At 37.6% G+C, this 72,089-nt stretch overlaps 3 protein-coding genes, 1 non-coding gene and 1 pseudogene across 6 annotated transcripts; 2 read left to right on the top strand and 3 right to left on the bottom strand.

Annotated features, from left to right (window-relative positions):
* Nucleotides 1–696: 696 nt before the first annotated feature.
* On the bottom strand, nt 697–1,251 carry LOC148294925 (uncharacterized). The gene is made up of 2 exons (XM_088252305.1): nt 968–1,251; nt 697–874 (listed from the first exon to the last, which is right to left on the bottom strand). Exons 1-2 carry the CDS (start codon nt 1,249–1,251, stop codon nt 697–699), a joined length of 462 nt encoding a protein of 153 aa, XP_088108431.1.
* Nucleotides 1,252–12,214: 10,963 nt separating this feature from the next.
* On the bottom strand, nt 12,215–20,419 carry ALB1 (ALBINA 1). Its single transcript, XM_021977254.2, has 15 exons — nt 20,005–20,419; nt 18,815–18,993; nt 18,177–18,261; nt 17,790–18,106; nt 17,574–17,697; nt 16,748–16,840; nt 15,255–15,350; nt 14,736–14,873; nt 14,326–14,535; nt 14,069–14,224; nt 13,613–13,720; nt 13,290–13,424; nt 13,051–13,212; nt 12,572–12,692; nt 12,215–12,488 (listed from the first exon to the last, which is right to left on the bottom strand). Exons 1-15 carry the CDS (start codon nt 20,290–20,292, stop codon nt 12,403–12,405), a joined length of 2,298 nt encoding a protein of 765 aa, XP_021832946.1. The 5' UTR covers nt 20,293–20,419; the 3' UTR covers nt 12,215–12,402.
* Nucleotides 20,420–21,206: 787 nt separating this feature from the next.
* Nucleotides 21,207–51,741, top strand: LOC148294923 (uncharacterized; annotated as a pseudogene).
* On the top strand, nt 44,046–44,152 carry LOC148294924 (small nucleolar RNA R71). Its single transcript, XR_015835584.1, has one exon. It is a non-coding gene; the product is annotated as a small nucleolar RNA R71 (small nucleolar RNA).
* Nucleotides 51,742–58,890: 7,149 nt separating the features above from the next.
* Nucleotides 58,891–69,499, bottom strand: LOC110761566 (PHD-finger and DNA binding domain-containing protein). Of its 3 annotated transcripts, none has more exons than XM_088251706.1 (11): nt 67,515–69,495; nt 66,796–67,410; nt 64,221–65,241; nt 63,401–63,686; nt 63,163–63,287; nt 62,479–62,942; nt 61,991–62,019; nt 60,755–61,372; nt 60,352–60,563; nt 59,518–59,728; nt 58,891–59,376 (listed from the first exon to the last, which is right to left on the bottom strand). In XM_088251706.1, exons 1-10 carry the CDS (start codon nt 69,167–69,169, stop codon nt 59,714–59,716), a joined length of 5,040 nt encoding a protein of 1,679 aa, XP_088107832.1. In that variant the 5' UTR covers nt 69,170–69,495; the 3' UTR covers nt 58,891–59,376; nt 59,518–59,713. The 3 variants fall into 3 exon arrangements, with proteins under 3 accessions (XP_088107832.1, XP_021819742.2, XP_088107833.1); XM_021964050.2 differs by having other exon boundaries at nt 62,482–62,942; nt 67,515–69,493; XM_088251707.1 differs by lacking the exons at nt 58,891–59,376; nt 59,518–59,728 and having other exon boundaries at nt 60,427–60,563; nt 60,740–61,372; nt 67,515–69,499.
* Nucleotides 69,500–72,089: the final 2,590 nt, after the last annotated feature.

Raw genomic sequence — 72,089 nt, 5'->3', positions numbered from 1 at the left:
AAGAAAGATAAAGCGTTCAAGCTCCACAGTGGAATACGATACGACGTCGTAGTCTCATGTCGGAAAGTAACTATGTCAACAAAATCCAAACCCGTTATCCCAGAAATAAAAATAAACTACTTACACAAACTCGAATAAATCTTACAAATATATCTTTGTTTTTTTTTTTCGGTAACAAAGAGGGCTAAGCCCAGACAACAACTAAACATAAACAACGACTAAACATAAATCAATCCAAACCTTAAAAGGTCATCCTGTCTTCTTGGAGGAAACCAATAATTAGTGGCAATGGATCGTGTCATGTCGGGTTCGTGTCGTGTCAAGATTATATATGTGTCAGGAATGCTCAACCCATTTAATAAACGTGTCATGCACGGGTTGATCCGTTAAGTTCTCGAACAGGTTTCGAGTCATGTCAGGTTGACCCGCTAAGTGATAGTAACTAAAAGACATTAAAAAAAAAAATAGAAAAATGAAGAATAAACAAATAAACAGGTTAGTGGGTTGGAGGGTTACACGTGTATTTTAGCGAGTTGGCAGGTTATTTAGGTATTTTAGTGGGTTGGTGGGTTGACCCGTCACGACCTATTTTGTTAAACAGGTTATATAGGTATTTTAGAGGGTTGGCGGGTTGACCCGAAACTCACCCGTTTATTAAACGAGTCATGACTAGTTAACCCGAAAATGACCTGAATTTTAATCGTACGGGTTGAACCCACTAAATTCTTGTGTGGGTTTCAAGTCGTGTAACGGGTCGTGCTCGAAATTGCCACCCTTACCAATAATACCACCAAGAGGCAAAACAAAGCAATGAACACCCATTTCCATCTCATGCCCCATCTTGGCCAGAGAGTCAGCAGCAAAGTTAACCTCCCTGAAAACATGAAAAATATTGCAGTCCCAGGAACTCTTCCAACAAACTCTGCACATGTTTAGCAAAGTAAGGAGGGGGTGATTCAGCTCCAACTTAGCATTCAGAAGGCGCAAGACAAGAGTAGAATCAGTTTCAACAATAAGCTTTGTCACTTGCAACCTTTGAGTTAGCTTTAGACCATGATACAACGCCCACAGTTTAGCCACCAAAATCTCCCCATGACCCAAATTAGCAGAAAAACCTGCTACCCACTCATCAACAAAATTACAAATAAGGCCCCCACCAACAATAGTGCCACTAGAACCAATTCTAGACCCATCAATATTCAGTTTCATGGCAGAAACAGGGGGAGGCTTCCACACCAGCAAAGTTTGCATCCGAAGTGCATGTTTGGCATTACTTATTTGGGGTGATAAGTGATTTTAAAAAAAATTTGGGAAACTCAACCCGTTTGGTAAACTATTGTTGAGGCTCAAAAAAGTCATGAGATGCCCAAATACATTTAAAGCCCAATATAACATGTAATGTTGGTCATGAGTTAATCCAAGCTGTATTTTGGGAATTAATTCATTAAATAAATAATAGTGTCCATGCTATGCGAAGCCAATAATACATTTTTCATATGTCAATCACCTATCAAGCTCACATGAACCCAAGTCATGTGGTTTACGGGGCTTGCATGAGGGATTGTGGTGTGGAAGGTTACGGAGGTCCATAAGGCCACGGAAGCTCATGGATAATAGACTTTGGGCTAGCTACTTGGGAGCACCAAAGTCCAAGCCCATTACTTGAAGTTCTCCAATGTGGGTGAGCAAATGAGATATTTTTCAAGCACTTCCTTTTACCCATGGGAAATAGTCATTTTCCAAATGCCTAGCTTTACTCGTTGGAAATAAGAATGACCCAATGCTCCCTTTTACCAATTGGAAATAAACTAGCTCCAACACTTCCTTTTACCTATTGGAACCAAAGAGAGCCTTCACCTTCTATAAATTGGGAGGCATTGCCCAAGCAAAATCAAATCTCTTGGTTGCTGCAAGCCTCCCAGCAACCATGAGAACCCATCTTTCTTCAGCTGCTCCAAGCATTCCAACAGTCATCACAGTCATTCTTGAGCCATCAAGCCCCCTCATTCGGTTGCTGCAAGAACACAGTAGCCATCGACTAATTTTTCTTTAGCCATCAAGTCCCCTCGTTCAGCTGCTGCAAGCAAACACAACAGTCATCGACCAATTTTTCTTCAACCATCAAGCCCCCTCATTCGGCTGCTGCAAGCAACACAGCAGCCATCGACTAATTTTTCTTCAGCCATCAACCCCCTTCTTCAATCATCACACCTCCTTCCTAGCTGTTGTAAGCACCCCAGCCATAACCTTCTCTCCTTCAAATCCATCATATTCTCTATAAAGTCTCACCAAGCACAACTCCAAGCTTTTCCTTACTTCCAAGCTATAAACATCATAGCCTTCAACTCTTCGTCAAGTTGTCGGAAACATCAGCACCAAACATGCAGCCGCTGGAAAAAGAACAGAGTACTCCCCTGTGACTTGCTTCTCCCTCGGGATGCTTTGGGCCTAGTTCTCGCTAACTCAGAAAAAGGGGCAATGAAGGCTTGATTCACCACTCTGTGGTGGTCCAAGAATCAACAAGCCTCGACGAGCCTTCCGACGGAAAAAGACCCCAACAACTATGAGAAAATCACTTATTATTAAAAATTGATGTGAGAGAAAGCTATAAGGGAAAGCAGCTAATGAGGTGTTTTCATTTTCTGATTATGTGGGAATCAAATTCAAAGAGGCGCTAGGTTTAATGATTATGCGGGAATCATTTTTCTGATTATGCGGGAGTTAGTACCAACAACACTTTTAACAAAAGGTTTACCAAATGCCAAACTGCTTTCTCTCACAGGTGATTTCTCTCACAGCAAATCTAACAACGATTATTTTCACAGCACAACAATGCCAAACTCGCCCTGAGTCTATGGACCCCACCCTTTTTATTAGCAATGTCCTATTCCATAAGAAACCTCAAAATCCATTGATTGGGTAGATGAGGATAGTGGAAGAAAGATTCAAAATCTTACAAATATATCTCGAACACTATATTGGGCCTAGGCTCGGTTTCAGTTGGTTAAGTTTTGGGCCCAAAACTTAGTACCAAACTGATTTAATCTGTTTGCCCTAATCTCAAACTAAAATTGAGTCAATCAAGTCAATTGATCTCAAACCAAAACGAACCAAATGGGTTTCGAACCAAAAATTTCGGTTAACAAAATGTGTTAGGTTGGTTTAATTTGGGTTGTCTACAATATTTATTCAATTCTCTTTTTTTAACCAACCCAATCAATTAACCGATTCGATATTGGCCCTTTTTTTTCACACTGAAACTTTTAAGCCCAAATTTAAAGTAAAATAGTGCGTAAAATAAATAGGAATGGAAATCTTAAAAATACTCCAATTAGACCCAAAGTTTTTAAATCTCATAACAATTCCAATCCATATTTCATTACATTCATGTTCATAACAATTCCAAAACATATTTCATTCATTCATGTTCCTAAATTTCCCATCAAGAAGAGGAAAACCCTAGAAATTTCTCACTATAGCTCTAGCTCTCTAGTTCTTACAGATTTTTGTATTTAACTTCGTTTGCTTTCCCATGTTCGGTAAGTCCAAGCATGGGAAATGATTGCCTGGCACATGGGAAATGGTTGCTTGGCACATGGTTCCCCCTCCTCCCTTAGGTTTTGTTTTCCTCAGTTTGGGAAAATAAGCCAACATTAAATGCACATTTTTCATGACCATTTTGTCTTCATTAACAATTTAGAATTACAATATATCATTAAATGCATTCTTTTTCTATTTGATTTCATATGGTTATAATTGAAAAATTAAACAAACTTTGTTTTACATTCCTACACAAACCAAACATGTGAAAGGAAATAGAGTGGTATTTCCTTGTTACTTTCCCAAGATTACCAAATATGGGAAATGAATCTTTCATTTCCCATTCCTTGGGAAATACATGGAAAACTATTTCCTATCAAATCTTTTCCGTGAACCAAACAGGGCCTTAGGGCATGAAGAGGAAAAGAAGTGTGTAGAAGAAACTATGTAAAAGAGGGGGGAGTATAATAGTAATTAGGTTTCATTTGCAAAATACCCCGTTTTACATCCAATAAAAGTGTGACACGTGTCCATCCGTTGGGGAAGCGGCAATGACTGTCACAACCGATAATACATGCACATGGATGACCATGCAAAGAATGTTGCATGCACATGGATGACCATGCAAAGAATGTTGACTTTAATCTTTTTAATTTAACTAGGATATATATATATATATATATATATATGTGCCACATTTCAATATAGATACAAAATTTTATTTTTATTTGTTGCTGATAGAACAAGGATGCTACAAATTGAATTCGAGCATGATACATGTACAATTATAACCAAATTAATTAGTTGACTAGGTTGACTAATTAAAGAATCGTAACCGGATTAATTAGTTACCCTACATCCATTAATTTCAACTTCTTCCATTTTGGGTTTTGGGTCATGTTTTTAATAATAATTATATCACCAAAGTCTGAATTTTCCTAGATCACAAGGTTTTTTGAAATAGCACTAGCAGGGGTACATGTATTCACTGGACGATGAGTACTAGAAGAAAAGCAACTGCAAAACATTCTTGAAATAGAATTTCTTTTCCTTTTCCTTTTTAACTGTGATAGTAACCCAACATCAATCAATATTGTCATAAAGAAACTAATTAATTTAGCAACATATCTCCTTATCAAAGAAAACATAATTAAACTGGATCACCTTTTTTTGAAGGACTTCATGAATGAAATCCTTCAAGTAACAATGCTTTATATACTTTCAACATCTCAATTTGAAGTTGAGCAAAGATGAAGTATGAAGAAGTTATTTCACACCTTCTTTGAATGCGGATTTTGTGAGACCATGGGATGGTGAAACAATCCCAGATCACTTGGGTAAGGAAAGGTGAAATGTCTTATCTTAATTCCGATTTAATCGAATCCAATCAAAATCCGTTTTGCATGTCTTCATGCAATATGTTTTTTTTTATATACTAATTATAACGGATTTATGCTTGATTAGCACGTTAAGGCAGTCTACGTGGATCCATACACTCTTATTGGCCCAAAGATCCAATCATATACCATTAAACTGGCCCAAACTTACCTATTTGCTTAATGTTTAAAACAAGCCCAAAGACAAACACAAAATTACCATAAATTGACCAAATAGTCAAAAGTGTCCAGATGAGTCTAGTCTAATGAAAGTGATATGTGCAATGGATCATATATGTGTTAGTAGTATGTCCTTAAATTCAACTAATTATGAAATAGTTAATGTTAAGGACATCTTTTGTAATGACTTATTAAGTATTTATGGGCAAGAACAGTTGTTTTCAAATCATGATTCCTATTCTATTATCATAAATGTAAAGCAACAATATTCCTAGGGATATGAAAGAGGACATAAGAACTATGTTATGAGATTGCATACATTGAGACTTCTCATGGTTCCTAGTTATATCCTAAAAGTGTTCCTGGTCATAGGATTATCAATTAGGCATTGATCTTCAGCAAAGACCAGCACACACTATATCTTCTCTGATTAGAGGATGACAAGGTCTTAAGTCATGAAGTGTAGTGACACCAAGATAAGTGTGTAGGTGCTTGCAGGGGAACAAGTACACTGAACGCGATAAAAAAAAAAAGGTTCTAGAATGGAAGTTTTTACCTACATGTCAAACCAGAAATCATAAGTTGCAATGGTGCAAACTAATTGTTAGACTTGAGACATCAAAGTTGTCTTGTGGCTATGTTGTTTGTCTTTGAAAGTACTATACAATTGTGTTATAAAACATGACTTAAAGGTGCTTATCGGGACTCTTAATAAAGTCACAGAAACAAATGAATGTACAATAAGGAATCTCTACTCTTAGTAAGGAGAGAGAATACTCCTGAGATATGATTGATCAAATTTTTGCACAAAGTAGTGGATGAGATTTGAAAGAAGAAGTTTTCAAATCATTACCATGATAATCATATAAGACATAATTCACATTAAAGTTGTGACATAAGTTTCCATAACCTAACAATGTGAATGAGGAGTATTGCACAAGAGAATGATTCAATTGCACAGTCATTCCAACTTGAATATGTTCTTCACCATTGCTCTTTAGCTTGGATAGCCATGATATCTTACTAGGCGTCAACCATGGTTTGTGGAAGTCCTGTAAGGTTCAATCACAATTGACCTTCGTCAATAGGAAGAATTAAATTGTAGGATTTAATTCACAATCAACTCAGAGGAGTTGAGCCAACCCACTACCTCGTTAAAAGGAACCTATGAATCGCACATTGAAAAATATAGTCATAGGTACAAATGAAGAGGAAAGTAACTTGAGATTAAAAGTCAAAGTCAATGGTTAAGTCAAGTCAAAGGGCTTTGTTAACTCGCAATTGTACGGGGCAATTAGTAGTATAGCAAGACAAGTACGAGGTCGTACCCACGAAGACTGAGAAGTTAAAACTAGTTATGTACTTAGATTACCAAATTCAAGAAAGTAGGAGGTTATGTCTAAAACAGAATTTAAAACAAGAGTGGTTGTGATTGTTGAACAAAAGAAGCAAAATGAAATTGCAAACAAAAATAAGTAAACAAATGTAACAAAGAGTGGTTTTAAGAGTTGGAAAACAGATTTTGAGACTAGGGCATTCGAATCACCATAACAATTCAATTCTGGGTTATAAAGATTCAAGTAACAAGTCTAATTCAGATTCAAAGATTGATTCTAGCTAAAGTATGATTAGGCCATGGTGTTTGGTCCTAACCTTGTGTTCCTAATTCCCTAATTTGATCATTTGTTGTCTAACCTAAAATTAAGCATTAGGAACCCATTAAGCATAGAAGAACATTTTAAACAACCAAGTATGTATCTAATCCCTGTTGTCGAATGTCCATACATACTCTTCCTATTCATAGTTCAATTCGAATTAAAGCAAGCATGGTGTATACTCTTAATTCAAACCAAGATAGTTAACAAACAAGTTCTAATGGTGATCAATCATTCAAACAAGCATGTTAACTTATAAGCATAATGAATAAGAACATGAATCATGAATCAAACTTGAAACTCCAAACTTATAAACCCAGAATATTCATGTTAGGTTACATCGAAGCCCTAGTTATGGATTTAGCTACTCATAATGGAAAAGAGACTTGAATAGAAATGAGAAAACATAATGAATGCAATAAGAGTAGAAAAACCCTTTTTCTGAAGTTCTTGTGGTGTCCAAGGCTTCTCCAAGTGCTTCTCCACTTCTAATGCTTCTCCAAGAGCTTCCCCACTTCTAGAAAGATGTATGAAGGATATGGAGGTGATTTGGGATGAGTTTGAGTGAGTGGTGATGGCTAAGGAAGATGAAATTCGTAGGGAAATGGAAGAGAGGTTTGCTGGAGTTGTTTTGGTGATTGTTGGAGTGTTTGGGATTTTGAGAGTGTTTGAGGATGGCTGGAGTGAATTGTGGGGTTGTGAATCCTAGGATTTGTTGTGTCTTGAATGTGGAATGGATGTGGTATTTTATAGGGAGAGGGGAGTGATAAATCTGAATTCAATATGGCTAATGCATACAACACTTGCATTATAAAAGATGAATTGGTTGATGCACTTCACTAATGCATACAACACTTGCATTATAAAATCTGAATTGGTTGATGCACTTCACCAATAAATCCCACCAGCAGCCCTAGCTCATCTTCATGTCACCATGACCAAGCTTCCAACCAGCTACAATAGCTCATGCCTAGCTCACCATGACCAAGCTTCCAACCAGCTCATCCTGAGGTCAGCATGACCAGCAACTTCAAGGGCTTACAACTTGGGCTAGGCTGAATCAAATGAAGACTTTAAGATGTCCATTGTGAAGTTCAGAATGTGTATGATCCAACCACACAAGTATTGGCCCAATCCAAGCTCGGAGGAGGAAGTTAAGGCTGAAACAAATTGCTAACTCAGTTTTTCTCGCTGTCAAAATCCATCCTGAGCATGGTTCTGTGTTTGCTAGGTAACGGACTCCAGATTTATCCAATGGGGCTGAATTTTGGATATGTTATAGTACACACCCATTGGAACAACTTTCATGAAGAATGCTGCCTCATCCGAGCTGTGTAGGTTGCTGAAACAAAGCTTGAAATATGACCTACGGAACTGGACTGGTAGGGGGCTGTAGCCAAAATGAGTTTGTCTTTTAAGCTCTTCTTCCATTCATCCAAATCAGGCCTTAACATGCTTGAATTGCATGAATTATGCTCTCTTGCTCTTTTGGCCTATAAAACACACAAAGGGAGGCAAATAACTCAAAATTATAAGAAACTAAGCAAAAGAAGTAAGTAAATTTGGGCATGTATATGTATGAAATTATGAGCTTAACAGGCTTCATGAATGAACTCCTCCAAGTATTTGTGCTTTATATACTTCAAACATCTCAACTTGAAGCTCAGCAATGAAAAGTATGAAGTTCTTTCTCAGCTTCTATAAAGGCGAATTCAGAGGTTTCAAATTAGTCACGAGTTGAAGCATGTGTCCAAAGCAAGTCCACCACCTTCGCCCAATGATGAGCATGAATCCTATTCCAATCAATTCGAACTCAGTGGAGTAATCAGTGACCACAACTGTCGCCATTTATGCACAACTCCTAAAATTGAAGTGATGATTTATTTGAAAGGGACGAAGATAACGAAGACATATTGTCATCCATGTATACATTTCCTTGTTGAAGGATGATTTTACCTAGGAATGAATTCTTCTTTATAGGGTAGAATTAGTAAGGTATTTAAAACTTTGGTTGCACTTAAATAAATTGCTTGAATGACGACGCCTAAGTGATCGATGGTGTTTAGGGTTGAGGGGGCGGCGTCTATAAAGCATGAAACTTAGATTTCGATGAAGTAACTGACAAAGCACCACTTGGTGTAGGAAGCGTAACATCACAATCTTGTCAATGTTGTGAGTTGTAGATAGATAGCTCATGATTTGGTTTTCCTCAAATATATCGCCCAACAAACTCCCCACAAAGTCCCAATATGATTCCGAGCCCATCCTTCCTATCGGCGGAGAAGGTGGCTACAACGCCTCGGAGTCCACCTTAGAGTTCGGTAGAGTAGCTAATAAAGTACCATTTGGTGTAGGAAGCATAGCATCACAATTTTGGCGATGTTGTGAGGCAGAAATAGATAGCTCATGATTTGGTCCGTCTCAAATGTAACCGAACAAACGCCCTAGAATGTCCCAGTACGAATCCGACCCCATATTTCCCATCGGCGGAGTGGGTGGTAGCAACGAGTCCACGTCCCTCTCCAAGTCCACCTTAGAGTCTGGTAGAGTAGCTAACAAAGCACCACTTGGTGCAGGAAGCGTAACACCATGATCTTGGCGATGCTGTGAGTCGTAGATAGATAGCTCATGATTTGGTCCGCCTCAGATCTATCCCCCAACAAACTATCTACAACATCCGAGTACAAGTTCGAGACCATATTTCCCATTAGCGGAGAAGTGGGCACAACGAATCTGAGTCCACCTCTGAGTCCAACTCTAAGTTCAACTCTAAGTCTACCTTTGAGTCCAGCCAGTCTACACTTAGCAAAGTCAAAAGGTGAAACTTCCTACTTTCTTTTGTAGGTTGTATTACACAACCATTAAAGTAGTTGAAGATTATAATGTCATGAACTAGAAGTTCATTGACCGAATAATTTTTATGTTGTGGCATGACTATCTTGGTAATCCATGGTCCACAATGATACACAAGATTTTTATAAATTTGTAAGGACATCGTTTAAAGACTCAAAATATTGTCATGTCCAACAAATATCATTGCAAAGCATGCTCACAAAGAAAAGTTGTCATAAGATCATCTCGGTCAAAAATTCACTTTGAGCCCTTTTTCCTTAAATAATTCAAGGGGATATTTGTGAGCCTATACAACATTTAATTATGGACCACTTCACCGGTTTTACTGAATGTGCTTAATAAAATGGTCACATATTTGTCTCTTGTCAAGAAAATTATGAGCACAACTCCCATATTATCCAATTAAGTCAATTTGACTCGATAATGATGGTGAGTTTATTTTCCTAAATTTTGATGACTATTGGTGTGACAATTTTCTGGCCGTTAGGGGGAGAAATGATAGTTCTTAAAGAACGTCGTGAATTAGTGTTGAATACATCCACTTTTGTCTTGTCAAGATAATGCATATATATATATATATTATTATGATTATATATAAGTTAATACATATGCAAGCATGGATTGATATTCATGTATCCATTAACATGACAATAAGTGACTATATATAACGCATGCCTAGAGCATAACAGAAATATAGGTTCTAAAGACTTAACTCCCTATAAGTGGAGATTATTTGAAAAGTTCAAGCCCTAAAGAAAATAACGCTTTATAGGAGGTTATGATCCACATATTCTAAATAATTCATCTTAAAAGAAGATGTTTGTTCCATAAGTGACAACAGGAGCCCCTAAAGAGGCATTGGTACCCCAAAGCAATGAGATTCTTATAAATTATGCATGCACATGCACATGAGAATTGTGGGATCACAAACTGATGATACATTTGGGTTATTAGTAGCTGCTACAATCATCAAAGGCTATGATTATATTAAATCTCGTTTCATAAATGTCGACAAGTTAAGTGATTGGCCAAAATGGAAATAGGCAATTCCATTTATCACTAAATATGAAGTGTGAGATATTGAACCTATAGCTCAAACACCGAATTACAAATGTTAAGTATGAAGGTTACGAATTGGTGTTTGTGAAGTGAAATAGATCACTAATATAACATAGGTTTTAGTCTCTCATCCTATTGTAGATGCATCCACATTTCTATAAGTACGGTTGTTATTTTTACGTGAAACTTATAACATGTGTTAAATATATATTTATTAAGACTGTACGGTACATGGAAATCCTCAAAGCTCATGAAATATTTGAGATATATGGCCTGAAGCGACCTCTTGATAGATATAAAGTGCCACGATATTCTTAATTCATAGTTAACACTAAGAGTCTAAGTACTTTGAATTCAAATTTAATATTGTTGTAATATATTCTAACTATTAGAAAATTTGTTGATGCTCCTAAAGAGTTCAATTTTTTATTTAAAAAAAGTTGAAAAACAAGTTGAATAGTGTGATAAACGATCATGTATAAAGACAATATTGCTTGTATTGCTCAAATCGAAGAAGGGTTCATCAAGGGTAAAATAGTTTTAGAAAAAGCTTTTTTTTTTGTCGAAGTTTTAGAAAAAGCTAAACAAATAATCTAACGAACCTTTTTATAAAAGCTCTTCCAAAGTCTATATTCCATAAGTTATTGAAAATTAAGGGGAGATAACAATCAGGAGGAGCATCCTAGTTCTACTACATACATGACATATGCGCGTTGTATTATTTTCCCTTTGACTAGGTTTTCTCCCATATTGTTTTTCCTAGTAAGGTTTTAATGAGGCAGAATAAGCCCGTCCAACACCATAATGAGACAACTATATCATTGTTTGATGACCATCCAAGGAGGAGTGTTATAAATCTATGAAATGTGGATAACCATCATATCATTCATTACTTCCACCCATTATTGCTTTGTAACCTATGCCCTATAATTAGTAGCTATAAATTGTGAGTTAAATACCTTGTAAGCCTATATATAGGCACTTATTAAGATGAATAAAACAAGTTGATAGAGCAAATTCTATTGCCTTTCTTTTCCCTTCTCTTTACAATTTCCCTCTAGTTTTATAACATTGAGTTCTTTGTTGGGGAGTCGTAAGAATTTGGAAATGGTGGAGCTGAGAAAGATTGGGTTGGCTTCAATTCTGTAAGGAACAGTGAAGGTACGATTTTGGGGAGAAAAAATTTCTTCGGCGTCACTCTCAACTCCTACAGACTTGGAGAATCTCTTTCCTTTTAATTTCAAATTTAATTGAGTTATTTATTGGGGAACTTTGAAAATTTTGGAATTGGTGTAACAGAGAGTGATTGGCTCAGCTTCGGTTCTGTCTAGGAATAGTGAAGGTTCGGTGTCGGGAAGAAAAAATTTCCAGCGTCTCTCTCCTCCAGATCTGAGAAGTGTCTCTCCTCATTGAATCATTCCATTATGACAAAGTATTATCCTTTTCCATCTTCAGTTTGAATATATTAGAAAAAAAGAGAGAGAAAGAAATCAATATATGGTGTATGGGTGATGGAGTGACAGAGAGGAATGGAGAGAGAGAGGCCGGAAATAGAAGAAGAATGAACAAAGTTGCATAGTTTTTAGGGTTGAGATATGCTGTCCCCAAATTGTGTGTCCCCTCATGTACCTCTTGTGACATCTGTTCCAATAGAAGAAAATATATTTGTATACGAACTAGCTGCTTTCATGGCCAAACTAACCGAAATGGAACAACATAAAACAACAATTTCTGATGCTTCATGTGCTTTTCAGGGCTGATAAAGCGTCCTTTGTTGCAGCTGAGATTACAGCATCTGAGGCATTTGGCAAGTAATAATATTTTCCTGCAGAGAAAATCTTATAATGAGATTCTGTTACAGTCTTCACAGATGAAGAACAATAGGCGATATAATAAATTGGACAGAACCTTGAGCCACTCTGGCAATCTCCTTAGCAAACCCAGTTGAAACGAACTTATTTTCAGTGTCGATGATGAGGAGAGACATCCCTGATTTGTAGATTTTACCAGCAACCTCAAGAATCTCATCCTTCATTAAGAAGCACCAATAGAATTACCACAAGTGAATGCAATAGAGAAAAAACTGAGGGTGGAAATGCGCAACTACACTAGCACCTTATGTTTTGAGTGTCCGGAAAATATATGGCTCTCAGTGTTTATCATTAGAAAGATGATATCTGATAATTCAAAAGCAATTTGTATATTACCCTTTCCTTCAGATATTAAATTATTAATGTAATTTTTTGGAAAAGTCTCATGCAATCTCAGATCAGGTTGCTCAATTCTGATAGTGAGGCTTGGCATAGACCATCATCTCATTAAGGCCGTGGGCTGTGAGGTCCAGGCTTGCTACAATTAATATGCCAACCAAAGCGCTTAGGATTTACCTTCAACTCCTGCGACGACGGTCTTGGAGCATCATTAGCAGCAGCAGCTTCAGGGTCAGTGGATCTTTTTAGTGATATATTGGCTCTACCATCCGTTATTGCAACAATCATGATACGTCCAACATCACCACTCTTCTCTGCATTTATTCCAACCCTAACAGCCTAAGAAGTTTAAATTTCAGCATATAGTCAGTTATGTGGGGGTGGAGATGCTAGTACTCAAAAGGGAATTTACATACCGTGGTCAGACCATGGGCAAGGGGAGAACCTCCACCACATGGAAGTCTCTCAAGACGTCTTCTTGCCATTGAAATTGATCTAGAAGGAGGCAGAAGAACTTCTGCAGAATCTCCACGGAAAGGAATGATAGAAACCTAAAGGACATTACCAGTTAACACATTACAAGGTAATTATCGGGATAGACATAGTAACAAATATCTTATTATGTTTGCTTTCATGGTTTTCTGATCAGAAGCACACATAGAATACCTATATAAAAATCTCCTTCAGACTAAACTTATGGTAATCGCATCTTTTAAATTAAGGACGAAAGTTTTTGTACCTGATCTCTGCTTGTATAACTTTCTGCTAGTAACTTGAGTGCTGCACCTTTTGCATTCTGCATTCTATTCAATGCCATGCTTCCACTTGCATCAACAACAAATATAACCTGCCATGAAGTAATATGAAAAGTGTTTCACTATGCTAAGTATTTGCATGAGGAACTTTTTGACCAACAATACTTGAATAATTTAAGATGACATCAAAAAGGGTAAACTATTTGGTCAAAATTTCTCCACAGCTGATTATCAAATTTTATGGATTTCATGCAGTATGGGAACCTATGCCAAAACTGAGGCTCAAAAAATCTTATACGAAAAATATTGAGAGCAATTTTCCATCATAAGCCATTCATTACACCCAGACACACAAGTACATATATTATATGCATATATTATATACATATACTAAAAGCGCAAGGACAAGTGCAAGTAATTAAAGTATGGTATCAATATACCAGTGCTCCTGCTTTTCGTGCCATTCTCTTCGCTCTCATATCAGTTTTTTCCACAAACACTTTCCTACCACTTTGAGTGTTCTTTTCCCTACGCAACTTTTGATACGGTGCAGCAGCTCTAAGGGTCGCATCAACAGCTAATCTCCTTATAGGGCCCTGTTAAAGACAAAGCTTGTTCAGAAAAGATGAATTGTCAATAAAAATTTTCAAAGCAAACATTTCTAAAATTTCTGAAACTCGAAGATGGGAGTAGTAACCTTTGGAAGCATTGGCTTAATATATCGACCTCTATCTTCTGAAAATATAACATTCTTTGCTCTCCCAGCCTTCCCTCTGCGTCTCTGCGCTTGTTGTGCAAAAAAAAGAAGCTTCTCATCCACCAAACCCCCTTCTGCATCAAAGATAAACTCTTCAGGAATTTGGGGCTCTTGTTCATTCTCTTCATCATTTTCTTCATCATTTTCATCCTGGTTACATAAGGAAGTTTGCATAAAAGTTAAACCTGTGTTTCCCTGTTAAATCTTGTAGAAAAATATTAAAGCCAAAAACTGAATTGAAAAAACACCACAATTATTACTTGATTTATAGCAATAGTCACTTAGAAACAAAAGAAGCCCTCTGCACTGATCTGTACGTGAAGTTTAAACTTTATTCAATGTTAACAAACCTCTTGTTCTTCCTCCTCATTTTGCTCTTCCCCGGATTCTTCATTTTGTGGAGGAGGTGGTGGAGGTGGAGGCTGTTGATTTTGCTGTTCTGGTGGGTTCTCAGTGATGATTGAACGAGGAAGAATGACCAGTTCTACCTGCATTAGGTACTCTCATAATGAAAATTTGTTGTATATGCTCGCCAATTGAAAAAGTAATGATGTGAATGCTGATAGGCAAAACTATTAAGATGCAAAGTGCAAAAGTTATTTCATTACTCAGGTGAGCCGCTAATTCATGAAATATGATGAACAAATTGAGTTCCATAAACTAGATGCCTCAGGCCCTGCTTGCCAATTTCAATGAAGGCTTTTAAAGATAAGTATATGCCTCATTTTCTTTTCTAAAGATAAGACAAATTGAGTTACATAAACTAGCGCATTTGCTTCCTATGCAGAAGAAATGTACATAACCTTTCAGAAGTACACTTAACAACACTTTTATTCTTTTTTGATAAGACAGAAAGAAGTATACTTAACAGCTTTTTTCAGGTCGTCAACATTAACTTTTTCTCGTCCTTCTAGAGCAGCTAAGGATTTTGCAACACGAGCAGAATATAGCTCAGCTCTATGCCCCTGATATTCCCAATGAAACTTTGAAGGTTAATTTCTGGTCCAGTTACAGCAAACAAGTAACATGTTAAAATCAGAAGCATAAGAAAAGGACAAATGTTAAGAGATGGTCAAGTTAAGATATATGAATAGAAATTTCCTGGACTCCACATCAATAAGATGACACGCTGAATTAGAGTAGGTAAAATAAAAAGGATGGTCCCCTAGGCTCTTGCCAATATGAGGTCAGGGGATGGAAACATGTAAGCCGCTACACCTGTTTTCAAGAGATTGTTTATCTGGCTTGGCATGAGTCATGACCACCATGGTTACAGATCTCGCATGTTTTATTTACATTGTGTTTTCTAAAAATCATGGAAACCAAGCTCTATTTCCGTTGTGTTTTCTAAGTTGTAAAAATAAGCATTGGCTATTCAATTTACCCTCAACTGTCACAGATCTCGCATGTTTTATTTACATTATGTTTGGCAATATAAATTATAAACATAAAATTACATTTTACTCATAGGCGTTACAGATCTCACATGTTGCCCTAGTATTTTAAATTTTTATCACTGCAACAATGATCAGCAATATTTTAAGTTCGCCCCCACCCAATCCTGGGCCTGACAAGTGTTCTTGAATAATAAATATGGGCACAGATATGTCATTGATAAGGACCTTCAAAAACCATTAATGTGAAAAAGGCACATTAATTTGGTGATCAAAGTTAACTGCGCCCAATTATAGAATATGTGAAACAGAAAATTCCACTTAACCATCCATTTTACTCCTTTCAAACTGGCATTTAACGTCCATGGCAAACCCCCATGCATAAAAACTACAGCATTCTTTCTGTTTTGGGCTGCATTCAACTACTGAAGATAGCATGCCAAAATAAAAGTCGGGAGATTATGCAACAATAGGTAAAGAAATTAAAATTCATATGAAAACTCTATCTTATAAAAGTCTGATGATCCTGATCTATATTTCAAAAGCTCTGAAGGGGTAACGGAGGGCATTTGCATAAATGTACTTTTCTATATATTGGCATTATGGGTCAAATAGAAATTGTCAGAACTCTGGTAATGGGTTTCAACCATATTTTTATGGATGAAGAGAGGCGTCTTGCAGGTGGTACGTAATGCATCATCACTCAGATTTAGGAATCCCATGTGGTGTGAATCACGCTTCACTAAAGCATAGCCAATGCTAAAGGTTAATGCGGTCCCAGGTAGTTTAGGTTCCAGGTAAGCAATGAGAGGGAGGGAAAGCATTAATCTTCAATTCAGTTGGCAGCTCAAGCTAGGTGGCAATGCAATGGTAGAACAATCCATGGCTTCACCTAATATTGAACCAAAAGGAAAGAAGAATTCATGCAAAACCTGTCGTATCTTAATAATGAGTTTCACAGTATAAACCTGGCAACCACCTCGAAGAGCTTCCAAAACCAGGTACTTTAATTGTTCTCTGCTTATAATGACATCCTTTAGATACTCTCTTGCCAAAATGATCTGCAACATGTAAATTTTATGGAAATGAATCAAACAAATTTCATCTTCTAACATCACGAAGTTTTGTAAGAACAAAGTATCATATATACGATGATATTCAACAAAACAAATCTATTGCCCACAAGTTACGGGTACACATGCCTCTGTATGACTATATCAATAATCTTTCAAGATATTTTAAGAGTGAAGTTGGTACTCTAGTTTCATCAAACATATTTTTTTGACTCTTTGTTTCATATCATCCTTAAGGATACTCATCATAGCAGACTTGTCTGGAGCCTTTTAAAAAGTGCAGCCCTATCTTTAAGAAAACTTAGTACTGCTGATGCTAAGGAAAAACGCGGAAGACAAACAAATATGTAAATAAGGAAAGGATAGTATACTGTTGTTCTTCTTTTTCTTGTATATTTACAACATAATACTATACATTAATTTTCAGTCACCTACCACCATCTGTGTGATACTGAATTTAATACTAGAAATATCTATTACAATCTAAAAAAATATGAAATGAAGACTAATAATGACACGGAAACAATATATCATTAAGATCTAAAGACCAACATTAAAAGAAAGATGCACAGACCATTCTTTCTTTATAAATAAAATGCATTAGATCCTTATTTTTTCTAATAAATAAAATCCTCAAGATTCTCCCTCTCCAGCCACTCCATCATGATAATAACAATCTAGCGTGCAAACAAATTGCTAATTTTTTTTCCTGCCTGTGTACCTGAGTTTTTACATATTCTGTTTCTTCTTGAACCATTTTAAAGACTTCAGAACTATGTTCCTGAAATTGTGTTGCAATACCCACAGCTGCAACACGGTCATCAAAACTCATGTCAAGATCTGCACTGCAAAAGAAGGGTGCGCCATTAGTAGAACAGAATGAGAAGGCTTAAAAATTAGATAACTTGTTCCATTAGGTAAATACAAGTATCTGTACCTCAAATTAATTGCAATACGATCTAGTAAGTGTTCACGGACAGCACCCTCTTCCGGATTGTAAGTAGCAATCAAGAGAGGCTTGCATGGATGTCTAAAGCTGATTCCCTCTCTTTCCACAATATTAACTCCTTCAGTTAATACGTTAAGAAGCAAATTACTAATACCCTCATCCAAAAGATTAATTTCATCAACGTATAATACACCTCGATGAGCTTCAGCAAGAAGGCCTGGCTGGAAAACAGTGGTTCCTGTTTTCACAGACTCCTCGACATCAACAGACCCAATGAGTCTGTCCTCTGTGACTCCAAGTGGAATCTACAACGTGAAAGTAGCGTGTTTACATGAAAATAATACGAATATGAAAAGATCTTTCCATGACAAGTACCTGAACAAAAGGAGACCTGACAATCTGAGTCTTGATATTACCAGCAGAATCATACTCCATGCAGTCGGGTAAAATATCTTCCCACCTTTAAGAATTACAACCAAACCATTATCATTAAAAGAGATTAGTGCACAAGATCGACTGGAGAAAGTGCAAACAGAACATCTGATCAAAACTTATTGTATGAGATTTTCTAGGCCATTAAAAGATGAGTAAATATTTAAGCTTCAAACCAACAGCCACTCCCCACTATTTCCATCAATTGCGCATGGTTCTGACTGAAATAGGATCCATACAGAAAAGCATGGTTCTTTATTTTTTTTAAATTGATATATGGGTCATTATGATGACATTATGACAAGAAATGGATTAAAGTGATCTTAGCAAGCTGTAAATCTGTTCCATTGATGCGTCCCTTGCTCAAGTCACATCAATTGAGTAAACCATTCCAAAAAAGAAAAAAGAGTTCCATAACTTGTCATGTGCCAAAAAGGTTACAGACTATATTAGCTAAAATTCGTTTTTGTTTTAGTGAAGAAAAGCAAGTGAATCATGTCATCAACACAGAGTGTACATCCCTAATTACCCCTCTATCTATGCTGATCGCAAAATAACCTGTAAGCATTCAGTATCCTTACTCTTCGGGACAGGCTGGATCAGCATTTGCCATTGAACCAACGACTACTTCAATGGGTGGCAAAATTGCGTGCAATCCACGTGCCATTACTGTCTTGGCTGTTCCACGCTTTCCAGAGATAGCAATTCCTCCAATTTCCCGGTCTATAGCCCCAAGCAACAGAGCAGTTTTAATAGCATCCTATAAAATAACAAGTATTCAAAATAATGCACATATATGGAAATTTCACTAATTAACCAACAGTATAAGTTGGCAGTCATCCTAGATTTAATATGTATTAAAACCTGGAAAAAAAAAAAAAAAATTTGTATCCAGCCAGCTGGCTTGAAATAGAACAAAAACAAAATTAGAAATTCAAAGGACTCCAGACCTAGGACATTATTTCTCCATGCACGCCTAACTAGCCTTATACTGAAAATCTGGACACAACTAAGTTCATCTAATACTAAAAAGAATAATAACAAATGGATAATGAAAATATCTAACATCAACCAATCTAAAGATGTAGAGAGTTGCAACTCGACATGAATGCACAACACCTAAACTATCCCATTTAGTTTTTGGTTAATGTCCTAAGCTATGGAAGCACCGTTTGCATTCGCTTGTTTTCAGAGCTTTCGTTAAACCTTTTAGCAATCCAGTGAAACCATCTTACTCAAGAATGTATCTTTCTTATAAGCTTACAAATTTGATAGGACACTGAGCCTCCAAAACAATACATCATTGGTATACGGATATTAAAGAAGTCAAATATAGCATGATATAAAAAATGTCAACACCTAAGCATTTGTCAACATTTTACCTCCTTAAATAAGTGATATTTGAATAACAAAAAATCACATAGTAACAGTTTAAGAATTAATATCCAATTCATAGAAAATTCAGCTCCAAAATTAGTCCTGATAAAATGCATGCCAAATATATCGCCTCCAACCAAAAAAAGAGGGTCAAATCTATGAGAAAACGATCCCAACATCAATTTACCCAAATGACACACCAACCCATACCACACTCACAAATAAACGAAAAATTAAACTTCGAAGACAGAATTTCTTCAAAAAAAATTCCAAAAGCTAAACCCACTTGAGTAAAACCAGAACGCATAAACACCCACGCCATATTTCACCAGCAAAATACAGAATCAAAAAGCCAAAGCACCATTTTTCGAATGAAAGAGAGACGGAATTTTACCTGGCCAACAACAGCAGCTAAAGGAAAGTACTGCCTTCCATAGGAAATGGAGTCCAAGTTCTTTTCTTGAGTAACTAAGGCGCCATTTCCAGACTCGATAGTGGCAGTTGCAGAAGCAGTAACGCGAATGCGAATGCGACGGTTGTCAAAGCGTTTTGCATTGAAAGAAGAAGGAGAAGGAGAAGGAGAAGAAGGAGAGAGAAGAAGAGGGTGTTGTAGTCTGAAAATGGGAAGAAGGGAAGAAGATTGGAGGTGTGAGAATGGTGAAGCTGTGGGTGAGAAAGCCATTGAAAGAAGGAAGGAGGAGGGGGTGAGTGAAAGGGAGGAAGCTGATGAGCAAGTATTTTGCTTTCTCTTCTTATCTATACATAATCTATGATAATTTTGGGCGTTTGTTGGATTGGATGGAATTTGGTTTGATTTTTGGATTTTATACATATACATATGACAGGAGGTGTGACTGCGAGTGAGTAGCTCAACCGCAATGGCGCGCGTGATGATGTTGTGGCTTTGTCCTCATTTGGTAGCGGGTAGTATTAACCGTCAACAGACTTGAAGTTGAAGCCACACCTGGAAAAAACAAAAAGTTGAAGCCACACTGGTCATGACACGATTCAATTTATCGAACACCGACGTACCGAAGCCATTGTTCCAAAAAGAATGTTGCTCTTAGGCCATCTCCAATTCTACAGGACTCAAATCCAAAATTTCACCCTTCAAAATAGAATTATTCATATATTTTTAAGACTCAAACTTATTTTTCCTCTAACCTTGCGGACTCATAATTCGAGTCCGCAACTTTTTTAAATTGTTAAAGAATGATATAATCTTATTATGTTTTTGTAGTTAATTTTTTTTATAGTTAATTTTTGCATATTACTCCGTGATTTATTTTTTAGAACATTTTGATGTAAAAACTTTGAAATTTCACAAACATAATTTTATTAACAAATTGATGGGTATTTATAGAGTTTAAGATATGTTTTGAGGTTGCATCCAACTTAGAATAACCTATTCCCCCCGGATTTGGCTCATTCTCCCGCCAGGTGTCGGACACGCACAGGGTTTGGCTCAGATTCCAAAGTGGAATTTGGGTCGGGTCTTGTCAACTTGGTATGAGAGCATTAGGTTTAAATTCCTGTAGACTTCGCACTTAGTGTGCATTCCTATTTTGATAAATTCATGTTTCTTTTGATAGAATCATGGGCCCTAAGCGTGGTGGTACTCGTAGAGGGACCCGTCAGTCGTCCCGACTTCGAGGACAGGATCCCCGTCTTGAGCGGAGAATGAGCCAAATCCGGGGCCAACATCAGAACAGGTTGAACAGTCTTATGTTGGAGGTCAGACAGGGGCCATACCGGCGATAGTTGCTCCACTAATGGACCCTAACTTTCAGCATACCCTAGAGTTGTTAACTCAGGCCTTGTCTCGGACTAGACATACCAGAGATGTATCCCTTACATATGCGGACCAGGCAAGGAGGATAGGGGTCGTGGAATTTAATGGTGATGGTGACCCTGCCATGGCTGAGGAATGGATATAAAAAATGAAAAAAATCATGGATGTGATGGATGTTCCACAGGAGCGTAGAGTAGTTTTGGCCACCTTCTTCCTTTCTAGAAATACTAGTGGAAATCAATCAGAAGATGGTACCAGGACCCATCAACCATTACATGGCAAGTTTTTCGTACAACATTTGATGAGCAATTCTATCCTTTGGCTTACCAAAACATGAAGATGAAGGAATTTCTTCAGCTTGAACAGGGTAGTATGATTGTGTTGGAGTATGAAAAAAAATTCGACGAACTGTCCAAGTATTGTGCACCACTTGTGGTAGATGAGAGAAAGAAGTGTCAGCTGTTCACCAAAGGATTCAAGGCATCCATCCATGACATCATAGTGGGACAGCGTCTGGCTAACTTTGGAGATTTGGTGATGTCTGCCTCATTGATTGAGAGCAGTCAGATGATGGTCCGAGGACGAGGTGATTTTCGTAGACGTCAGTATGATATGGGTGGTCCCAGTCAGGGGTCATCCAAGAGGGGTAGCTACAGTTCCGGATCATAGCCGTAGTTATGGAGGTTTTCAAGCTGAAGTCAGTTCCAAGGGAGGGTCTAATTAGAGTGGTGGTTCAGGATCTCGTTCTGGAGGTGGCACAGCTAGAGGCTCAAGGAGACAGCTGCAACCAGTTTTTAGTGGGAGGAATCGCCCCCAGTGTGCCTTATGCGGAAGGTATCATACTGGGCCTTGTCAGTAGGGCGCCTTTGGGTGCTATCATTATGGTCAGTTAGGGCATTTTTGGAGGGAGTGCCTGATGCTTCTGCAGGGTAGAGAAATTACAGCTGGGCCAACCCAGGGGACTGGTGAACAGACAACAGAGCAAGGTACAGAGTACATCACAGGTTGTGGGGGCCTCGTCTAGTAGTGGGGGCCAGACCAGTATGGCTAGCAAAGGTGGCAGTCTGCAGAGGGGACGTGGTTCACATTCCAAAGCTACTGGCAAGGTATACAACATGTCTCAGCATGAGGCACATGCGTCACCTGATGTGATCATAAGTATGTTACTAGTTTTTGGGATTCCTGCAAGAGTTTTGATTGACCCCAGGGCTACACATTCTTTTGTCACACATAATGCGAATGTGAGACCCACAGCTCTACGGGATGAGCTTGCTATTTCTGTACCCACAGGAGATGTCTTTATAGTTGGTATGGTGTACAAGGGTAGCATGGTTTTAGTAGGGGATGTAATTCTGGAGGCGGACCTAATTCTTCAGGATATGGTGGATTTAGATGTTATTCTGGGCATGGATTGGTTGGCCAAGAACCATGCCTCAGTGGACTGTTTCCGGAAGGAGGCCGTACTCCGTAGTCTCGGACGACCTGAGGTGACTTTTTATGGTGAGCGCAGAGTTCTTCCATCTTGCCTCATTTCCGCTATGACAATGAGACAGTTGCTCAAAAAAGGATGTTCAGGATACTTGGCTCACGTAATTGACACACGGGATAATGGGTTGAGGTTGAAGGATATTTCGGTGGTACGGGAATTTCTGGATGTATTTCTAGAGGATCTTACTGGATTACCTCCTTAGCAGGAGATTGAGTTTATTATTGAGCTCGTTCCAGGAACGAACCCTATTTCTCAAGTGTCGTATAGAATGGCACTGGCTGAATTGAGGGAATTGAAGACTCAGCTGCAAGAGTTGGTGGACAAAAGTTTTATTCGACCCAGTTTCTCACCTTGGGATGCATCAGTTTTATTCGTGAAGAAGAAGTATGGCACCAATATCCATGTGGAACCATAGACAGTTGAACAAGGTTACATTGACTATAGACAGTTGAACAAGGTTACAGTGCGGAACCAATATCCGTTAACTCGTATTTACGACTTTTTTGACCAGTTGAAGGTTGCTAAAGTATTCTCTAAGATTGATTTGAGGTCAGGATATCATCAGTTGTGGATCAGAGAAGAGGATGTGCCTAAGACAACTTTCCGGACGAGGTATGGACACTATGAGTTTTTGGTGATGCCTTTTGAGCTGACTAATGCGCCAGCTGTGGATCTCATGAACAGAGTGTTCCGACGTTACTTGGATCGCTTTGTGATTGTATTCATAAACGACATTTTTGTCTACTCAAAAAGTCAAAAGGTGCATATGAAGCACTTGGAAATTGTGCTGAGGATTTTAAGGAGGAGACAAATGTATGCAATGTTCAGCAAGTGTCAATTTTGGTTGGACCTAGTGAGTTTCTTGGGGCACGTGATCTCTGCAGAAGGTATTTATGTGGATCCCTAGAAAGTAGAGGCAGTAGTGAATTGGCTACAACCATCTAATGTCACTGAGGCACGGAGTTTTCTTGGGTAAGCTGGGTACTATCGTCGCTTCGTGGAAGGTTTCTCTACCATAGTGTGAGAGTCCGTTTTTCTTAAATAATGATTAAACAAAAATAATTGTTTTATATATATATAGTTTTACATAATAAATATTTATCTGATTCTATTACATATACCCTATTCTATTATGTATATGTGTATTACTTATATATATATATATATATATATATATATATATATATAATAGTTGTAAGTGAGAGTGGAGTGTGAGTGTCCTGCTTGCTTTCATTGAACTAAGATTTCTGTAAGTTCTTACTTTGTTTTCAAAGCTTCCACAGTTAATAATATTTTCAATTAATATTATTTCCTGTGTTTATTTCATAGTCCTTCAAATTCTAATTTATGTTAATTCAATTATTTTCATTAATTTATATTCTCATTTTAATTAAATTCAGTGCTCTCATAATTTTTTATTTGTATAACTTATTCACCTACGTTAATTTTCTTTTGAGTTTATGATTAATTTATTAGTTTCAATTTGCATCCATTCAATAATTTATTTTATTCATTATTTCTCTATTTTTTATTTGTTAGTTGCCCAAGTCATCTACCAAGTCAATTATTTAGTCATCCTCTCTATCATCTTCCGTAGCTAACTAGTTCCCTTCTTCTTCCAAGTCTTCACTCCATTAAATACACATGCAAAGTTTTCATACACATGCAAAGTCTTCAAATTATTAGTCTTCCACTTATTAAATATACAAACCAACTCTCTTAAGGTCAAGCTTCCATTTCTAACTAGTTAAAAATCCTTTTTAATCTAGTTCTTCTAGATTATAGGTTCTAGTCCCCTTCTGGTATCAGAGCCATAAGAGTTGAAAGAGTTGAGTCTAAGTCTGCTACTCATATCGCCCAAGTGGCTGATTTAAGCTTTCTGAGTTAGCAAGTCTCCCAAGTTTCTTTTATTTTAGTAAGCCTCCAAAGTTTCTTCTAAGCCTATTCTTAGTTATCTAGTTCCTTAGGTTCTATCTCTCAAAAGTCCGTAAGGTGAGACCTTTTTACCAAACAGTAAGTCCCAAGTAGACGCATGAGCGGTTAGGCACGAGAAGGTGAGAGAGAGAAAACCCATAGGTTCTTAGGTACCTTAGAGTCAATCTTAGGAGTTACCCAAGAGTCTTTCTATTTTGGAAGTCATGTAAGAGTCTTTCTAATTTAGTTAATTTAAATTTTCCACGTAAGCAAAATGAGTCGTTTATTTAGAACCAATTCAATTAATTCTTCTAGTTCAAGTACCAGTCTAAGCCAAGTACCAGATATAATTAATGAAGAACAATTAGAATTTGAGTCTTCTAGTTCAGAATTACATTGTAATGATTGGAATATTCCCAAAGTCTCTAGCAAAGAAATTTATAAGCAAAAATGGTCAATCAATGCATTCAAGACTACTACGCATGTTAAAACAGTAGAACAAGTCTATGCCTTAGGAAAAGAACATGAAACATGTCAGTTACTTAATTTAGATGCAATTAAAAACCATAGAAAAGAAGGTAATAATTTTTTACATATAGGTCTAGTTCAAGTTGCAGTTAAGCCCTTAACTAAATTAGGTTTAAAAGCCGCAATTTTATTAAGTCTAAGAGATGCCAGATTTAATGATTACCAAGAAGGAGTCTTAGGAATTATTGAGTCAAGTCTATGCCATGGTCCAGTTCATTTTGATTGTTATCCAGATTTTACAGTAAGCCTTAGTGATCCTCATATTTTAAAAGTTTTAACTTTAAATATTAAAACTCATGGTTATAATGTTTTACCAGGTACCCAGCCTTTAGCTTTAATTTATAGAATTTATTATAAAGTCACAGGTACTAATATGAATTTCCAAGCCTTAAGCAAAAGCCCGAAGAACCAAACACTTTTAATTCAAAGTCATACGTCTTGTGCAAATATCAAAGTTCCTCAAATGATTAGATGGTCAGATGTTAGTTTACCTAAAGATTGGTTTTTAACCACAGAATGCCCCCCTAAGCCAATCCAACGTAGTTTAAATGATTTAGATTATATTCAGCCTTATTTAGATGGTACGGTTAAAATCAGTTTTGACAGGCCAGTTAAATCCACAGTTCAATTAGAACAGTTACCTACGCCTAGTCAATCGTTTAAGTTTCCTGCTAGACATTCATCCGCAGAGTCATCTTCAATTACAGAAAGAGATTTAGAAGCCGACAAAGCTTTAATAGATTTTAAAATTAATGAATTAAGAAAGGCCAAGCAAGTAGTTCAACCAAGCTACAAAGCCCCTACTGCTCCTCCTGAGCCAATACAGCCTACGTCACCTACTAGGTCAGATGCCCAAGATTCTACTTTTGATGTTTATAATTGTGATGCCCAATTAAGAGTCCTTAATAAGCCATTTAAAATTCATTGGTCAAAATTAGATGCCCATTTCCAAGCCCCTGAAAATGCCGAAAGAAAAGCCAAGTATCATGATTTTTTCCCCCAAGCTCAAAGAAAAGAAATTTTCAATGAGTGGAAAGAATATCTCAAAGCCACTAGGTCCGAGTCACCTTATCTTGATTTTGTAGAAGCCAAATATCTAAGTCAAAAGTTAGTTACTCTAACCCAGGAAAAATGGGAAAAAGCCGATGCCTCCAAAGTCGTCAGTACGCACCCCCCAGTTGAAACCATAGTAATTAATCATAGGAATGCCAAAATTATTGCAAGTCCATACAAAGTTGCTGAGTCAAAAGATGAACCAGTCAAAAAGGTCATAGAACAAAATAATTATGCCAACACAAGCCTAATAGTAATAGGTAAACAATTAGATAAGATAGAAACAAAAGTTGATAAGTTAATTCCACAGGAAGTTGCCCTTAAACCAAAGAAAGAAAAGCCTTTAATTCACTTTAACCTAAAGCCTGAGTCTGCACTTAAAGTCAGTCCAACAATGCGTAAAATAGAGGAAATGTTTCAGGAATTAACCCCAGTTAAACCTAAGCCAAACAAGGATAAAGACAAAGGTAAAGATGAAGAAACTTCAATTAAAGTTTTAAGTTTTGATGTCAATTCCGATAGTGAGTCAATTATGTCTTTAGAATCAAGCCAAAGTCTAGAGTCTGAAACTAGTAATATTTCTAAAATAGAAAAAGCCTTTAGCAATCTCCAAGTTAACCAAGATGCCCAGAGTCTTAAAGTCAGTCGTTTAACAGGCAAAGTTAATCCTACAAGTCTTACCAAGAATTGGTATCCTAAGCCTACGCCTCCAGATGTCCAGTTTGAAGAAAGAACCCAAAGCCAATTTTCAGTGTCTTCCGATAAGCTTTATGAATGGAATATAGATGGTTTATCCGAACAGGAAATACTTAATAAGTTACAACATATGTCTATGGTAGCCAATAGTTATGCCACTAATCATCAGTTAAGACAGTCAGAAATAGTTTCCCTTTTAGAAACAGGTTTTACAGGAACACTTCGTTTCTGGTGGGATAAACATCTCACAGAAGCCGCCAAGCTTACAATAATTCATGCCTTTAAAACAGATGAAAATAATTACCCTATTTTAGATGAAAGAGTAGGAACAAGCATAGAAGACGGAGTCAACGTCCTTTTATATACCATAATTGAGCATTTCATAGGTACGCCCAGTAGTACAACAGCTAGAATTCATGATCAGTTAAGTAATTTAAGATGCCCTAAGCTAAGCGATTTTAGATGGTATAAAGATGTTTTTATTTCTAGAGTCATGCTTAGAGATGACAGTAATCAAGCCTTTTGGAAAGAAAAGTTTATTAATGGTCTCCCCAATTTATTTGCCCATAAAATTAGAACAGTCCTAAGCAATGAATCAGGTCAAATTAATTATGATGAGTTAACTTACGGTAATATAATCAGTACAATTAATCAAGTCGGTATGAAAATGTGTGTAGATTTAAAAATAGGAAAATCAATCCAAGCCGATAGTAAAAATGCTAAGTATGAATTAGGTAATTTTTGTGAGCAATATGGTCTAGCACCGGTCCCGCCGTCTAGACAAGTCAAAAGAGGCCATGATAGACGCTTTAGTAAAAGACGCCATTATTCTCGCAAAAGAAATTCTTTCAGTGATAATGATAAGTTTTATAGTAAAAGAAAGTTTACCCCTAGGAAAAACAGATGGTCAAAAGGTTATTCAAAAGGTTTTAGGAAAAACCCCCGACAAAGTAAGAAGAATTACTTTAAGAAAAGCACAAATAAAAGCAAAGTTAGATGTTACAAATGCAAAAAGCAAGGTCATTATGCTAATGAGTGCAAAGTTAAAGAGGCAATTAAACAATTAAAGTTAGCATCCGAGGAAGAAGCTAAGTTAATTAAAGTCTTAGAGTTAGCCAATACTGAGTCAGATCCTATGCCTACAAACAGTTCACATACCTACAGTTCAGATAGTTCCCAGTCTAGTGAGCCAAAAGTTCAATTAGGATGCAAGGATAAATGTTGTAGAATTTTAAATAAATCAATTTGTGTTTTAACTAAGCAAGAGGAACAAGAAGAATTATTAATTGATTTAATTAGTAAAGTTCAGGATCCAGAGTTAAAGTCTGAATACCTAAAGAAACTTAGAAAAATCATAAGTCAAGAAGAGTCTAGTTCCCCTATGCCTCCTAAGATAAGTCTTAATGCCACTTTAGAAAGATTTAATAGAAAGAAGGAAGTCACCCTCCAGGATCTTCAGTCAGAGGTTAAACTAGTTAAAAAAAAAAATTTAGAGTTAAAACAAATAAGCCAAAGGTTAGAAACTGAGAATCATGCAATTCAACAGGATTTAATTAATTTATTAGAATCCAAAGCAGAAACTAGTAATCCATTTGGTAAGTCTAGTTCTGAGTCAGAACCTGAGTTGTCTGATAAGGAAGAAAAAGCCATTAATTTAATTAAGCAAATTAATTTTAGGAAATGGTATTCCAGAGTCAGTATTTTTATTAATGAATTTGAATTAAATACAATTGCTTTATTTGATTCAGGAGCCGATTTAAATTGTATTCAGGAAGGTCTAATTCCAACCCAGTTTTATAGGAAATCTAAAGAAGTTCTAGGCACAGCGTCCGGAAAAGCCCTTAAGTTAAAATATGAATTACCAAAAGCCCATGTATGCCAAAATAAAATATGCTTTAAGACATCCTTTGTCCTGATCCAGAATATCACGGATGAAGTCATTTTAGGTTTACCCTTTATCTCTTTACTTTACCCCTTTCAGGTAGAATATGATGGAGTCACTTCAAGCCAATTAGGAGAAAAAGTTAAATTTGAATTTTTAACTAAGCCAGAATTACATAGTCTTAAGTCATTACAGAAGTCAGCTATTTCTAAGTCAGTTAAGTTAATTCATAGTAAAAATAAGCAAGTTAACTTTCTTAAAGAAGAAATTAAGTTTAAAAGGGTAGAACAACAGTTAGCCGACAAGTCGCTTCAATTACAGATTAGTAAATTTGAAGATAAGTTAAAAAATGAAGTTTGTTCTGATATGCCCAATGCCTTTTGGCACCGTAAGCAACATGTCGTTTCTTTACCTTATGTCAAGTCATTTAGTGAAAAGAATATTCCTACCAAAGCCCGTCCAATTCAAATGAGCCAAGAGTTAATGGAATTATGCAAAGCCGAAGTCACGGATTTAGTTAACAAAGGAATAGTTAGGAAAAGTAAGTCACCATGGTCTTGTCCAGCTTTTTATGTTCAGAAAAATGCCGAGTTAGAAAGAGGAGCCCCATGACTAGTTATAAATTATAAGCCTCTTAATTCAGTTTTAGAATGGATTAGGTACCCAATCCCTAATAAAAGAGATTTAGTTAATAGATTAGGAAAAGCCGTTATCTTTAGTAAATTTGATATGAAAAGCGGTTTTTGGCAAATTCAAATTAAAGAATCAGATAGATATAAGACTGCATTTGTTACCCCTTTTGGTCATTATGAATGGAATGTTATGCCTTTTGGATTAAAAAATGCCCCTAGTGAATTCCAGAATATTATGAATGAAATCTTTAATGCTTACAGTCATTTTTCCATAGTATATATAGACGATGTTCTTATTTTCTCTGAGTCAATTGAGCAACATTGGAAGCATCTACATAAATTTCTTTAGATAGTCAAAACTAATGGTTTAGTTGTTTCAGCCAAGAAAATCAAGTTATTTCAGGTCAATGTCAGGTTTTTAGGTTTCAACATAAGCCAAAGTCAGATAAGCCCAATCAATCGAGTCATCCAGTTTGCTGATAAGTTTCCAGACCAAATTCTAGAAAAAAGTCAACTTCAAAGGTTTTTAGGATCTTTAAATTATGTTTCTGATTTTTATCAAAATCTAAGAAAATTATGTAAGCCCTGTTTGATCGTCTCCAGAGCAATCCTCCTGCCTGGACTCCAAGCCATACAGAAATAGTTAAGCAAATTAAGATTCATGTCAAATCTCTTCCATGCCTAGGTATTCCCTCAATTCATGCTTTTAAAATTGTTGAAACAGATGCCTCTGAAACAGGTTATGGTGGTATTTTAAAACAAAGAATAAGCCCTGAGTCTCTGTTGCATTCCTAAAAGGACACAATTTAATGTGCAAACAACCAATTAAAAATACCCGCAAGTGCACGAATCTATCGAAGTATAGATTGTATAAGTACGGGGTCGATCCCACGAAGAACTTGTCGGTTGTCTATAAGTTCTAATTCGAGTACAAAAAGAACACTTAACTAACACACCACAATGCACAAATGAAAATTTGAAACTAAAAAGAAATATAAAAGAAACAAACAAAACAAAACAAAAAAAGAATTGTGCTGTGAACAGTGACCAGCGACCGGTCGTTTGTTAAGAGCGACCGGTCGTTTTTTGTCTGGCGACCGGTCGTGAGGTAAAAGCGACCGGTCGTTTTAGTACAGAGTCGAAACTTCAGAATTGTGTGCTGAGCGACCGGTCGTGAGACACTAGCGACCGGTCGTTCTTGGGCAGAGTCGTTTTCTCTGTTTTTCCAGTTTCGACCTCTATCCAGTGTTTTGCCTATAACTTTCCAACCGTACGTCCAAAATTCACGTTCTTTATACGGTTGAATTCAGCACAGAAAATGGAAGAACACAGCGCGGACCAAAAGTCCAAAACAATTACGGAAACAAATAGAATTTAGTAACAAAGACACGTAACGTGTCAAACACGCAACTCACACACACATTGGGGGGGGGGGGGGGGGGGGTTTGATTTGTTTGAAGTAACCTATTTCTATTGCATGAAAGTAAATGGACTTTGAAATTAAATGAGAATGGCGGAGATGAATTATCAAGATGTGAAATCAAAATGTAACAAACACTAGGGTTTCGGAATCCACCCTAAACAATTCTACCCAAGTTCATGAATACTCAAGTAATGAACTCTAAACGTGTTGATGAAGATGTTCGCAATCAAGACCATGGGTCGTGGCTCAAGACGCATTGATTCTCTCTAATATACGTAAAGTGCATGGTTCGTGCTACAATACTTGTGCCCTCCTCATAACCGAACCTAGGTATGGTTCGTACTTCGATTCAATTACAAGGAGAACCCATTAAGTTCAAAGAGAATATGAACATCACAAGAATCCTAATAGCATGGTGTTTACATTAGGTATTCAAGAAACCAATTCACATGGATGATTCTTACTTCATCCATTTATTGCTTAGGATAACATGAGGATACACATAATCCCAACAATCTCAAGAAGCATGCTTTCAAAGGTGATCAATCAAAGAAGAACACACATCAAGGATAGATTAATTTGGTGAATTGGAATTCATCAACAATATCTAGAAATTCATACACTCAAGCATCAAAACAAAAAGGTAATCATGTTTAGGGCTTCAACCTAAGCCCTAGCTATGGAGTTTAGTTCCTCATAATCATTTCAAACACAAATTCAAAATGAAATTAGAAAGAGTTTACAGATTTTCAGAAAATGATGAAAGCTTCAAGATCATCAATGGTGGAAGTCTTCTTCTCCACTTTTCTTGACTGCACCTTGGCTTTCTCCTAGCTCCAAGCTCCAAAATCTGCTCTCAATTGTGTAGAATGGTGGAATACCCTCTCTCCCGTTGCAAAAACTCCCCCAAATCTGATTGCAATCCCTTTTGACTTCTCTCTCTCCTCCTTTCCAGCTTTTCTTTTAGTATAAAACTTATTCTTTCTCTAAAGCTATTGCCCATTGTCCCCTTGCAAATGATGAAACCTTGTTTTAAGGTATAATCCAAGGCTCCAATTGACTCAGGAAATGCCACTCAAATGCAATCCATTGTTACCAAAAGGTGTGGTAACAAGTAGAAATAAAATGCTATTAAGTGGGGGTGAAAACTGGGCCAAAACAAACATCCAGAGCCAGCGTCAATTGTCCGATCAGCTGGATAGGCTACACTTGCCCAATGGAGCTCAAATTTGGATATGTTGTAGTTAACATCCATTGGAACAAGTCTTATGAAGATCATCACCTCATCCAAGGACCGGAACATGCTGATCCAAGGCCACGAAGTTGACCTACGAAAATGAACAAAAACAGAATTTATATCAAATAATGCACTTTTAGCTCATTTTCATACAAACCAAGGTAAAACCTATTAAAACACAAAAAAGAAGTAAAAAGCTATAAAATGTCAAGAACTAACTCAAAATAGTGGGTGAATAACATGAAAAATCATGTGTAAAAATGAACCGAACAAACTTCCCAAACTTATCTTTTGCTAGTCCTCGAGCAAAACAGAAATTAAAACAAGACTCGAAACAAAACTTTCCGAACACTTTCTAAGGAGAGAGCAACTCATGCAAACGACTCAAAAGTTTTCACAAGAAAAACTCAGTTTACACATTATTCACAAGGCGGCAAAATTCATAACACAACATGCTCAAGTGTAGTAGTGTGATGGCCAAATGGAACTCATTCTCCAATTTCAGTTTTCACACAACTTCAAAAATCATACCAAGCACAAATGTAACTTCAAATCTCACCAAAGTTGTCCTCTCACAAATGAATCACTCGGAAGAGGGTTACAATGCATCACTCAATAATAAATATGAGAATAGAGTTAAACCATACGGGACTTAACTCAAAATTAGCAAGATGAAAAACATGCATGAATATGATCTCAAGAAGGATGCTAAACACTTAAAAGCTGAAAAATGTGTGCAAATCAACCACATGACATTTAGGATCAATTTAGGTCTTTATTATAGGTTGTAATGGGGCTAAGGGTGTAAGGTGAGTAAGAAATGAAGGATATGGATACAACAAAGTCCAAGGAACTCACAATGTAAGAGCATATAATCGTTGACTAAAAGACTTTGAAACATCACGCTTGAGATTTTCACTCAGTTTTTGGTGATCAAATAGACCACAAAGCCTTATACCTCCACTAATTATGATTCACACTCCTTCCTTCCATTTGAACAACCAAGAAACATGGAATTGAAATTGAAACCATTGCCACTTAACCACGACTTTTCTCTTTTCTTTCACCCTTTGAGTGAAGTACTTTTTTTTTTTTTTTTTAAAGAATGTAATAACCCTTCCCAAACTTAGCATGAAAAACACATCTAAATTAAAGCTCACGAGTTCCTTAGAAAGGTGAATTCTTGTTTTTCAGGCTAAGGCTAGAAGTAATAATTGGTTACTTGAAAGAAAAGGCATACATATAGGCTCAAGGTGGTTAACAATGGAAAATCATGCTTAAGCATGCATAGGGTTAGCTTGAAAGGCACAAACGGTCCAAAGAGGGCCTTAATATCATTTCTCAAATGTCATGTAATCAAATTGCACAAGAATGAGTAACTTTTAAGTGCTCAACCAAATCAATGAATAATGAGATCAGACAACAACTCAGATGACAAGAAAAGTAAGAATATGTGTATAACACTCATGAATTGAAGCACAAGGCTCAAAGCTCACATTATATGGTTATACAAGTCTAATTCATGCTTGATACAATTCTTTGGATCATGCAAGTCCCTCAACTGGAGAATTATGAAACAAATGGCAAGTGCATAGAGGGTTTCAAACATATCATGCTAGAACGATGCCATTTAGTGAATAACAAATTTTATTTATTTATTTTTTTTTTTTAACATCTTCAATCAAGTCATGTAAACATTCATCACAATCTCATCATATATGTCCGGAAAGTGACTTGAAAACAAAAAAAGACTCAAAACTGAAAAGAAAACAGAACAAATTAAAGCAAGAATTTAAGCGAAACGAAAAAGACTTGCTATCCCTTCCCAAACTTAGAAATAAACATTGTCCTCAATGTTAAAGAATTCAGGCATTAACAACGTTATAACAAGAAATAAAGGGAAAGAGCAAGTAAATACAAAAACAAAAAAGAAAAACAACTACAACACGGTTGCAAAACAAAACAAAACAAAACAACACCAAACAAAACCAAACAGTAAGCCCTAACAACAATCTTACACATGCAGAAATCCAGCCCAAAGAAATGCACAAACCAAATGAAAGCCCAACCCAAACGAAAGCCCAAAAGCGAAGAAAGTAAAAAAAAAAAAAAAAAAAAAAAAAAAAAAAAAAACAGAGAAACCAAGTCAGAAGCACAAAGAGCGAGGACTCAGTAAAATAGAAAAAAGTGGGCCCTGAAGTCTCGGCACCTGTGAGTCACGGGAAACAAAGTGAGAGACGTGTCGACAAGCAGCGGTCTCTCTCTCGGTCCCAAGCCAGAATTATTGGCTTCATAGGAAGGTGTGACGACTTTTGTTTCTCAAAAGTGCTGAAAGGCAGAACTGTAATTAAAGGGGTTGGGGACCAGGTGAGGTGACCTAAGGGGATAGGCCGTAAGGGCCGCGCAAAACGCAGAAGCGCCGTGTCTAGGGTTACGTAGAAACTAACTCTATAAAAGAAGAAGAGAAAGAGTTGGGGAAAAACACACAAACGCAGAAACACACAACAGAGAAAAGAAAGAACAAAAGAAAAGAAAGTTCAAATGGCTTCTTCCTACCCATTCTCGCTAGATCTCAACCTAGCTCCACCGACTCAGACTCGGGGCCAAGCAGTGGCACCAGTGTGGATGCCCTACTTTGCCTCTGCACGGGGGCACGTGACAGTGAATGACTCGATACTGCTGGACAACGATGTTGCCCTTGGAGTTGCTAGAAATCTAGTAACTCCCAAGGATATACGGGTGCTGGGATCAAGGGATGACAACCGGGTCGTGAGCGATGCTCTGGCACTAAGCGTGCAAAGCACCGCAACAGTCGCAAGTGTGGGTCATCGCCTACTTGCGAAGTCCCATGAAGTGGAGGTGCTAAGAGGTCAGTTGGCGGCGGAGCGAAGTATGGTGGAAGAGTGCCAGAGTATTATTAAAAGTTTAAAAAGGGAAAGGGCAAGGATAGTGGAGGTGAATCGACACCAGCTAGAGGCGTTGCGGGAAGAGAACCAAAATCTCTCAAAGATGGTAAGTGTTTACGCCCATGACATGAGAAAGCAGCTGGAGGACCTGGACCAACCGGGTAAACGCAAGAAAACCGATCGCGAGAGTAGGTATGCTCAAGCTAAGAGTGCGATCTTTGGGAGCTCGAGTGATGAGCCCCAAGAGGCTGTGCGTGAAGCCCCGGAAGAGGATAGCCATAGGGCTAAACTCAAAGGTCCAATGGCCGAGACACCGAGCACTGTGAAAGAATAATTTCTAATGTATTATTGGTGTGCCTGGTTGTCTTTGCCCTTTCCGTGTATTTGTTTGTTGTTTTTTTTTTTTTTTGTTGTTTTTTTTTTTGTTTTTTGTTTTGTTTTGTTTTTTTTTTTTTTTTTTTTGGTCAGAAATAAAAGAAATGAAGTTGCAAAAGAAAAAGAAGCACACTTCCCAAACAAAACAAAGACGACAGCCGAAAGGGAAAACACACTTCCCTAACTAAAATAAGACAAAGGTGATAGCCGAAAGGGAAAGGCAAAAACACAAAACACTAGAAAAACACGGAAAAAAGAAAAGTAAAGTGAAAGTTAATGTGCTCCCCCTTGAAGCGATTAGGTCGAGCATGCCCGGGAAATCCGAAATGGCGTTGGCTCTCCCTCTCATCTGCATATGTCTATTTAAGCCACGCCTCTGCAAGCGGAAGAGTACCCTGCAATTCTTTCTGCAAACTCAAGGAAAACCATCAAAAACATCCAAAAACAAAACAATGGCATCCACATGTACTCACCTTGATGATCTCAACCTTGAGCTGTCACTAGCACCACCAAATTCCCAGATAAGGGCTCCTCCAAACCCTATCTTCCCAAACTCCTCATACCACCATGGCTCGGCCTCAAACTTCTCTGAGGTGGTGCCGCGAAGGGCAGTAATGCCGGAGGGCATGACTGTCAGCAGACTGACAGTTGCAGATCACCTGCATGTGGCGCAGAGGTCTGACCAGATGGCAGTGGACGAGTCCCACAATCTAACCGTGCTCAACGCGGTCTCGGCCACAAATTTGGGCATGCGCCTACTGGCGAGAACACGAGAGTGCGGGGCACTGAGTGAGGAGGTGGCGGCCCTGAAAGCTCTGGTGGCGGACCTGCAGAAGTGGCTCTACAGCGCCAACCAGCATGTAGAGATGCTGCAGAAAAGGAACGAAGATCATGTAGAGCTGCTGCAGATTCTACAAGCAAGAACAGACAGAGGCAATTAGCAGAAGCCTCAGCTAGCTCAAAATGCAAAAGAAACAAGTGATTCATAAATTTATTGTTTTTTGTGTGTGTGTGTGTGTGTGTGTGTGTGTGTGTGTGTGTGTGTGTGTGTGTGTGTGTGTGTGTGTGTGTGTGTAGAATCACATGTTTTGGAATGAAATAAGCATTTGAGCCAAAATTCTGAGTGCAAAATCATAAAGCAACCTACTTCCCAAACTTATATGAAACAATGTTTATAAATGATGGAGATTTAATACTAAACAATGCCATATAGAAAAATTGGGATGGATAATCACAAAATAAAAGAAATAGTAAACAATTAAAAGTTGAACTAACAGTAAAAGTTGAAACAAACAAACTAATAACCGTCTCAAAATAAAACCCAAAAACAAAATAAATTAAAAGTTCAAAAGGGTACAAAGCTCAAAGTACTACTGATCATCATCAGTCTCATCATCATCATCACCATCAACATCATCACCATCAACATGTGCAGAGGTCCCGGGATGACCTGGCATCTGGAGGTGCGTCCAAATGGCGTCAATGGAAGTGCTCATATGCTGCATCTGCTGATACTGGAGCATCTGCAAGTCCCAAATGGCTTGGAGAGAGGGCTCCCAAGCAGAAGTGTCGACAGTGGGAGCAGGCGGGAATGGCTGGAATGAGGCCGGCCCGTGTGGTGGTGGTGGTGGCATATGAGGCGGCACTGGAGCAGGTGCGGGTGCAGGTGCATGTGCATGGCGCCTCTGAGAGATACTCTTGGACACAGAAGTGTCCGAAATGGGACCCATGGGCTCAACATATATATCAGTGGAGCGAGCCCGAACACCTGAGCGGTCACAAATCATGCTAACAAGGCAAGGATAATAAATTATGCTTTTCTTACGTGCACAAGCCTTCAGGCGTTCAAAAATGATGTCAACAACTGGTAGGATAAAAGTTCCCTCATGCAAAATTTGCAGGAGCTTGACCCCTACTGATGGAATTTCCGACCGTTGGTCGGATGGATAAATGTTGTGGCGCACAAAGCTCCACAGGATGGCAAAGTAGGGTGTCAACTTACCCTGAATGAGGACAGTCTTTTTAGTTTGAGATGCAAAGGCAGCAGGGTCAGCATAAAAAAGTGTTTCAGCTGCCCTTTGCATGTCAAAATCCTCACCCAAAAATTGTCTCCAATTAACAGTATTCTCTCTGTCACTTATTTGAAGAACCTCAGAGATAATGGAGGTGGATAGTACAATATTTTTGCCCCGAACCTTAAGGGGCACCTCTGCATTACGTCTAAGTTCTTCCCTAGGGAAAGCGGCATAAAACTCACGCACAATTGATTCATTATATTTTGCATAGATGTGAGCTAAGGGTAGGAGGTTTCGGTCCCTAATAAGGTGCCGGACTTGAATAAGTCCAGCGGTTTGGATGGAGGGACTAAGATCTAAGTTACGCTCAGTAACCACAGTGGCAGTGAGCATTGCCTCTTCCGGTTGAGGTGCACTTCGTGAAGAAGATGCACCCGCTCTGGTACCCTGTCTAGCTCTAGACATCTAAGGAGAAAAAAACCAATATGCACAAAACAAATCAACAACAAAATTCATGCCACAATTCCCAAACATGCAATACGCCACAATTATACCAATATCAAAACCAAAATGCATGCACATAGCCAAAATTTGCCACAATACAAATATACACCAATTCGAACGAGTCGACAATTTAATCACAATGTAAAATACCACAATGCCACAATATTAATCACAATGCACAATTAAGCCAAAATTCCAAAATGTAAACAACATTCCCAACATTCAACCAAAATGACAAAATTCCAATAATAAACACAAATAACAACAACAATAATCAAATAAGAGATTGAGAGTGAGAAAAACATACCCAATTGAGGAAAATCACACCAAATGATAAACACAAGCCAAACCCAAAACAAAAACAAGAGAAACAACAAATTAGAAAGAAAACAACTATAGGAATGCATTAGAGTAAGAAAATCAAAGAGAAAACACCAAGAAAAATTCGAAAATTACCTTGGTGCTACAGTAACCCTAACTGAAAATCACCTCAAATTGAAGAAAACACTTGAAATTTCAAGGAATAGATGCCAAAAACGGATTCTACTCGAAAAATTAAGTGAGAAAAGTGTGATTTGGGTTAGGATTAGGGTGGGTTGTGAGGGAGGTAGAGGGAGGGAGAAGAGAGAAGTCGAAGGGGGGGGTGAGTCTGTCGCTGGGAAGAAGAGGAAGTGAGGAGAGAGAAGAGAGAAAGGAAAGAAAAAGACGGTTTTTAAAAAAAAACGCGACGAGCGACCGGTCGCGAGTGAAACGCGACCGGTCGCTTTGAAGCAGATTCAATTTTTAAGAAAAACAACGAGCGACCGGTCGCGAGTGAAAAGCGACCGGTCGTTTCGAAGCAGATTCAATTTTAAGAAAAACAACGAGCGACCGGTCGTTTCGAAGCAGATCCAATTTTAAGAAAAACAACGAGCGACCGGTCGCGAGTGAAAAGCGACCGGTCGTTTCGAAGCAGATTCAATTTTTTCTGAAACTCCAAACGAGCGACCGGTCGCGAGGCATGTACGACCGGTCGTTCTCTCTCTCTCTTTTCTTTTTTTTTTTTTTTTTTTTTTTGGGTTGAAAACTTTATTAAGGACTTACCTTCCCAACTCAGTTTTGCATCCCCGAATGTATATCAATGAAGTGAAGCACTTCATCTTCTTGATGCAAAGTATTTTCGTGGTAGATTTTCAACCTATGCCCATTAACTTTGAATTCCTTTCCTATGCCTATTGGTCGGATTTCAACTGCACCATAGGAAAAGACATTAGTAACAACAAATGGGCCAGTCCAGTGGGAACGAAGCTTACCTGGAAAGAGTTTGAACCTAGAGTTAAAGAGTAATACTCTTTGCCCTACTTCAAACGACCTTCTAATGATATGCTTATCATGAAACGCCTTTGTTTTTTCTTTGTAAATTTTTGCGTTCTCATAAGCATCATTGCGAAGCTCATCCAGTTCGCTCAGTTGTAACCTTCTGATATCTCCTGCTTCCTTCATGTCGAAGTTGTACTTCTTAATTGCCCAAAGGGCCCTGTGTTCAAGCTCAACAGGTAGATGACAAGGTTTACCAAAGATTAAGCGAAATGGAGACATACCGATTGGAGTTTTGTAAGCAGTTCGGTAGGCCCAGAGAGCATCGTTAAGGCGCAAAGACCAATCCTTTCGAGTAGGACCAACAGTCTTCTCTAATATATGCTTCACCTCTCTGTTAGAAATCTCCACTTGTCCACTAGTCTGAGGGTGATAGGGGGTGGACACCTTGTGAGTTATGCCATACTTCTTGAGTAGGGTCTCAAATGATCGGTTGCAAAAATGGGATCCCCCATCACTAATGATGGCCCTCGGTGTTCCAAACCTACAAAAGATATTGGCTCGAAGAAAGCTAAGAACAACTTTCGCATCATTAGTCTTGGTTGGAATTGCTTCCACCCATTTTGAAACATAATCAACCGCAAGTAGAATAAATAGATTTCCAAAAGATGAAGGAAATGGACCCATGAAATCTATTCCCCAAACATCAAATATTTCAACAATTAGAATTGGGTTTAAAGGCATTTGATTTCGAGATGAAATGTTACCCATTCGTTGACACCTATCACAAGATAGACAGAATTGTGATGCATCTTTGAACAAGCTTGGCCAATAGAATCCACTTTGCAAAACTTTTAAAGTTGTCTTCTTGGCTCCAAAGTGGCCACCACATGCGTTCGAATGACAGAATGTGAGTATGGACTGAGATTCGGTCTCGGGAACACATCGCCTAATCACGGAGTCCGAACAATACTTCCACAAATATGGGTCATCCCACACATAGGACTTAGTGGTTTTCAGCAATTTGTCCTTTTGACCTCTTGACAAATCCCTTGGTATATTTCCTGTAGCGAGAAAGTTGATAATGTCAGCATACCATGGGTCAGAAATTTGTAATGCAAAAAGTTGCTCATCAGGAAAGGATTCACGAAGAGGAAGAGTGTCTTCTTCGGTATTGGAGTTAGTGATCAATCGGCTAAGGTGGTCAGCTACCTCATTCTCCGATCCCTTCTTATCTCTGATTTCAATATCAAACTCTTGGAGCAACAAAACCCATCGTATCAATCTTGGTTTTGCTTCCTTCTTTGCCAAGAGATATTTCAAAGCTGCATGATCAGTGAAAACAATTACTTTAGAGCCTATCAAGTACGAACGAAATTTCTCTAAAGCAAAAATTACAGCTAACAGCTCTTTCTCAGTAGTTGAATAGTTCAACTGAGCATCATTAAGGGTACGGCTTGCATAATATATTGCATGCACTCTCTTCTCAACTCTTTGTCCTAATACAGCTCCAACTGCAAAATCAGATGCATCACACATTAATTCAAAAGGTAAATTCCAATTTGGAGGCATAATGATAGGTGCAGTTGTGAGAAGAGTTTTGAGCCTTTGAAAAGCTGCCAAACATTCATCATTAAGATCAAAATTTGCATCTTTGGCAAGCAAGCTACACAATGGTCGAGAGATCTTAGAAAAATCTTTTATGAATCTTCTATAGAACCCGGCATGTCCTAAGAAGGATCGGATCTCTTTCACTGATGTGGGAGGTGACAACCCGCTTATCACATCTACTTTGGCTCTGTCAACCTCAATGCCTTGACTGGAAATCACATGACCTAAAACGATTCCCTGTTGTACCATGAAATGACACTTTTCCCAATTGAGAATTAAGTTGCATTCCCGGCATCTTTGCAAAACTAAAGACAAGTTGTTAAGGCATGAATCAAATGAATGACCAAACACACTAAAATCATCCATGAATACTTCAATAAATTTTTCTACCATATCGGAGAAAATACTCATCATGCATCGTTGGAAGGTGGCCGGGGCATTACACAATCCAAATGGCATACGCCGGTAGGCGAAGGTACCATAAGGACATGTGAATGTCGTCTTGTGTTGGTCTTCAGGAGCGATGGCAATTTGATTGTATCCTGAATAGCCATCCAAGAAGCAGTAGTAACTGTGACCTGCAAGACGTTCAAGCATTTGGTCAATAAATGGTAATGGAAAATGATCTTTTCGGGTGGCGGTATTTAATTTTCTATAATCAATACAAACACGCCATCCCGTTTTGACACGAGAAGGAATAAGTTCATTTCCCTCATTTCTTACAACAGTTATTCCTGACTTTTTAGGAACCACTTGGACCGGGCTTACCCACTTGCTATCGGAAATAGGATAAATTATACCCACATCCAATAGCTTCAGAATTTCTTTTCGGACTACCTCTGTCATGATTGGGTTTAACCTGCGTTGAGCATCCTTTGTGGGTTTGGAATCAATTTCCAGTAAAATTCTATGCATGCATCTTGTTGGGCTTATTCCCTTGATGTCCGCAATACTCCAACCAATTGCTCCCTTGTGTTCTCTTAACACTTGCATCAACTTCTGTTCATTTTCCACATTGAGATTGCTAGCAATAATCACGGGCAATGTCTCTGTTTTACCTAAATAAACATACTTCAAGTGGGATGGCAATGGTTTGAGCTCTAACTCGGGTGCCCTGTCAAGAGAAGGAACAAGCTTTTCAGTATTGACTGGCAAAGGTATAAAATTTGGAGTGTACTTACGTGGTATGGCTGGACATGCATCAAGGAATTTCACAGCCTCAAGTAACTCATTATCAACAATTTCAGCAACTTGAGGATTTTGTGTCAACACCTTTTCTAATGAATCTGTACCATGAGTACTATTAAATGTATTTTGCACAATATGACACAATGTATCAATACGAAAACATTCATGTTCATCATTGGGGAGTTTGAAGGCATCATAAACTTTGAACTTTATTGTTTCCCCTTGAACTGTCATTGTCAATGTTCCTTGTCGAACATTGATCACAGTATCTGCAGTGGCCATGAAAGGGCGGCCAAGAATCAATGGAAGATCCGCACCCGGAATAGGAGCTTCTTCCATCTCTAGCACCAAAAAGTCAGCTGGTAAGATGAGATCATTTACTTTCACAAGTACATCTTCCAAAATTCCTCTTGGATATCTCACTGATCGGTCCGCCAATTGAATGCTGACAGAAGTTGGTTTAAGATCACCTAAGTTAAGGGCTTCAAAAACAGAATAAGGCATCAGATTAATTGAAGCACCTAAATCAAGTAAAGCTTTGTCAAACAATTTATCTCCAATTATGCAAGGAATTGTAAAACTTCCTGGATCTTTCAATTTGGGAGGGAGCTTCCTTTGCAAAACAGCAGAAGCTTTTTCCGTTAGTGCAACCGTTTCATGATCTTGGAATCTCCTCTTGGTGGTACAAAGGTCCTTCAAAAACTTTGCATAACTCGGAATTTGCTTGATTGCATCCAAGAGAGGAATATTGACTTGCACTTTTCTGAAGGTTTCCAATATTTCCTTGGCTTGTTGAATTTTTTTGGAACTCATAAGCCTGTGAGGAAAAGGAGCACGTAAGATTTCTTCGTCAGTAGGTTCACGACTTACCTTCTCCTTTCTTGCCCTTCTTGCAAGTTCATGCTTTGGGATCCACTCGGATGAAGAAGCTGCTTGCTTATCTTTCTCTTTGTTGCTTTCATCCTTTTCTTTAGGCTCAGCCACTTGTTCAACCTGCATGTCATCAACATTGTGAATCAAATCTTTAGAACCATCAATTTCACCAATTACCTTACCAGTTCTCAAGGTAACTGCTTGAACATGCTCACGCCCAGTTGGATTAATCTCTGGTTGGCTAGGCATCATACCAGGTTCCCTTTGACTCAAAGCTTGAGCAATTTGCCCCACTTGATTTTCTAGATTGGAAATGGCCTTATCCGTTTTCTGCATGTGGGTGTCATTCCTCTGCATGTAGCTTTTTGTCTCAGTGATGAAACTATCTGTGTTTCTAGCCATGGAAGCAACAAGTTCTTCCAAAGATTTTCCTGTAGATTGTGGTTGAGGTGGTGGTTGTGGTGGATTGTAGTAGTGCATTTGACCATGAGGTGGGCGAGTATGTTGTTGACCATGAGGTGGGTGAGTTGGCCCTTGAGGTGGTTGAGTTGGCCCTTGTTGAACATTAGAATTGTCACTCCACCTGAAATTTGGATGATTTCTCCACCCCGGATTGTATGTTTGTGAGAAAGGATCATTCTTAGGCCACTGATTTCTCTGAAATGAGCCCACTGCATTTGCTTCCTCATGTGCCAAGGGACAATCCTCAGTGTCATGACCAATTGTGGAGCAAAATGCACAAACCTTGGATGATCCCGGTGCCAATTTCTTCACCATGTTGGTTAGGTTTGCAATCTGAGCTTCCATACTAGAAAGGGTACTTACATCATAGGATTACCCTTTTCTGACTGGTCTTTGCCTTGAATTATATTGGCGAGCATTTGCAGCAACAAGATCAAATATTGCTCGCAGTTCTGTTGGAGTCTTGGTCATTATAGTTCCTCCTGCAGCTGCATTCACATTGTTTTGGTCCGCTTCAAAAAGTCCTTCATAGAAGTGTTGCATTAGAAGCCAAGCTTGTATGTTATGATGCGGACAAGTGATTAGAAGTTTCTTGAAACGGTCCCAATAATCCTGGAAGCTTTCTCCCGGCCTTTGCAGAATTCCTGTAATCTGACTTCGGAGTTCATTTGTCCTTTGTGCTGGGAAAAAATGTTGCAAGAACTTTGTAGCAAGATCCGTCCACGTTGTGATGGAATTTGGAGGTAGATAGTGAAGCCATTCCTTTGCTGTATCCTTCAAACTAAATGAGAAAAGTCTCATTCTTATCTCATCACTACTCATGCCTTCGATCTTTATTGTGGAACACACTTCCTCAAAGTCTAGGATATGTGCATTAGGATTTTCTCCAGGATTTCCCAAGAACTTAGGCAATATGTGTATCATGCCCGATCTCAACTCAAAGTTTTCCAAAGTGCTTGCGGGATATACTATGCAAGATGGTTGTCCAGTTGTTGGCGGTGAAGAGTATTCTTGCATAGTAAGTTCCGCATTTGCAGCTGCTGCCGCCATTGGTGAAGGTGGAGGTGACTCGACTTTTGGTGAGCTTGGTGATGATGAAAATGGCGAGAGTGAAAAAGGCAATGGAGTAGACACAGCTAGTTGGATGTTCCTTTCTCTCAAAGCTTGAGCTTGGATATCTTCTACAGTGCTATCTAATGAAATATCCAAATTCAGAAGGGACATAAGCAAAATGTTCCTGCAATAAGAAGAAAACAAAAACAAACTCAAATAAAATGAAATGACAAACAAGGAAAAAAAATGAAAATAAAATTAAGTACTCTAAATATACTCAAACAAAACATATAAGCAACCGTGCCAGTTCCCCGGCAACGGCGCCAAAAATTGTTGCATTCCTAAAAGGACACAATTTAATGTGCAAACAACCAATTAAAAATACCCGCAAGTGCACGAATCTATCGAAGTATAGATTGTATAAGTACGGGGTCGATCCCACGAAGAACTTGTCGGTTGTCTATAAGTTCTAATTCGAGTACAAAAAGAACACTTAACTAACACACCACAATGCACAAATGAAAATTTGAAACTAAAAAGAAATATAAAAGAAACAAACAAAACAAAACAAAAAAAGAATTGTGCTGTGAACAGTGACCAGCGACCGGTCGTTTGTTAAGAGCGACCGGTCGTTTTTTGTCTGGCGACCGGTCGTGAGGTAAAAGCGACCGGTCGTTTTGGTACAGAGTCGAAACTTCAGAATTGTGTGCTGAGCGACCGGTCGTGAGACACTAGCGACCGGTCGTTCTTGGGCAGAGTCGTTTTCTCTGTTTTTCCAGTTTCGACCTCTATCCAGTGTTTTGCCTATAACTTTCCAACCGTACGTCCACAATTCACGTTCTTTATACGGTTGAATTCAGCACAGAAAATGGAAGAACACAGCGCGGACCAAAAGTCCAAAACAATTACGGAAACAAATAGAATTTAGTAACAAAGACACGTAACGTGTCAAACACGCAACTCACACACACATTGGGGGGGGGGGGGGGGGGGGGGTTTGATTTGTTTGAAGTAACCTATTTCTATTGCATGAAAGTAAATGGACTTTGAAATTAAATGAGAATGGCGGAGATGAATTATCAAGATGTGAAATCAAAATGTAACAAACACTAGGGTTTCGGAATCCACCCTAAACAATTCTACCCAAGTTCATGAATACTCAAGTAATGAACTCTAAACGTGTTGATGAAGATGTTCGCAATCAAGACCATGGGTCGTGGCTCAAGACGCATTGATTCTCTCTAATATACGTAAAGTGCATGGTTCGTGCTACAATACTTGTGCCCTCCTCATAACCGAACCTAGGTATGGTTCGTACTTCGATTCAATTACAAGGAGAACCCATTAAGTTCAAAGAGAATATGAACATCACAAGAATCCTAATAGCATGGTGTTTACATTAGGTATTCAAGAAACCAATTCACATGGATGATTCTTACTTCATCCATTTATTGCTTAGGATAACATGAGGATACACATAATCCCAACAATCTCAAGAAGCATGCTTTCAAAGGTGATCAATCAAAGAAGAACACACATCAAGGATAGATTAATTTGGTGAATTGGAATTCATCAACAATATCTAGAAATTCATACACTCAAGCATCAAAACAAAAAGGTAATCATGTTTAGGGCTTCAACCTAAGCCCTAGCTATGGAGTTTAGTTCCTCATAATCATTTCAAACACAAATTCAAAATGAAATTAGAAAGAGTTTACAGATTTTCAGAAAATGATGAAAGCTTCAAGATCATCAATGGTGGAAGTCTTCTTCTCCACTTTTCTTGACTGCACCTTGGCTTTCTCCTAGCTCCAAGCTCCAAAATCTGCTCTCAATTGTGTAGAATGGTGGAATACCCTCTCTCCCGTTGCAAAAACTCCCCCAAATCTGATTGCAATCCCTTTTGACTTCTCTCTCTCCTCCTTTCCAGCTTTTCTTTTAGTATAAAACTTATTCTTTCTCTAAAGCTATTGCCCATTGTCCCCTTGCAAATGATGAAACCTTGTTTTAAGGTATAATCCAAGGCTCCAATTGACTTAGGAAATGCCACTCAAATGCAATCCATTGTTACCAAAAGGTGTGGTAACAAGTAGAAATAAAATGCTATTAAGTGGGGGTGAAAACTGGGCCAAAACAAACATCCAGAGCCAGCGTCAATTGTCCGATCAGCTGGATAGGCTACACTTGCCCAATGGAGCTCAAATTTGGATATGTTGTAGTTAACATCCATTGGAACAAGTCTTATGAAGATCATCACCTCATCCAAGGACCGGAACATGCTGATCCAAGGCCACGAAGTTGACCTACGAAAATGAACAAAAACAGAATTTATATCAAATAATGCACTTTTAGCTCATTTTCATACAAACCAAGGTAAAACCTATTAAAACACAAAAAAGAAGTAAAAAGCTATAAAATGTCAAGAACTAACTCAAAATAGTGGGTGAATAACATGAAAAATCATGTGTAAAAATGAACCGAACAGTCTCCTGAACAAATTGTTCGTTTTCATTCCGGAGTCTGGAGTCAAGCCCAAGTTAATTATAGTACTATTAAAAAAGAAATTTTATCTATTGTATTATGCATAAGCAAATTTCAAGATGATTTATTAAATCAAAAGTTTTTAGTTCGTGTTGATTGTAAGTCTGCAAAACATGTTTTAGAAAAAGATGTTAAAAATATAGCTAGTAAGCAGATTTTTGCACGATGGCAAGCAATTCTGAGTGTTTTTGATTTTCAGTTAGAATATTTGAGAGGTAGTGAAAACAGTATCCCTGATTTTCTTACAAGAGAATTTCTACAGGATAAACAGGCAGAGCCATGTCAAGCAAAGAAAAAGACAAGCAAAAAATGCAATACAGTCAGACAAGCCAACCAAGCCCAGGCCCAAGCCAAGCCAGAGTCCTTCCAGCTACCCTAATGCCTATGCCAGTCAAACAAGAAGCCAATGCCCAACTTGTGCCTTTTCCAGGTTATATGCCAATTCCAGTTAGGAATAGTTTTAGCCCTTTAAGCCAGCCTTCTCTACGCCCTAATTATCAGACAGCTTTAGTTTCCCAGTATGATCCTTTTATTGTTCATGCCCCTATGCCTTCCCAGTGTCACAACCCAAGTCAAAGCCAAGCCCAAAGGTCTAAATATCATCCAAAAAGCAATTCTCATATTTTTATTGTTGAACCTTATCTAGAAGATTTGAATGACCCAGTTAAAATAGCTAAGAAGTTCTTTCCTCCCAACATGCATTATTTTCCAAGTCATCCTTCTAAGTCTTTGAAGTTTTATAGGGACATTCTTTATGAAACCCAATCAGCAGACATTAAGCCCATCAAGGACAAACAAACAGAAGCCACTATTTTCCATTCCATTTATATACGCCAAGTCATTAAGCCAGAACACTGGAGTAAAAATGCCTATGATCAAAAGCCACTTCAATCAGGCCTTACTTATAATTATGGAGACTACATTGATGCATGGTATACAATTTTCTTTCATCAATTTGAAGACTTCAGTCATTCATGGTTCATGAACTTCGATGCCAAATTCAAGCCTTATTTTCCTTACTGGTTTCTCCAATGGTGGAACATTAATGGTTCCTGTTGGGAAATCCTTCCAGAAGGTCTACGCCCCACATTTAATTATTTTTGTCAGAAGCACCAACTAACTAAGCAGGAGAAATTCTTCCCTATGCTTCTTCATTTCTTTGCCAAATATAAGATTCCATGGATTCTAAAATGGAGCTATCAGATTAATTGGGACACCAGATTTCTATGCCGTCATTATGTAGTCAAATGGTGGGACAAAGTCATTCTAAATAATATTATTAATCAAGTCCATGCAAGTTATCCACCTATCCAGATGCCAGTCGCTCAAGCCAGAGAAGCCTCTCCAAGCAGTTCAAATGCCTCCCTCAAAGGGAAATCTAAGAAAGAATTAACAGAATTAGCAGAGCAACTCCTTGCTCAAGTTTCTCAAATGAAGGATGAAGATGAAGACAATGCCAGTCCAAAGTCTGAATCTTCTTCAAGCCAGATGCCCAGTCAACAATTTAGTCAGAAGCCTAAGCCTAGATGGTCCGATTATGTGCCCGACAGTCAAGATCCATATGATCTCTCTGAAGATTGAAGCCTTCCAAGTCAAAGATGCCTCTGCCAAAGTTAAAGTAGCCGAAAGCAGAGTTAAAGTCCTTTCACCCATGTGAAAGTAGATGCCTTTCTGTTTCTCCAGAGTTAAAGCAAAGATATGCCCTTCAATTCAAAGATGCCCTGACAAGTTAAAGAATTTCAAAGATGCCCATGCCTTTCAATTCAAAGATGCCCATGCCCTTCAATTCAAAGTAGCCTTTTCAGAGAATGCCTTTCAATTCAAAGATGCCCCGACAAAGTTTAAGTTAAATGTTTTTCACTTAAGTTAAAGTCAAAGTTAGTTCAAAAGTTATTTTGTCTTCTCTTGTAAGCCAAGGCTATAAGTTAGAAGTTTTCATTTCAGTTTTCGGCAAGCTTTGTTTAGTAAGCATTGTAAGTTTCTTTCAGTTTTCAAAGTTCTCTCAGAGTTTGTAGACCTGAGGCAACTACAATAGTTGTAAGTGAGAGTGGAGTGTGAGTGTCCTGCTTGCTTTCATTGAACTAAGATTTCTGTAAGTTCTTACTTTGTTTTCAAAGCTTCCACAGTTAATAATATTTTCAATTAATATTATTTCCTGTGTTTATTTCATAGTCCTTCAAATTCTAATTTATGTTAATTCAATTATTTTCATTAATTTATATTCTCATTTTAATTAAATTCAGTGCTCTCATAATTTTTTATTTGTATAACTTATTCACCTACGTTAATTTTCTTTTGAGTTTATGATTAATTTATTAGTTTCAATTTGCATCCATTCAATAATTTATTTTATTCATTATTTCTCTATTTTTTATTTGTTAGTTGCCCAAGTCATCTACCAAGTCAATTATTTAGTCATCCTCTCTATCATCTTCCGGAGATATATATATATATATATATATATATATATATATATATATATATATATATATGTGTGTGTGTGTGTATTATATATATCTCATTCTATTTGTATATTGATTAGCAAAATTATTCATGAATGAGTAGTTAGGTGTCAACAAGGCATGCTATAGCCTTGCCAAGTCACCATGAAGATATTAGAATAGGATTGTAGTCACCAACGTGTCTTCCTAGCAATATGTTCTTATCTATAGTTAAACTTGGAGTGCAAGGCCGTTTACTTGGAGATTAAGTTCTTACATAACTACCGTCTTCACTACAATATAAATAGACCATTTCATTCCTTTGTTTTTCATTCTCATTTCAACCAAGTTATGAAGTATTTGTAAGTTTGCATGAGAAGATGATAGTTCTTTTAGAGAGAGAGAAGAAGAAGAAGAAGAAGAAGAAGAAGAAGAAGAAGAAGAAGAAGAAGAAGAAGAAGAAGAAGAAGAAAAGAAGGAAAGAAATATGGGAAAGACAAAGTGAAAGAGAGATGCAAGGAAATATGATATTGAAGGAGATAGAGAGGTTTGCTTTTGTTTTACTAATTTGGAGTTATACTTTGGAATCGAGGTAGGGATTTCTTGGAGTGCCTTTACGGGGATTGATTTAATTAAATTTCGTGAGCACTATATTATGCATGATATTACTATTATTGATATTGGATGTTGAAGTGTTGTTAATTATCTATATTATTTTATTAAAATTGACATGATCATATGTTATCGGTGATGGCTGGAATTCTTGGGTTAATGGAAAAGAGGGTAATAGGAAGGATCTTTTGTGTAGTTGAGTCTAACTCTTGGCAGGTACCAGGTCTCAGGGATCCCACAGTGCACATGGTTTTTATTGGGTGATTCGGGACTGGTGAAAGGGAGTTAGACAAGATGACTAACAAAAGGGGAATTATGGGACGGTTGAAATGGGTGTTAGTTCATATAAATGGGCATTCAGGACCAAGTGGTATAAGCATGGTATGGGACGTGCAGGTCTGCTTGTCCAGTTATATGAATTAACGGGATTAGATGAAGAGCATTCATTCATGCATTAATATTGTTAATATGATATTTGGCTGTGTGATTGCATGTCACTTAATTTAGTTATATCAATCTACTGTGGTAAGGTCTCATGTCCCTACTGAGCGGTGGTTGCTCACCCCTCACCCTTTTTAATTTTTCAGATGAATTAGTGGGCAAGATAAGGACTAAACCAGTTGATACTGAATTAGATGAGGGTGATAGAGCTTTATTTATTAATTGTAAAGTTGTAAAGATTTTTTGGGAGCTATTTTTATATTAAAAGTTTATTTTATGTTTCGGCTTTCTTTTTATTTTATTTTATTTTACTTTTTATTTTCTCATGCACCGGGCGCGGGATTTCCACCTACCCCCGGGTCCGGGGCGTGACACATAGCGTCATCTCTCACTCATTTGACAAGAAATGGAGTTGAGTTTGAATGGTCAGATGAGTGTGAAGAGAGTTTCAATGATCTTAAAACCAGGTTGACTACCGCTCTGGTATTAACACTCCCGGATGATAGTGGGAACTTTGTTATCTACAGTGATGCATCCCGACAAAGATTAGGTTGTGTGTTGATGCAACATAGTAGGGTAATTGCTTATGCTTCGAGGAAACTCAATAAGCATGAGTTGAATTATCCTACACATGATTTGGAACTTGCTGCTGTAGTGTTCGCTTTAAAGATTTGGCGGCACTATCTCTACGGGGAAACGTGTCAGATTTTCACGAATCATAAAAGTTTGAAGTATCTGTTCACCCAGAAAGAACTGAACTTGAGACAAAAGAGGTTGTTAGAGTTGATTAAGGATTATGACTGCACTACCGAGCATCATCCTAGGAGAGCTAATGTGGTAGTAGATGCTCTCAGCAGGAAGTCATCAGGATTCATGGCACATTTGCGAGGGAGATATCTTCCATTCTCGGTTGAGTTGAGGAAGTTGAGAGTTGGACTAGATATGGATGATCAAGGAGCCTTGTTGGCTACTCTCTATGTAAGACCAGTGTTAGTGGGACGAATAATTGAAGCCCAATTGCAGGATCCATTGATATGTACATTGAGATTGGAGGTCGAGAATGGTACCAGAACAGATTATTCAGTGAGAAATGATGGAGCCTTAATGGTGGGCACAAGACTGTATGTTCCTGGAGATGAAACACTTAAGAAGGAAATTCTTGAATAGGCCCACTGCTCGGCTTTTGCTATGCATCATGGTAGCACGAAAATGTACCGTACCCTGAGAGAGCATTACTGGTGGCCTTATATGAAGAAGGAAATCGCGGAATACCTTAGTAAGTGTTTGATTTGTCAGCAAGTCAAAGCAGAGTGGAAGAAACCCTCGGGATTGCTGCAACCGCTTTTGATTCCTGAATGGAAGTGGGAGCATATTACTATGGACTTCGTGTTCAAACTTCCTTGGACACAGAGCATGCATGATGGAGTTTGGGTAATTGTGGATCGACTCACCAAGTCCACTCATTTTCTGCCTGTGAAAGCGATCTATACTTTGAATAAATTGGCTAAAATTTTCATAGACGAAATAGTTAGACTGCATGGGGTGCTAGTGTCAATCGTGTCAAACAGAGATCCTCGGTTTACATCTCATTTTTGGACGAAGTTACATGAAGCTTTTGGGACTCAGTTGCGGTTTAGTACTGCATTCCATCCCCAAACTAATGGACAGTCATAAAGAACGATTCAGACTTTGGAAGATATGTTGAGAGCTTGTGCATTGCAGTTTCGGGGAAATTAGGATGATAAACTATCGCTCATGGAGTTCGCGTATAATAATAGTTACTAGGCAAGTATTGGAATGTCCATATGATGCCTTGTATGGATGACAGTGTAGAACTCCATTGTATTGGGATGAAGTAGGTGAGCAAAGATTAGAAGTATCTGAGGATATTGAGGCAACGAAGAAACAGGTGGAACTGATTAGAGAAAGACTTAAGGCGGCCCAGGATCGACAAAAGAGTTATGCTGATAATAGAAGAAAAGATCTCCAGTTTGAAGTTGGTGACTGGGTATTCTTAAAGTTGTCGCCTTGGAAAGGTATGGTAAGAATTGGGAAACTAGGAAAGTTAAGTCCTCGTTACATTGGGCCATATGAGATTTTGGAACAAGTGGGCCCAGTAGCCTACAGACTTGCTTTGCCTTTAGAACTTTCCAGATTACATGATGTGTTTCATGTCTCCATGCTCCGGAAGTATATTTCCGATCCTTCCCATGTTTTAGAGGAGCAACCAATAGAATTGAGGGATGATTTGAGTTATGTGGAGCAACCTGTTCAGATCTTGGATTGGAAGATGCAGGTGTTACGTTCTAAAGAGATCTCACTTGTGAAAGTCTTATGGAGAAGTCATACAGTGGAAGAGGCTACTTGGGAACCTGAGGACCAAATGCGAGATCAGTACCCTTGTCTCTTTGAGTGACAAGTATAGAAATTTCGATGACGAAATTTTTATAAGGGGGTAGATTGTAATAACCTGAAAAAAAAAAAAAAGAAAAAAAAAAAAGAGAGGTGCAGACCCCTCTCTCTCTCTCTCTCTCTCTCTCTCCGCGTCACACTCCCCCCTCCCCCCTCCCCTTCGACTTCTCACACAGCCGCACCCTCCCTCCTCCATAACCCCCGCCACCGTGGACCACCGGTGCCAAATTGACCGGCCCGACACCGCCTTCGAACCCCAGCCAACCTCTGCCGCCGTCAACCACGAAGCCCGCCGGAACCACCGCGAAAACAGCTGGTTTTCGTTCAAAATTTCCAGCCGTCGTTCTCCCTCCTCCGGCCACCATTTCTGGCAAACAAGGTATGGATTTTCATCTACTTTTCGAGCTCTAGCTGATGGTTGGGTAGGATTGGGACGATTTCTAGCCTAGGTAGATCAAATCACGATCCAAATTTTGGCCAGTGGTAGATCAATCGATGTCCTAAACCTGTGGTAGGAATCTTGGCTCTCGATTTTGAAGTTTTCTGGCCGCCAGTATCGCTTAGGATACGTGGGCACTGTAGTAGAGGGACATTGTGTCCCGATGTGATCCTCGTGTTGTCAAGAGCGCATAGGTGTGCTTAGATTTCAATTCGGATGTCATTTGAAGCGTGAACGGATTTTGCCTATTATGCGTTATCCGGGTTCGATAGGTTTGAACCGTTGGATCGTCTCCAATTTAATATATGTTGATCTAGGCATTCCTAGGGTCTTATAGGATTTCGCGGATCAAGAATCGGAGGCCTGGATGTTCCGATTCAATAGTTTAAAGTTTGCGTTTTACAATAATTGTCCGATCGTGCGATCGTGAGCGATCCGACCGTTCGATTTGGACCAAACTTGCAGCACATGGTTTTTAAAATGTGTAGAACCTATAGGAACTCTTACATTGATAATTAGAGGTCGTGGACCCCACTGGTTCCCTGGTTGACCGATATGGAAATTTATCGCTTATCGAGTCTTGGGTCTTTTTAGACCGCTCTAATCATTGGAAGTACTTAAGTGGGTATAGGAATGGTCTTAAACTAAGTACACGCACTTTTAGAAATCGGGGGTCAGGGTTTTGGATTAAATAATCATGTTGAGCATTTTTATTAATTAAATATTTTTAATGGCATAAATAGGTACTCAAGCACCATCTGACCCACAGGAGGGACCCTCAAAGGGTCAAGCTAGCTCGGATGCTCAGTGAGTGGACTTTTGTTTTATAAATAATTTTATGCGATTAAGTTTCATTATTTGATCTTGAATAAGTTATTATTGACTATGGCTTTCCAAGCCTGATTAATTGGATTTAAATATTTTTATTTATATGTTGCTATGTTGAAAATGTAAAAAGGGCTTGGAAAGTAGGAAATGAGGCGATTTCCAGATTGAATGGTTCGATGAGACATAAAATTATTGTTTTACAAGAATGGCAACCGGATTTAAGGATGATTGAGAAATAGTTTTATAATTTTTAATCTTTTCTAGAAAATATATTTATTTTAAACCACCACAAGTACCCAATTGTTGCCTTCGGATAATATGTTGTCTTCGGATAAATTAGTTGCCTTCGGATAAGTTAGTGCGCTTGACAGTGGCCCCACGAGTCTTAGGGATATTTGGTATGCGGATCAGGTTGACTAAATGTCCCCTGAATTCCTACTTGGAATTCGGCTCGGGTTGACCTTGCGTTATCGAGGCCTGTGAGGATGTGTCACGCCACATGACACAATGAATTAACATAAATGAGGGAATTGAATATAAGCTCATGGAAATGATGGTTATATATATATAATGGCTACACTTAGGTGGAAAAGATTTATTTCTTTATAATGTTTTCTAAAAAGTCTCGATGTTTTAATTGAATGCATGACTAATAATATATATATATATATATATATATATATATATATATATGCATGCTTTAGAATTCTTGTACGAATATATGAGAAGAATATAATGGGATTTTCGAAATGGTTTTTAACAATGGGGTTAGTATGTTCATATTCTACTTTCTAAAACTTTATTTTTGTCCACTCACATTTTTAAATGTTTTGCGCCCCCAAGCAGTAAGTGTGAACCTGAGCACCATCACCGAGCATTCGTCATCACTCTTCCTTCTCCTTCCACTATGTAGGATATGATTACGTTTCTGCACTTATTTTGTAAATAAATAGATTCGAATTGCTCTTAAAATTGCCCTAGGTTTTGTAAGGCCAGAGGCCATATAATTCTATGTTAGATAGCTTAATTGTAAACTTAAAGCATGCTGAACGTTGGGATCATATTAATAGTGTTTCATGCAGGTGTAAATTTTTGGGAAACGTGCATTTACAGGGGTGACTGTCAAATTTTCGGCAAAAGTCAAACCTTAAAGAACTTTTGTTTTGTTAGAAGGGCAATTTGGTCATTTGTGCCTAGCACCCGCCAGGTCTCGGACACGCACAGGGTTCGGCTCAAATTCCAAAGTGGAATTTGGTCGGGTCTTGTCATAGAGGATCAAGATCTTCAAGAATTAATTCTCCATTCTTTTCTTTCATCCCCATCATAACAAGCATGGAGTGTAACCAAGATTATCTTTTCCAACAAAAATGAATCACAACAAAATATATGTTGCAAATATATAGGTATATATATTATTTTATATAAAGCCGTAACATGATGGTAACTAACTTCGTGTATATATATATATATATATACAATGTAACATATTGCATTATTTATATAAAACCGGAAAACATCTAAAAATATTATGTATGTTTAGATCCATGAGTCATAATGAACTTGTAAAATAAATTCACAAAATAAATATTACTGATATGGACGATAAACCGCAACACTTTAAATAATAAAGTAAATGTATGATAAAATAAATATGCTTGTATGGGCATTAATTTTACTCCATACTTTAAATAAAAATAAATGTGAAGATAAAACCACCACCGAATATATATATAGGGAGCTGATTTTCCCACTCCCATTTTCTCCACTTACACTCCCTTTTTCTTTTTAATACTTTTTAATCAATTTTATTCTTTTTTGTTCTTTCTCTTTCCTTTCCTACACTTACCCTACATTAATTTATTTTTACTTCACTTTTATATTATTTATTTTTCTTTATACTTAATTTTCCAACTTGCACTTTATCTTTAGTTTTTTTTTTTCTTTAATCGAGTAATTAACACTATATATTTGTCTAGGCAAAATTACATGGTCCACCTACAAAAACTCATGCCCCAAGAATAAACCTTGCAGTCATAGTTTATTTTATTTTATTTTATTTATTTAAGGAAACAAATTTTAGGTGGCCACAAAGAAATGCATCTAACTACACATTTTTACATTTTCTTTTTCCATGTTCTTCTCCCTCTTCTCCCTCTCTTCTCCATCATAACCATTCCGAAAACAAATATTGAATGAAAAAAATTTATGAACTTGTAGACATGAATTGGAAAATGAAATTGAGTTTGAGACTATGAGTTTCAAATTCACATTAATGGAGTTCTCTTTGTTTCATATGAGATCATTTCATACCTTCATTTTGTTTGGGTACTTTCTCAGAAAGTATAAACAGACAGGATTGAAGAGAAAGCAAAAAAAATAAAAAGAATATTAAAGAATTCTTCTCATATAAATATTTTGGCATTCCAAGTCTGTAGGGGAATCCAAAAGCCTGGGTTTTGTTGTGTTACAGTGATGATGGAGAAATCCTAAAGCTTGGGTTTTGTTCACTCTCATTGATTAAGTACCCATATCAAAATATTAAGGCTTAAATGTCGAAATGGTCCCTGTGTTTTTCCTTATTGGCCAATTTAGTCCCCGTGTTATTAATTTGGCCAATTTAGTCATTGTGTTTGTATTTGTTAACAAATTTGATCCTTTCCGTCAAAATTATGCTAAAATGATTCAAAACCCACACAACCTCAACCTCCAATGGTCTTGATTCCTATAGGAAAAAAAAAAAGGTTCTTAGTCGAATTGATGCCTGCTCTTTTCTTGCTGCCATTTTTCTTCTCAAGGATCAATTTTTCTTCTTATTCGAATAGATTATAATCAATTACAGTTTTTTTAATTAATTTTAAATATTTTATATTTTTAAGGGAATAGACCACATTGACTAATATATACAAACACAAGGATCAAATTGGCCAAATTGAAAATACATGGACTAAATTGGCCTATGAGATAAAACACAGGGACCATTTTAACATTTAAGCCAAATATTAATGTAGGGTGATGGTAGAATAGGAAAGAGAAAGAACAAAAAAGAACAAAATTGATTAAAAAAGTATTAAAAAGCAAAAGGAAGTGTAAGTGAAGAAAAGGGGAGTGGGAAATCAGCTCCCTATATATAAGTACATTATATTACCATATATTTTAACATATATATATATTATTTTATATCAAATTAAATTAAATTAAATTTTCATATCAATATAATTATATTGAGATTCCTGCACATTGGTTATTGGTGATCTAAAACATCATAAATTTAAATTTCTTTGATAGCATCCATATGCATTCTTGTCATCAACTTTGGAGGCATTAGCCACATAAACTTCATAAGATATCATATATGGATGTTAATGAAACAAATGAATTGAAATACAACAAAAATTATAAAGGAAGAGGGATATCAAGATTGAAACTTACAAGAACCTCGGTTGGTGAGAGACTCATGCTGATAACGTGTTATAAAACTAATGAAATTATGGAGAGAATTTAGAGGAAGAGAAACAATAATTATCAAGAGCTCAACCTTAAGCTTCTTCTCTTCTATTCTTGTGTATTTTTCATTCATTTTTTATGTCTATTTATAGGCATAAGAAATACATAATTTACTACCATAAGTGGTCATATACATCATTGGTGAGTCATAAGGTAGGTTACAATCACATCTTGGGGGTTACAAATATAGTGGTAGAAATTGTGGGTAAAAGAGATATGGTGGGCATCCATAATAATTATTATGGAATTGTGGGTAAAAGAGATATGATTTACAATTTCATATCTCTTTTACCCACAATTCCTATTTGTACCCCCCATGATGTGATTGTAACCTACCTTATGACTCACCAATGATGTATATGACCACTTATGGTAATAAACTATGTATTTCTTATGCTTATAAATAGGCACCAAAGATGAATGAAAAACACAGAAGAGAAAAGCTTGAGGTTGAGCTCTTGATAATTATTGTTTCACTTCTTTCTTTCTAACAGTCAGCATCTCACTTTCTCTAGTAGACCACATCTCCACCACTGCTTCAAATCCCTGGTAAGTATCTCTTTGGTAGAAGTATGGCTTTCTTTCTATAGTGATTTCATGAGAGATGGAGAATGAGACGGTGGTAGTGTTTATCTGGCTTGTGTTTTCTTTAACCTTTTCTTCTCTTGTTTGTGACAGAAACAGTGTGGGTTTGTCACTAGTTTTGATCGGTTGGTATTTTAGTTTGGTGGTGAAGTTCAAGAACTCTCTTGTTTGTGATAAAAAGACTGAAACAAGGGGATTTGATCGGAGTACTCAGCTGGTATTTGGGAGATATTCATGCTGATAACGTGTTACAAAACTAGGAAAATTTAGAGAGAATTTAGAGGAAGAGAATAACCATAGAATTGCTCTTCTAAAGCTTATCTTTTCATTCTCTTAATGCCTTGTATTTATAGGTATAGGAAATACACTATTCACCACTATTTTACAAACATACTGTGGGGTGAGTCATATATTAGGTATGGTGGGGTGAGTCATGTATTAGGTATTAGGTATTATGGTGACATCCACTACAACAGAAACAGAACGTACAAGGAAAAAACAGATTACCCATTTCTTGGTAAACAGTACTAATCGTATTTACTCTGGGCTTTCTTTGGTAAACAGTATGAATCTTATTTACTCTCCCTTTTTTTTTTTTTTTTTAATCTCCAAATATCATTGTAAGTTGTAACAATACAAACCAAGCAGACAACCAAAGCCATCCACAGAAGCTCAAACTAACTTGAGAAGTCGTCTGTCATAATCTATAAGCAGTCTAAAATCTAACTGCCGTTACCGTCAGTTACTTTGACTGAAAGAATAAATTGGTTGCACTAGCGTCTATGGTCTACCATCTCCTAAAGGCTAAAACCAAACTAGTTCTCTTCTGTCAACTCAATTTCAATTGCAAATTCATTAATCATTGTTAGTCTTCGGCTAAATGAACTAATATCAAACCATATCACCCCGCCTCATACATGATGGAAAATGCAGGAGCTTCTACAATCAAATCTAAACGTCGCCGGCCTCGGGTGTTGCAACTGTCATACGCTTTACATGTTAGAAACAGAACTCTTATAAAGAAAATTAGAAACCTGCAAGGTGGCAAAAATTACACATGAGAATCTACAACAACAAATGTCCTACCTTTTAAAATGAAAGCAGGCGGAAATTCTTTTCTATTTTTTTTTTAATTCTTGTATTGAAGATAGTTATGTTTAAGGCATGAGTTATACCACTTCGGCTTCCTGTCGGTTCATTGCTCTTTCTGATGGTTCTTGATATACATGGCTTCGCTGCCACAACATCACATAGGAAAGCACTTTGCCTTGCGACGCATTTCCTATGAAATTTTACTTCAATGTCGTTGAAAATCTTGTGTTGAAGATGCTTCAACCCATTGAAGTACCCATCTTGAAATGCCAAAAGTATTCAATTGCATGTGATCTGCAATTGTAGTTCATTGGTAAGTCCATCACAAACTTTATATTACCAATGAAAAAAAAAATTCACTACTATCATTAACTCATCTAAACCGTTACAATTTTATTTCTGCAAGAGACACTTATTAATAAAAGTATATGAAAATACAAGATGGACTAGAAGTGCATCAATAACTTTTGTTTTTGGTCGAAAAGTGCATCAATAACTAATTTGACAACCTCAAACCCATAAACATTATGCACTCAAGAGTCAATATAATATCCCCTCCCCAAAGGAAAACAAAACAAAACAAAACGATCACAGTTACACTAGAAGGGGCAACTTAAAAATGGTTTGTCAAAGAAAGCCCAAAAAGAAGCTAGAAGTTTAATCCTATCACCAAGTAACTCCCTCCTCTAGCACTCAAAGACCTTCATAAGGGTAGGGAGGTTAAGGGCACTCTTGAGATATCAATGTCATACTGATAGCATCAAGCAAACTCAATCAATCACAATTTAATACCAGACTACTGAGCTCAAAGTGACATTAGATTTACAAGAGACAATAGATATTCGTTTTACGGTTGCTATTGCATCAACAAACCTGGCACAATTATTACGGCCAAAGTTTGCTATGCATATATGTACCTCACTTAAAGGCGGGACTGTGTTAGGTACTTCCTCAGAAAAGTCAACTCCAGCATCATTTTGAGCTTCAGCCAACTGGGACACATCAGTTTTCACAACTACCAGATGGGGGCAGACAGGAGGGTTCCTTTGACGACACATGTGGCACCTAAATCCAATAAGCTTATCAATGTTCTCTGAACTCAGTCCAAAAGCCTCAGCATGGAACCACACTGCATGTAAAAAAGGAAATGAATAGATGTTAAAAAACGAAAGTAAATTGTGGAGGAATTAGATCAAGCTGTGGAGATTAATAGCATGGTTCATGAAATACTAAATCAGAGAGCCAATATTCAACTAAAACTTTCTGAACCAGCTCAAACCAAAATTACATTTGAAGTGCACTTACATAACTAATCATTACCTCTGCATATTTCACAAGAAATATAATTTAAAGCAGACGTATAACTTGCTTCACAACAAAGGGGGCATTTGAGTTGATCAAGAATGACAGGCGAACATCCAGAATGCGCAAGGAGTTTTTTATCCCTAAAAAGCATAGCACGTTCATCATTTGGCTTTCTAGACAACAGAAGACCATTAAGCCAGTAACTGTGACAAACTTGCGTTCTCTTCTTCTGCCAAGAAGTAACTCTCCTTGGTTTCTTACATGTCCTCGTATTGGACTTGCTTTTTTTCCCTTTCTTGCGTTTGCTACGCTTTTTGTTTTGCAATGGCAAGCATTTAACTTTCCTAGGAGAACGACGTAGAGGTACAGATGCCGGAATTTTTTTGCTATTTTTCAATCTTAGTTGCTGTCCTCCAGCTAAAGCTTTTTTGTTGTTTTTCAAACGCATCGATCTGCGTTCTGTTTGAGAATTCTTACATTTCTGTGACTGTACTTTCCCTCCTTTTGTTTCGACTCTCCTTCTTTTTGTGTCAATCTTTGCACACAACCCATTCTGGCATTGGTGGCATGTATATTTACACCGAGCAACAACGGCCCCAGCAGACTTCCTGGCATGCCTTTTGTGGAAAAAACCTGAAATTTATACCATAATAATCAGATATCAAGGTTAAGACAATGCAAATCAATGACAGGCATCAAGCATGAAGTTGTAGTTGCATCATTTGTCATTAAAAAGTAATAAAAAATGAAAATAGGTAATGCATCTTAATTACCTGTACACCAAAAGAAAGACAAGCAAATAACAAAGAGTACATAAAAGATTTGCTACTTCAATATAGTTGCCAAAATGCAACGACAAGAATGTGGAAAGAAATGTCCCACAGAAAAGAGCTCGAACTATAAATTTCAGAACATTAACAGGAGCATGATAGCCAAATAAAGTTGGATAACTAGCCATCAGAAGCCCTAGTGTTATAAGTAGTTTCCATTGTTGGTACATAGTTACTTTCAAGCACAAAAGGTAACTGCAGATCCCATAGGTGATACATAAATTAAGAGACTGGGATTATAAGAAATTTAAGTATGATGTTGATGATTTAATTAAATTACAAAATACTTTTTAAAAAAACCTTGCAAGACACAAAATACTAATACCATGTGTTACCCCGGCACAGAGAGAGAGAGAGAGAGAGAGAGAGACAGACAGACAGACAGAGACAGAGACAGAGACACAGAGAGAGAATACCACACCTTTGCAGTACTGGCAGCTCACAGCTTCCCTGTTATATTCAAAACAAAAATCTATAAGATGAAAATTAAAAAACAGAAGTAATACAACATTTAACATGTAACATGAAGAAAAAAATCTCAAATAATTGGTCTTTTGACAAGACTAGGAAAGCACAACAGCTGATCATCTAATCATATAGTAGAACCTACTCAAACATCACAACTGGTGTTCCAAATCCCTCCTAATTTTTCTTAACAGGGCCCTCAATGTTTTGACAGAACAACCTATGCAAGAGGCTAACGAAACTCCATTAGTCCAATGACTATTTCTATCCTCCAGATATCAGGAACAATAATTTATAGCACTAACTCCGGAAATTAGTAGTTTCAGAATGAAGGCATCCCCACACTTTAATGTGAAGAAAACAAGCTATCATGGGAAATACAAACAGTGACAAGCAGAACAAAAATATAAGATAACAACTACATGCAAGAGAACAAATTTGTACCACCTCATCAGGACATCTTTGTTGCAATGTCCACATTTATGAAACTCAGATCTTTCGGCTTTTGAAAACAAATACATAAATCCCTTTTTTTCCCTGGGCCTCTTTGCTACTCTACCGACCTCAATAACTTTACCAGACTTCACATCACTTGACTTGCGGGCAATTCTTCTCTCCTCAAAGTTTTTCAAAAGATGCAAAGGAAGATATGATTCATCCAGCCAATACTTTTTCCTCTCACTAGATGGTTCTTGAAGCACAGAACCATGTTTCTTGACAATGTCAGGAATAGCTCTTCTCTTGCCAAAATCAAGAAGATAGTTAACCACTTTCCCTTCAGAACACTTCCTGCGGACAATAACTTTCTTAAACAGCTTGATTGATTTTCTAGATTCTTTGTCCAACGTAGGGAGAGGGTGTGAATTCTCAATATCATTCCATCTAATGTTCAAATCAAGTTCTCTAACCTGAAACCATAGCAAATTTTTGACTGACAAAAAGTTAGATAGTTCCTATTCAGAAGCATGAATTATACGGGTGAGCAAACAATGTTTTTGGACTCAAAACCACTCAGGTTGGGGGACAATTAACAAAAAAGAAAACAAAATCATACCAGAGCAAGCAAGAAAAGGGCACTGAAAACACCTGAACATCACCATTTCAAGGAAACAGGTATGGAAAATGTACCTGCAAAGCAAGCTGTTCTGCACTAGTCGATGCCTCAACAGCAGCTCGCCAGGAAACGGATTTGCTTCTCTTCGCATATTCTGAATTTTCAGGATATAATATACCCAGTATCTTTGAACACCCAGCTGCAGAATTTAAGAACTTCAAACGAATTCAGAATAATAATTCAGTTGATTTAACTGTAAAAAATCTCCCCCATGCAAAATTACACATAAGCCATAGAAAAGAATTAGCAGACCTTGTCTGGCAGCCTTGGAAGTCAAGGAACGAGGCAAAACCTTCCAACTGAACACCTGACGAGAAAGCCTACCACCCCTCCACCAAAACATTCCTAATCCACTGGCAGCATTTGAAGTGGGGGTGGGCTCAGTATCTGAACACTTGGGCCTCTTTCTGTTAATAACATTCTTTGAGTATGCACGTAAAGAAGTCACAACATGAGAAGCTGAACCCATGGTAACAACAGAATCTACATGTTTCAACCAGTCTGCTGAAAGTGCAAGATGATGCAGATTTGCCTCTAACTGTGTCATGCATACAACCAAAAATAAGAGGGCATCAAAGAAAAAAATCAAGATAGCCACGCAAGTTATGGAAATACAAAAGCCTCTTTGCAATCAAACAATGAGCTATTTTACAATAAATACACATAACTAACAAACACATTTTTTTCTTTTGTATTTTTGTTTTTGAAGTACACAAAGATATTTGAATTTTTATACATTATACAAATTTGTGCACACCGTACATGAATATAATGCACTAGGGTTTCCAAATGATGGTTAATGAGTATTTTGAGAAGAAAACAAAACCAGAAAAGCAGGGAGAAGTGATATATAAACTGTAAAGTGAACCGAACTAACGTGCAAGAACATAAATATATCAAAATTTTGACATCAATGCCAGCCTAATTGTTTAGAAGATGCAAATTGACAAATGTGCAAGAACGAAAGTATATATAAAAAAAATTTAAATCAACACCAGACTAATTATTTAGCAGATGCAAATTAACAAACTCTATACTAGACACAGATTGAAATAAATAAACAAATCCTTACCATGAGCAGTAAATGTTTAATAGAGGCAAGATCAGATGCCTTAAGAAGACTTTTACGCCACAGTTCCCTGTGGTGGGGATTCAACAATGGGCCCAGAAGAAGTCCCTGCAGGCGATCATGAATGGATAGGATTTGACACCTGACATCATTAAGATGGCCATCCTTGTTCCTTTTGGATTGAAAGCCAGTTATATTACTATTAGAAACATCCTGAACAGGCCCCATACTCATGATAAACAAGCAATCCCCATAATCAGCAGGAGCTTTGCAAGAGAAGCACCAACCACATTTCTCTTTCTGTGCATCTAGATTAAGGTTTCCAACATTTGGCCAGAAAAATTTTGAAGATTTTTTTAAAATGGTCTTCATCTGTGCTGATATTATTTCCTCTTCTGTTATTATTGTATCTTCCTTAATTTTGTCAGATGATTTACGCGTCAACTCCTCTGCAACAGATGAAGCAATTTGGCCAAAACTGTAAAAGTTCATGTAACCAATTCCACAATGTACTTCTGAAGTATCCCCTTTTCTAGTGGTTATAGAAGTAGATGTCAAAGAACAATCTTCAGGGTAAAGTTTTCCCACCAAATCTGATTGATTTAAAAAATCAGCAGGTATATCTGAATCGTACTGAATGACTGACCTTCTTTGCACTTGTATGGTTTCAGCTGATCCTTCAGAAGTTATATTTGGACTTGCTGTCACGGTCATTGAATCTAACAAGTTAATAGACTTGGAAACATCCAAGCCAATATTACAAGAATTCTCTCGCAGTTTTCTAGCCTCACAAGTCTCATTCTTAACAGCACATGTTTCTGGAAATGCCAATGGGTCTAGGGGTACTGAGCAGCCAATGTTACTATTTGCTCCATTAAAGCTACCAGGAATATCCCAGTGCTTATAGATTTCCACTAATATCCCACCATAAAAAAAATCTGAAGACCTTAGCACTTTGATAACTTTAATCAGATCATCTCTGTGGTAGTAGTTGAATTTGGATTCAGTGTCACAAGAATCTGATCTGCAAATGCAACATCCATAAACAGATGAAGCCAAACACATACCAAAGTGATGAAAGGAAGCGGTAAATATTCTAGAGAAATAAAATCACAACATTTTACATTTTCATTTAATCCACAATAGTTTCAATTATTAACTCACGAAAACAAAAATGAACATACTAATTCACATAAGAATCTTCGAATAGCTAGATCACTAGGCTTCCAAGTATATTCAAACCATAACAAAACTAACAAGCAAAACTATCCACCAACAAACAACAACCAAAATACAATGGCTGACTTTAACCAAACTCAGCAAGATTCTTTAGAAAATTATCTTCCCTAGCACTTTTGATAGGATTATCTTCAGTTACACCTAACGGTTAAAGTTCTATCTAAACCCTTTGCTAAATAACTCTGATGACATAATTCATGTTTTCAGTGACCATTTCAACATAGAAGTAGATTACATCCTCTCTGTTATAAAATGGTCTCCATAAGTGTTTCCTGATTATGGAAGTGGCTTGTTTGAGGCACTATGAGGTGCCTGTACACTCAGATTTTAGCAATAAAAGTGGAAACAACATCTCAACCTTTACTTATAGCCTGTCAATGTCATCCATGGATGGAGAACTGTTATTTGCTTAATCAAAATCAAATAATCAAATGTACATTGAATAAAATACAAAGGAGAAAAGCTAACATCCCTGCCTACTGGAGAAAAAGACTTCCTCACTACTCTTTTATAAGAAACACAAACTTTTACCAACAACAAATAAAAATTACAAGGATGGACAAGATATCCATCAAATTCAGTCTACAGATGCTCTAAAAGAATCATATTACATAGCCTCACTCTTACTCTCAATTAGATTGAAACACCTCACTATAATAGCTGGATGCTGCAACATCCAAAATAAAAGAAGAAATGCAGCGCTTGCTTGTATGTTGCGTGAAAGAGGTACATAAGACAAATATGCAGAGAGACAGAGACAGAGACAGAGACAGAGACAGAGAGAGACAGAGAGACAGAGACAGAGACACAGACACAGAGATACAGAGACACAGAGAGAGAGAGAGACAGAGAGACAGAGAGACAGAGAGACAGAGACAGAGACAGAGACAGACAGACAGCATATGTTGAAATACCCAAAGGAAAGATTAAGGATTAATAAATGAGATAAGTGGTGCAAGGGAGGAATCACAAACTATATGAATACCTATGCTAAGGGACTAGCAATTAATTATATAAGATTTCAGACCTTGTTCGGTTAGAGGCCGTGGGATCATACATCTTCAGTTATTACTCATGCATCTTGAGATAAATATGGCACAACCACCAGAACATTCATGCTTCATGATATATTGGGTTTTCCAAGACATGTCAATGCTACTGAGTATAAATTCATGTTTAGTTCTCATGAAAAATGATTTTAAGCACGATGCTTGGGTAGTTCACAAATAAGAGTTTAGTGACCTATGAATAAGAAGAAAAAAATAGCCATTTGTACTAAGTAACAGCAGCAGAGTGATATTATACCGAGCCATGTAAAGAGGAAAAAGGATCAACTTACACTAAAAGGTAACCACAGCTTTTAAAGAATAGCCGACCACGAGGATCAATTCCTAATAACTCTGCACCTCGAAGTGACTTTTGTGGTTTCATCCAAAGTTTATGCCTGTCAATTGAACACTCAGGGCAATACCAGTCACCCTCCGGCAAAAGATCATTAGCAACTCCAACACATTTTGAGTGGTATGCAGCAGGACAACCATCACAGCATATTAAACTCCCATCCATCTTACAGAGGCAGCATTCATCACTATTCCAGTCAGTGCTGTCATCAACAACCTCATCATTCAAATGAGTGATACCAGCAATATCCACTGGAGCCTTCCTTTTCTTGCAAACCTCATAGTTTACATTTCGATCAAAAATAATGTCAGGCTCAGCTGCCAAAGACCTTCTATTAATCTCCGACCTTATGGCTTCCACTTCTATTAAATCATCACATAGACACTTCAGTATCTCAACCTTTACAGAAGCAGGTTGTTCGTAGTAGTCTGTTTTGAATATCTTGAAACAACTGAGATCAAAACCAGGTTTCAGTCCCAAACCATGGATCAGAAAATACTCAATCATAAAAATTGGCCACGTAATCAAGTCGAGCAAATCCCAATTGAGACTCCTACATCAAACATTAAAACAGAATATTAAGGACCAATAAAGGAAGTTTCAAATAACCAAGGATGACATCATATCTAAATAGTAATTGGGGGAGAAAGAATATACCTCAGACAATCAGAAGCAGATTCGGAACCATCATTTGCAAGCCACTCCAAATGTTTTCTCAGTGTTTGCAAAATAGAAAGATGAACATAATCGAATAATGAGCTTGGAAACTTGCACTTCAGTGCGGCCACAAAATCCTCCAACTTGAAGGGACTCAGAAATAATAGAGTGCTAAATGATCTTAAACAAGCATAAATTGAAAAAAGGTCAAGTATGGGAATTCCATCTAGATTTAAATGTTCTGATGAAGGAGGTAACTCCAGCTCCTGAGGAAGAACACTATGGTTTTCAGTCTCTTCACAGCCAGAAATCACTGGTTTTTCCTCTGTTATTGCACTAACTGCAGAAGAGGACAATGGATCACTGACAGAAAATGATGTGATGGAGTTATGATTTTGAGCAGACCCTCTGCGAGTACTTCTCCTCAAAACTGTCTCTGTAGTAGTAGATTTCAAATTATCCAGTAGTTTTCTTCTCTTTCTACGGCTGCTTCTTTGAATGTTTGGACCTCCTGAATCTCCATGAATAATTGGAGTGCGAGCTTCGGAAAGACTATCTTTGACCAGAACTTCCACCAAACCACAATCCTTCATGCAGCTAGTATCTAAAACCCCATGAGAATTGTCAGCCTTCAAATCTCCCCCGGAAAAACTATTTTGATTATTAAGTCGTTCAGCAGCAGCACAGTCAATGAGATCGCCAACACTTGTCATGGGATTATCTTCAGTAACATCAATATACACTTCCTTCCAGGTCTCATTGGCATTACCATCTTCGATAACCTTTTCTTCAGTATCTCCGCTCCTCTCTTTCTTCTGATTTTCTTCAATCATCTCAAACTTGGGACTAACCTTGAATTTCTCTTCACAGTCACCCTCTGTATCTTTAAAATCCTCATCAACCTCTAAATTCAGATCAAAATAGCAACCCCTCCTCTGGGTTCCATGGGTTACCGCAGTTGAACCGTCCAAACTATCCCCATTCAAATTCTGAGCAAAGTCACCACTCGCATCCAAATTCAAATCAATACAATCTCTTTTTTCTGAAATTTCCTCCTTACCAACATTAAGATCAACATTTAAGTCACATCCACCATTCAAATTAAACTCAGCATTCAAATCAATCCCATCTTTCAAATTATCAACTCTATTCACATTCCAATTAACATTTAACACACTTTCCTGTTCTAGGGTTTTATCAAGCCCCTTACTACAATTAACATTGTCATTCAAATTCCCATCAACCTCCACGCTTTCCCTCAAATTCCCTCCAAATGCTTGTCCCATTTCAAGTCTTCCCTCAGACCCGTCACTCAAATCACAATTTTTATTCAAATCCCCACCAAACCCAGAATCATTTCCAAAGATTACTTCAGCAGCATTACCTGAATCACCTCGAATTTCTCGCTTCCTCTCCACTCGACGTCGTTTCTTGGGCTTTCGGCCTAGGCGGCTCGGCTTGACTTCTTCCTCAACAAGGTTTGGCTCACCGCCACCAAGGAGCAAAGAGACCTCAGCGAAGTTCAATTCCTCCGAATCCCCATCTTCATAAACGACTTCGAACAACCCAGATGAGGGAGAGTACGATTTCACTGTTCCCGTGAAATATCCAAAATCTTTGAACTCTTTCCTCACAGTTCTGCCCACGAACTCCATTTTCTATGATCCACAGCCCAAACCAACTTAAAGAATATGAAGAAAACCCTCTGCTTCTCTCTCTTTCTCTCTCTAGTTGCCTTTTGGGTCGTTGTAAGAGAGAGAGACAGAGAGAGAGAGAAAGAAAGAGGATAGACGGAAATTGTGAAACTTTCTCTCTCTAGAAATGCCTTCAACGTGCATAGAGAGAGATGGAAAATTGGTTTGGGTCTTTTTCTTCTCTTTCTCTCTCTAGTAATTAGCAAACCGCTTGCTTTGACTCCGAAGAGAAAGAAGAAGGGTGTGCGTAAGCGAGAGAGAAGAAATGCAAGTTGGTAAATATCTTTCTCTCACCGCTGACTACTCTCTATCTCTAGAAATTCGGTTTCAACATTTGCCTCGGCGAGAGAAGAAAGCAGGTTGGTGAGCAACATTTGTAGTACTTTATTTTGTTATTCACTTTATGGTCCAATCAAATTTCAAGAACACAAATAGTTAGACAATTTCGAGAGAAAAACAATAGATTGCATTCATAATTGAGGCTTAAAGCCATCAAATAAATGTGGAAACCTCCACACATAACCACACACGGCCTAAGAAATTTCAGCAAAAAAATCTCACCTTAGCACACTAAACTATAACTGCAACTACAATCTTTTAATTCTCACAAGTAGTATAAAATACAAGTAGAGACTACAAACAGGCAACAAACTCATAGTTGATACACTTAGTATAAATCACAAAACAAGTAAATAAAAGCCAATCAGACACCACGCCGTCACTAAGACAACCAAGCAGCCACCAAATTCAGTCAAGACAGAAGGGTTGGAGGTAGGGGCGGCAATTTCTGACTCGACCCGTTTAACCCGTTTATTAAACAGGTCGTGTCATGGGTCGTGTCAACCCATTTAATACCTGCCAACCTGCAAAAAAAATTAAAGAAATTGAGCTTCAACACAACCAATGGGTTTCGAACCCCAACCAATTCCACCTCTCCTTGAACCTTATCCATCTTGGTGTTGATAACTTTGTGATTATATGTTTCAACATTTGATATTTATAATGTCTTTACAAACTGATGAGCACTTAATTATTACATTTTTATCCCTAAATTATATTTGTTAGTAATTATTCCTTAGAATTTGAGTTAATTATGTATCTAGGGTTTAGGGTTTAATGTTTTAATCCCTAAACCCTAAACCCTAAACTCTAAACCCTAAACCTTAATCCCTAAACTCTAATCCCTAAACCTAAACCCTAAACCATAAACTCTAAACTCTAAACCCTAAACCCTAAACTCTAAACCCTAAACCCTCAAGGACATGTAACACATCCTTTTGTGAACATTGCAAACAAAATTAATCAAGGACATTTTACTGGTGAGGATATTTAATAATTTCATTACTCTATTAGCTTAGCAAAAACCTCAATAAGTATGTGATGCATTGATATGTGAAGAATACACAAATAAAATCCAAATAAGTTCATGGTCATCTTTGCCGAATTGTTGGAGAAGGCTATTTATAATAGTTAAACACTAGGTTCTCTCTTTGATTTCTCCCACTAAAAAACAATTGATGATGTTGTTCAAAATGCAATAATTATTTTCTTTGTTTCTTCTTCATTTTCTTCATTTTTTTAATTTCTCTTTCTCAATCTTTATATATAGAGAGAGAGGCAAAATGAAATAACTATTTTATATATAAAAAAATGTAATTACTTGATTAAAGTATCAACATTTAGAATTTTTTATTTTTTTAAATTTGCTATTACTTAGCGCCATTAGCGGGTTAATGGGTTAACCCGAAACCCGCACGGGAATAAATGGGTCAACCCGAAACCCGCATGATTATTAAAAGGGTCATAGCGGGTTGACTCGAACTTGACACGGGTATAATACTGACACGACACGAACCCGACCCAACACGACCCATTGCCAGCCCTAGTTGGAGGGGATGGGCAAGTAATAGAGGTGGAGATGGGAGGAGAAGGTCATGGAGGGTAAGGATGGGAGAGAAGGGGAGGAGGAGATGGATGGAGGCCACCACCCCCAAGTGGGGCATCGGTTGAAACTTTTCTCTCTTAGGCCATCTCCAATGCAAAGACCCAAACCCAAAATATTGCCCCAAATCTCCCCCAACCCAACAAAATGAAGGACCCAAAATTTGGGAAAACCCAAATATGGGTCCAAGTATTGCCTAGACCCAAATGCTTTCATGGAGCCCACTTACAAGTCAAACAGACCCCATGTGCAAAGATGCTGACCTGGGCCCCACCTCCTTTTTTGCAGCTGCCTTTTCCCTTCTCTTTCTGCCACTTGTCAGCGCCCCATGAAGTTGCCGTTGGAATCCAACGACAACATTTGAATAATTGATGTTTGTTGTTGTTGTTTTTTTTTTATATAAAAAATATACATATAACTTAAATCAACGATGGGGATTAAATCTAAGCTATTTTAATGGTAAAAAAAAAAAAGATCCAATGGCTGAAATTTAAATCCAACGGTCAAAATAATATTTTAAATTAATCTGGATCAGATCCAACCCCAAAACTCACTCCAAACTCTATAAATACCCATCCATTTCTCAAATAATCTACCAAAAACATTTTATCTATTTCTCAATTTATTTTTCCTTTGTCAATCTCATCAATCTCCTTTCATTCTTGTTGAAGATGTCCACAAAATCTCAAAGAGGTGTGAATTGGAGGACCGAAGAAGATGAGGCATTGTGTAAAGGGTGGGTTTCTGTCAGTGAAGATGGGGCTATTGGCACCAATCAAGCAAGCGATACATTTTGAAAGCGTGTATATCAAAAGTTTCTGGAAAATGATTCGGGCATTAGTGGACCCGAGCGACGAACATATCAAGCCATTGCTTCTCGGTTCAAGACTATCAACCAACAATGTTCTCTTTGGAAGGCATGCTTGACTAAGGCCAATA

The sequence above is a fragment of the Prunus avium genome, chromosome 4 (assembly GCF_965620075.1).
Source record: "Prunus avium chromosome 4, drPruAviu1.hap1.1, whole genome shotgun sequence".
NCBI lineage: Eukaryota > Viridiplantae > Streptophyta > Magnoliopsida > Rosales > Rosaceae > Prunus > Prunus avium.
This window is presented reverse-complemented; position numbering and strand designations above follow the sequence as displayed.

Bases quoted from the DNA above. Each gene is read 5' to 3' on its own strand.
- LOC148294925 (XM_088252305.1), bottom strand. From the start codon at position 1,251: ATGCAAACTTTGCTGGTGTGGAAGCCTCCCCCTGTTTCTGCCATGAAA. The intron at 875-967 runs GTTGGAGCTGAA...TCATGTTTTCAG, and splicing joins TTGCGCCTTCTGAATGCTAA to GGAGGTTAACTTTGCTGCTG.
- ALB1 (XM_021977254.2), bottom strand. From the start codon at position 20,292: ATGGCTTTCTCACCCACAGCTTCACCATTCTCACACCTCCAATCTTCT. The intron at 18,262-18,814 runs GTAAGGATACTG...TAATTCTTAAAG, and splicing joins GATCCAGCCTGTCCCGAAGA to GTGGGAAGATATTTTACCCG. The intron at 13,213-13,289 runs GTATGTAAATTC...TAAACTTCTTAG, and splicing joins TTGCCCATGGTCTGACCACG to GCTGTTAGGGTTGGAATAAA.
- LOC110761566 (XM_088251706.1), bottom strand. From the start codon at position 69,169: ATGGAGTTCGTGGGCAGAACTGTGAGGAAAGAGTTCAAAGATTTTGGA. The intron at 65,242-66,795 runs GTAAGTTGATCC...TTGCATTTGCAG, and splicing joins AGCTGTGGTTACCTTTTAGT to ATCAGATTCTTGTGACACTG. The intron at 63,687-64,220 runs GTAAGGATTTGT...TGCATGACACAG, and splicing joins TTAAACATTTACTGCTCATG to TTAGAGGCAAATCTGCATCA.